This window comes from Gymnoscopelus braueri (assembly GCF_963280865.1).
Source record: "Gymnoscopelus braueri genome assembly, chromosome: 1".
Lineage (NCBI taxonomy): Eukaryota > Metazoa > Chordata > Actinopteri > Myctophiformes > Myctophidae > Gymnoscopelus > Gymnoscopelus braueri.
Window position 1 is genome coordinate 55,021,742 of NC_137603.1, and position 72,089 is coordinate 55,093,830.

The 72,089-nt window shown below is 41.1% G+C and overlaps 2 protein-coding genes across 2 annotated transcripts; one reads left to right on the forward strand and one right to left on the reverse strand.

The window, feature by feature from the left end:
* Nucleotides 1–8,686: 8,686 nt before the first annotated feature.
* LOC308091860 (synaptotagmin-5-like) lies at nt 8,687–41,734 on the forward strand. The gene is made up of 5 exons (XM_080437601.1): nt 8,687–8,761; nt 11,826–12,838; nt 24,918–25,089; nt 30,934–31,100; nt 32,677–41,734. The coding sequence occupies exons 1-5, from the start codon at nt 8,734–8,736 to the stop codon at nt 32,824–32,826; spliced, it is 1,530 nt and encodes a 509-aa protein (XP_080293727.1). The 5' UTR covers nt 8,687–8,733; the 3' UTR covers nt 32,827–41,734.
* Nucleotides 32,826–53,468, reverse strand: LOC308089121 (calcium-independent phospholipase A2-gamma-like). The gene is made up of 9 exons (XM_080433690.1): nt 53,331–53,468; nt 50,933–52,464; nt 48,378–48,527; nt 47,947–47,957; nt 47,579–47,673; nt 45,149–45,320; nt 43,712–43,769; nt 42,375–42,570; nt 32,826–32,968 (listed from the first exon to the last, which is right to left on the reverse strand). Exons 2-9 carry the CDS (start codon nt 52,370–52,372, stop codon nt 32,958–32,960), a joined length of 2,133 nt encoding a protein of 710 aa, XP_080289816.1. The 5' UTR covers nt 52,373–52,464; nt 53,331–53,468; the 3' UTR covers nt 32,826–32,957.
* Nucleotides 53,469–72,089: the final 18,621 nt, after the last annotated feature.

A 72,089-nucleotide genomic window follows, 5' to 3' on the forward strand; every position in this document is an offset into this window, starting at 1 on the left:
TGCTTAGCGCTTTTCCATCTTCTGACCTGACTTGAGGCCACTTGAATGCCTTTTCCATCAGCGCTGTGGCAATTTTAAGCTCGTTTCCATAGCGATCATGAAGCAGTTGTAATGCCTCTCTGTATCCACGGCTCCCTGTCATGTGCTGGCAACTCTTTACCAGGTCCCTGGGTTCTCCTCTGGTATATTGCTCCAGGAAGTACAATTTGTCTTCACTGCTCTCAGCTCTGGAGTCAATAGCATGTTCGAATGCTCTTATGAATGTCATGAACTCAAGTGGATCTCCATGAAATAAAGGAATGTCTCTTTGTGGTAAGCGAGATAGCTGTTGGTTCTTCACAAGGAGCTCTGTGATATCAGTCTGTCGTTGCATTACTCTGTACAAATCACCTGTGTCATTTTGCTGTGGCATCGGCTGCTGTGAAATAGGCTGCACAGCAGGTGATGATTTAAACTGTCGTTGTGTATTAGGCATCTTAGGCTTTACTACAGGCGTGTCAATAACGAATGGAGTACTCTCCAGCCTGCTCTTAGATGCTGAGGAAACATACCTGTTAACTTCACTTTTAACATGATGGTGTGCCCTTGCAGTGTTCGATGTCATTGACATGGCTTGTGCATTCATGCCTTCTAGTCCTTCAGGTGATTCATTTTCTCTGAACACTTTGATTTTAGCATTAGAGACAGCCAACGCTGTTTCCATCTCCAGTCGCTCTTTTTCAGCGCGTAACTGTGCTTCCCTCAGTTCCAAGGCTTGCTTTTCCTTCAGTCCAGCTGATCTTGCAACAAGAGCTGCTCTATTTGCCTCTTCTCTCAGGCGTGCTGAAGCTGCAGATGAAGCAACAGATTTAACAGTGGATGATTTTCCAGATCCAGTCTGACTAGAAGTCCTGCTGGTCCTTCGTGACACCTTTGAGACACTGTCACTGGGTGCCACATCTTTAACACTTGTTTGAATGAGGTCCATATGAAGTTTTGTGTCATCAATCCACTTATATGTATCGTAGATGAAATCTTTGCAACTCTGTAATTTAGGCTCAAACCAGTTCACTTGGTCTGCCTCTCTTTCCTCTTCTTGGAGATAAAGCAGCACATTAGAGTTGGCCTCCTTGAATTCTTCAACAAGTCTTTTATAATGTTCCATCTCGTTTTGTTCAATGCTCATCACATGAACATCACTGACCATGTGGTCACCAATGTAGTTCGATTTTGTAGTCAGCAGTCTTAGCTTGCCTCTCCTTGCATGTATGCACTGTTGCAACTTCTCCTCAAGTCCTTTTTCTGTGGGCAACTGCGCCCTCCTGAGGTCGTGCTCAGCCACTGCACCACTGTCTTGCAATTTCTCCTCAAGACCTTTTTCTGGGGGAAACTGCGCCCTCGTGTGGTCATGCTCGGACACTACACCACTGACGTCTTTCTCCATGTTCTTTGTTGTTCGGTTGTGACGACGTTAGAAATAACAACCGTGAATCTGCTTCACAGTTAAACAGTTACACTTCAAGTTTCAAGCAGCACTTCGGTTTACACTTCATTTATGGTATCACTTCCAAATAAGAAGACATCAGTTTCATTGAACAGTTGAAGCACAATCCTTTCCAAACGCCATTGTCTTTTGGGGTCAGGCTAATTCCTGGATTTGACTATTCCGTCGCGCATTCCATTCCTTCCACAGAACGAAGTTTTTGACTTGATATAATGGCGACTTTACTTATCCAATATTATAGCCAAATTTAGGATCTTGATGCAGAACTGTAGTATTGACTCGTACTCGTATCATTAAAGAATTCTCCACGTTATATTGACAACTTACAACATCCAAGGAATGGCGGAGATCGTCGTGTATTTTAGGGGGTTTATTGAAAAGTCCAATCTTTTATTTCCATCCAAACAGAATATTCCTCCTGAGCTTCTCTCAAATAGGATCCTCTTGAAAATAATAAATGGCTTTCCAACAGCAACAAAATAAATTAAAACACGATTCCACTGGTTAAGTTACGTTACGGTTACGAAGTTACGTTACGGTTTAAGTTACGGTTACGAAGTTACGAAGTTACGAAGTTACGGTTACGGTCAAAAACTTGTATCATCCTGCTCCTGCAGTTACATCATCTAGACTAAACACTCTCACTTTCACTTCTCCTAATCCTGACGTCACTGGTCAACTTTCACATGCGCAGTAGCTCAGAACAATACAAATGTTTCAGAAATGTCACTATATTCAAACAAACAATACCTGATATTAGTAAACAAATAATATCACAATATGCAAATACTAATAATAATACTGTGTCCCTTTGGTACTAACACAATAATAATAGACAAAAAATACAATAATTGTATAAATCACTCAAAATAGTTTTAGGTCAGTTTTGGCGCTTACAAACAGTATGAACACACAACACAAGAGTACAATTCTCTGGTTTTGGTTCCTCAACATCGTAGCAGCAATAACAACAATAACAAAGAAATAATAATAATTATAGCAACAATAGTAAGTAGAAAGTAAATAGAAATAGCAATGTTCATTATTTATAGTAGGCTACACTTTGAGATGCTACTATCCATAGTACAAGAATGTGTTACATATTGACATAGAGAGAGAGAGAGAGAGAGAGAGAGAGAGAGAGAGCGCAAGTGTGTGTGCGTGTGTGTGTCTGTGTGTGTGTGTGTGTGTGTGTGTGTGTGTGTGTGTGTGTGTGTGTGTGTGTGTGTGTGTGTGTGTGTGTGTGTTAGGCAGACAATCGTTCATAACCTGATTGCCTTTGGCTCGATTAGCTTTTCAAGAGCTTTTACTGTATTGGTCCTGGCCTTGTTGTTCAAAGAGCTCTTTGCCTGAGGGCTGCTACGGAAGCCTATTCAGCCCTTGGCCTTGTGGAGGCGGAAACACTTGCCATGTAGCAGCATCTGAAACAGTGTGTGGTTGGGGTGGCTAGTAGCCTGGTAAACCATCCCGGTCCCTTGAATTCACATTATCTTGCCAAACCAATCAGAGAGGTGTACCCTTTCCTGGACCCAAAACTTTAGGTACAACTCACGGCCAAAGCAGTGGTTCAATTCTCTCCCAACTTGCTACAAAAATCGCTCATGCAAAAGTATATAAGTACTTCTACTTTCTTTTCCACCTTCACATGTGTCTCCACTTCTAATAATCATACAGTGTTATATATTTCAGCTCGCAATTTACTTCCGGCCGGTCCGTTTTAAACAAGCGCTGCCGTGGTCTATGCAAACGAGCCCACAAGCGCCCACAAGCACGCCCAAATAAGCCTAAAAACGGTTATATAATAATCAGACCTGGCAACGCAGCTCATCGCAGCTCAACGCAGCAACATGGAGCCAGGCAGCGTCGGAGACAGACAGAGACACGCAAGAGAGAGACGGTCACTGCAGCCTGCTACTAATGTAAAGAATGTTTATGTCCACTACTGTGATAGAGTTGCAACACAGCTGCCAGCTGGGGGGGGGAGACACACGGAGGGCAGACGTGCTATGTGCCATACACCGTATCTTAGCAACAACGAAAGCGCTAACTCTCATTGGTCGTGTCATGATGCGGCCAGTTTCCAGACACCAGCATCGAATACTCGCTCGCACAGCTCGCTGCCGCCATTACAGACGCAGCAACGAGGGCTCCGTGATAGTTGTGCGAGCTGGTATTCTGACGGGTCCGTTTGGTTCCATTTGTACACTCTCTGAGTTACAGACCCATAAGGGTCAATTTGGTTCCTAACTATCTATCATTTAGCTGGGGACCAGCAGGAACTCCCCCAAGGACCCCTGGGGGTTCCCGGACCCCACTTTGAGAACCACTGGCGTAGAGATACACCTGGGGCTGGGCCTCATTCCTCAAATCAACCAGCCAGCATAAAAGCCTGGAAAGAACAACTTTCAGCCCTCCATTTCTCACACCCATTTCGGATGTGTCTACTAGACAATTCTAATCTAATCTAATATGCAGTAAAGTTCGTCAGGAACGGGACTCGAACCCGCGATGCACTGTCAGGCTACACTAGCCTAGCTAGGTGCCCGGACTGAAAGGCCAGCAGTTCGGGCCCAGCTGCTGTAAATTTTCAGTTTGATTCTAGCAATAAATGCACACTTTTTTCGTTACCCTGGTTTGTGATACTTTTAGATATATTACTCCTTTTTAGCCTCTAGATGACATTAAGGTCGTAACATACACTCTCAGAGTAACGGACCTGAAAGGGTCCATTTAGAACCCCTTCAAGGAACCCTGAGAGTCCACAGACCCAACTTTGAGAACCACTGCTGTAGAGATTTCACAGTATGCCCCAGTGCACGTTCAGTTGTGATCAGTTGGTTTACGTTTGATGTATGTGTTTTGGGCCACACCATGGGTGACAAGCTGCAGTATGCACCCCCTCTCCCTTTCCCCATTTGAGTTGAGTTGTTTGCCTTGCCACTGTGTTTGCCTTGGCACTGTGTTTAAGTATTAAAGAGTATCCAAACCATTGTCATAGCTCTTTCTTTGGATGAGCAAACCAACCGTCATTACAGTATTTTGGAAGTTAAGAGGCAGTTTCCAATAGATGTTCTTTGCTCCCGTGGTGTGTACGTGTGAGAGTGCATGCATGTATACTACAAGCGTAATTGCGTATGATAGGGTGTGTGTGTGTGTATGTGTGTGTGTGTGTGTGTGTGTGTGTGTGTGTGTGTGTGTGTGTGTGTGTGTGTGTGCGTGTGCGTGTGCGTGTGCGTGTGTGTGTGTGTGTGGTGGCATCAATCTGGGAACCCATTCGGTAAAAAAAAAGATAGAGATTACCTATATATACATGTATATATACCCTTATCTCAGAGCTGAGATAAGGGGAGATAACTACCAAGAATAGAGATACAGTAATCTCTTCACACATAATCGCACCTGCCTTTATATGGGGATAGAGAGTACAAGTTTTTGCCTTTTGAAAACAGTCAAAAGCATTATAACTGACTGCTGGGTAGGCCTATAAATTGGGTTCAGGTAACTTGTGAGAATTTGCCATAGTGTTTGTACTTTATGTCCTTATTTTACTGCCTTATCTTTCCTTTATTTACTATTCATAGACTATTAATTTAATAAAATATTGAAAATATTAATTATTATCCCTAAAGGATTGAAATAAATGTATGCTCAGTCCATGATGACATACAGCCTAGACATAGAGCCCAATCAGGTGTTTTATTGCTTTAAAAAAAGCAAAAAGCAAAAGCAGAACATAGCATGATATACCACATTTGTGGATTTGTGCATTAGGCTAAGGCATTTCATGAGAGGTTCACCATAATTTGTTTCTCTTAACCAGAACCATAAACCATTAAATCAATGTAATGTCAGTGTCAATGACAAACAGTGGCTGATTATTTGAAGAAGAGTCCAGGTACTTGAGGCAATAGTCCTGTCTTGTCATGCCTCCTAAAGTAAGTACATGTACTCAAGTACATTAAGTACAATTTTGAGGTACTTTCACGTTACTGGAGTATTTTCAATTTTCAATACTTTTACTTCCACTCCACCTCATCTCAGAGGCAAATATTATACTTTTACTTCACTACAATTATTTGAAAACTTTTAGTTACTAGTTACTTTGTAGATTTTGATTATTATCACAAAACATACATTAACCACTTCATCCCTATATACATTTCGGCCATTTGAAAATAGACAATCTAATAGCTCACATTGTGAGCTTGTAGATCGGCTATTTTCAAAAGATATTTTATACATTTGAAAACATGTGAAATGGGACATTCTGCACAATGACTAATTTCTACTTTTGTACTTTAAGTACATTTTGATACCAATACTTTTGTACTTTTACTCAAGAAAAATTTGAATTCCGGACTTTTAGCAAGACTGTTACTTGTAGCAGAGTATTTCTACATTGCAGTATTGATACTTTTACTTAAGAAAAAATTTTGAGTACTTTTTCCAAAACTGCCTACCCCCCTTTCCCATACGTGCAATTAGTGCAATTGAAATAAAAGCTTAGTCACTGAAAGTCCTGATTGGTCAGAAAGCTGTTGGAATTACACGGGAACCGGTGACCTATAATTTTTGAGAACAGTTTGAGTATTAATAGGCTAACAAAAGCATTTTCCCTACAACTGACACCAGAAGACCTGACGGTGTTAATAAACATTCCCACACACGAACCAATTACCACCAGATTACCACCAAAAAACTGTGGTGGAAAAAGTACTCCAATGTTTTACTTAAGTAAAAGTATCAATACTGCAATGTAGAAGTAGCACTGTACAAGTAAAAGTCCAGAATTCTAAATTGACTTAAGTAAAAGTAGGCTACTAAAGTATTGGTATCAAAATGTACTCAAAGTAGTACCAAAAGTATAAAGTACTCATTGGGCACAAGTTCAAAATGTATAAAAATCTTTTGTGTCGCGGTGCAACGCATTGTGAACTTGCAGATCGGCTAATTTCAAATGGCTGAAATGTATATAGGGCTGAAGTGGTTAATGTATGTTTTGTGATGATCTAAATCCGTAGTTACTAAACTAGTAACTAGGGCGCGCTCCCACCAAGAGTTGGCTGGCCGCTGTTAAACGCAGGTTGTGCGCGGCCACAGTTTTTTGCAGCCAGCGGATTCTAAAAAACGGGAGTGTCGCGCCTGTCACTCACTTTCAGGAGCCTCCCCGTATGCCCGCACCGCCTGTGTCTGCCATAGACATATAAAGGTAGACGCCTCATTCGGCTCTGAAGCGTCTGTATCTCGGGCGCGCTTCCTGCTTCTGCAGGGCTGCCGTGTGCGTCACACACGCGGAAGTTCGGTAGGCCAATCAGAGGCAGGTGGGGGCGGGTCATTTTGTAACCCAGCTTTTAACCCTTTAAGAGGCAGCAGCTGTGCGCAGCATCTAGTTAGTTGGAACTTGGCAAACTCCACACTCTATTTGTGAAATTCAAATAAGACATGGTCGCTTCGTGTGGAAAATGATTAGCCCGTATACAAGCGTCACGTGAACCATGGCTAGAAAATGATATGCTTCTGGTATTATTTTATCTTTATTGCCATTATGATATTCTGCTCTGTGACTTTGGAATGATATTCTTTTGGCTGTCTTGGAGTATTTGTGTTATATGTTATACTTTCAGTGCCATTAAAATATGGAACACAGACTTTTCATTTATAGTTGCTGTTTTTGGAAGAGAAAATTCTCAAATGAACAATTATTTCAGTCTTTCAAAGTTGATAGCTCTGTTCTGACCTGAATAGCTAACATGAAGGATGTTAGATAAAGGCAATTCTGCAATGTGGCCAGCATATTTCATGTAGTCTGTCAGTGAATGGAGACAAAAATATTTTGTGACTATTACTGTTACTTGAAAGTATTTTGGTATGAAAATATGCAATTTAGATGTAACCAAATATAGGCCTACGCCTACTGGATCCATAACTCCATGTCTCGCATTTGTGACAAACTTTACCGCTTGAAAATAGGTTGAAAATTCAGGGAGTTGTGATGATTTTAATTGTGGAGAGACCGTCTGCTTCAATGGACGTAAATGCATTAGAACAGTGGTTTTCAACCTTTTTCATATCAAGGTGACAAGGTCCATTATTTATTCAGCATTTGAGTCACGGACCACCGTTTGATAAGCTTTAGCCTCTCACACCCAAAACTTAGAATGTTATCATTCGATTAGATGTTGTCAAAATAACAATTATTTACGTTCTCTAATTGTGTACTTGTTTAGTAAGTAATGTAGATGTTTAACAATTTGACTCTTCTTGACAGTGTGAAATGTTATACTCAAGATTTAAAGATCTATATAAGGGTCCATTTGGTTATCAACTCTCCATCATTTAGCTAGGTACCACCTGGAACCCCCTCAAGGACCACTGGTGGTTCCCGGACCACTGGTTGAGAACCATTGCATGACAAGTCCCGGAAAAGACGCACTGTGATTGGCCAGTAGTCAACGCGCTGTGAGCGCTGTGATTGGCCAGTAGTCACTTTGAGTGGCAGGTGCAGCCGTGCAGGGCGGAAGAGCCGTGTGTATTGCGATACAAGTCGCCCCAATGAACTGCAGAGGCCAATGAGGTATCTAGGTTTCTAATATCTATGGTGTCTGCTGCCTTGCGCACCATGTTGCTTCCTGAGTCTTGAGACGGTCCGCCTTCGACTCACCCGATTGGACAGAGGGAGAAAATCAGCGCCTGCCTCCAGCAGTTTTATGCTTAGTCGCGGAGAGCAGATAAACGCAAGGTCTGCGCGACTAGCGGAAAAATCTGCTCTTGCGTGAATCAACGCATTTGCATTGACAATGCATTGGCAGATTCTGCAAACAGCGGCCAGCCAACTCTTGGTGGGAGCGCGCCCTAAAGCTGTCAAATAATTGTAGTGGGGTAAAAAGTACAATATTTGCCTCTTAGATGTAGTGGACGTAAAAGTAAAAGAAGTAAAAGTATTGGAAATTGAAAATGCTCCAGTAAAGTAAAAATACCTAAATATTTTACTCAAGTACAGCACTTGAGTAAATGTACTTAATAGTTAGCCTACTTTACACCAACGCCAAAAAAAACAAGTAACTGTACCTTATTTTCAAAGTGAGCGTAACAGCGACCTCTGGGGGTAACAGTTTTAGATGGGTCACACGTTTCGGAGCAGTATGTGTGAGTGCCGCAGCAGACAGTGACTGGGTGCCAAAGAGAAAGTGAGGAGAGGAATGGAGCTCCTGTCCCCTGAACACTCTACAAGCATCATATCCTAACAACATATGAACATGTCACCCAATGCTTTCCAAGGTAAGAAACCGTAGATTATTTCTTATTTAAAGTTGTTTCATGACACATTTTTTATATCATTGAAATAAGAAAGTGTTCTTTAGCAAACACTTTATGCAAATAATGGAGGAAATATAACCATAGAACCGCAGCCATAAAAATGTATCAACAGGTTACATACAATAACAACAAAAAAAACAGCATTTTTAAATGTCTTATTGGATTCAGGATGTATTGTGGTCTTATTGGATTCAGGAGTCTATCCTAATAAAATGAAGATCCAAATGTGTTTTAAATGATGGGAAAAGGCAGCTTCATCACTTGATAATGTCAACCCAGCAATGTATAAAGTTATACAGCTCATCAACAGATCATAATTAATATTTGTTTACTTAGTATGTACAGCACTTTGGTTCAAGCTGTTGCTTTAAATGTGCTCTACAAATAAAGTGGATTGGATTGGATAATTACATTTAATTGTGCACAGAAAGAAACGATAATAGCCTAGATAGTTATAATTCCTAACAAAGTGCTTTACAATATTGATAATTTAGATTGGCATAATGACCTTTTGGACTTTTCTGCCTATCCCCATTGGCTGACCTGTATGAGTCATCCTTCTAATTTAGGATGCTGTGCTTGAAGTCATAATATTGCCTGCAGACCTTTTTTTCCATTTAGCAATACATCTGTTTTTTCAGACCTCATGCACTCTCATCTCCCAAATGGAAGCTGCTTAAAACATTTTTTATTACTGTATTGGTTTAAGGATTATTGATTCATCCATTGCACCTGGGAGCTCATCAGCTTTGATGATGATGATGATGATGATGATGTAAGGGTCACATTATTGCACATCCTTTGCAAAGATCATCCTCAGGACAGGGCGCATTTTATTGTCTTATCCCATTAAAACCGGGACAGCATTTGTGTGTCATGTTTAGATTTGAGCTAAAAAGCATTATTTTACACTTTGGCTATTCAAAAATAGCAGATATACAAGCTCATAGCGCGGCACCGCGCTACGACCTTGTAGATCTGCCATTTTTGAAAAATCTTGACAATCTGAGCAAATCTTTGAATATATCTTAAGTTTTAAAGCGAAACATTTTAACTCCAATATTTGCTTCTGATGGTCCCTGGAACAAAATATTTTGAGATGGGGGTCCACGGCCAAATACAAAAATTTTTTGAGGTCCTTGACAATTATGGAAAAGTGTGAGAACCACTGATATAGCAACATACGTTTTTTAGAAAACTGTTAAAAAAAAGCAGATATACAAGCTCACAGCGCGTCACTTTGTGCTTGTACATCTGTTATTTTTGATTATTTGATTATATTCTTGTAGAATCGGCCTCAGGGCTTAATGTCAGCCGTATGATGATAATTCATGAAGTGCTACAGGAGACTTTATATGTATTCCTACTGACAAACTAGGCTTCCCCCTGTTAGAGCAGACATGTTGTGATGCATGCATGAGTCACCAGCACACAGCATCACTCAACAGTCTCTCTGGCTGTAAATAAATCTTAGATGGCCGAGTGGTTTTCGTGTTTTAAATCATACTGCGTAATAAATGAGTAATCAGTGAAATGTGCATGACTTGTCGGCAGTAAATCTCACACTGGCTCTGGTTTGGATCAAGCCATTGCACCAAACTGTGCCAATAGTGTTAAATAATATTATTATGATTAGAGAGTGAACACAGAGACATTTTCTGTTTAATTTCATAAAGCAATAAGAGTCCAAACAACACAAGGTAATTTGGTGCGAGTCAGCTCTACGCAGTAAAATCCTCTGCATTAGCTTAACTCAGAGAGTGTAAAAAAAGATCTTTTGGGGTCCATCTTTAATTTAGCTAATGCCCCCATACATCAGCCTTTCTTGGCACCGATTCAGTTTTCACTCGCCCAAATGTGCTTTCAAATCTGCCTTTGCATACTGAGTTAAAGTACTACCAGACTGTCTTTTTTTTAGAAACTCAGAGACCAAAGTATCATGATGCTCAGTAGTATCCATGTTTAACACTATAAGATTGACTACAAAGCCAAGTATTAATCCAAAACAACAAAATAAAGCAGTCTGAGTCACACACATACACAACTAGGGAGACTGAGTGATTATGGGTACTGAGCCGTACCCGAGTCTTCACGTGCATACTGGCGGTGGGTTTACTATTTATGTACCTGCAAACCTTCTGTATTGTCTTCTTGTGTGATGACTGCTGATGATGGGTAATGCTCCAGCCAGGCTGCACAAATGGCACAGCTGCACAGCTACAATCATCTACAGCCGTATAGTTCATAACCCACACTGACCATTCTGCTTGCATACACGGTTATATGCAGCTTAACTTATACATTAGGGAAATTGTCACTGTGGGCCTCCTGACCGCTCCTGACCCCACTCAAACTCACCTAAAATGTTGAAATGTTTAAGATAGAAAATTGCAGGAGCCCAAACTTGTTAAGCCCGGTTTGTTCAGGAGCATAACAAAGAAGGGAGGTACACACAGTAACAGATTAAGGAAATTAATAAATGTATTAAAGATAACTCAACATAAGCCAACCATCAGGTGTGAAGTCAGTAGTGAAGGATGCATCAGGGTGTTGGGTCCTATGATCTTGTATGTAGGGGCTAACCTAAACTATTTGTAACATGAATCAAGGCTCATCTAAACACAATCAAAACCCAAATAAAACCAAATTGTGTGCCTGAAAGGAACCAGGAGGGAGCCATCAACCAGCTTATAAAGACTAGGGGTTACACCAATGCCTCAATGAGGTGGGAGAGGCCAGACCATCAGGGAAAATCTGGAAAGATTAAGTAGGCGAACACTGAAATAATGAACACAGAAATAATGCCTAGGTCCGTCACATCTCTCTGTCACCTCCTCTCTTTGTCAGCTGTCTTTCTCACTCTTTTCCTCCCACGTGTTCCCTAAAGGTCTCTACATGGTTACGCATTCCCCTTCTTTCTCCTTCTCCCTCACAAAAACAACCCCTCTCTCCCACTCTCATTTTAAACATGAATAAAACTGACAACCCCATTAGCCCCTGACCTGTTGCTTTCTGTTGTGTCCAGTCCACATGCAGATGCTGCTTGCAGTGGGTTTGGCTGTGTTCTGCTTCTGCCTGGTTCTGGGCTGCATCCTGTGCTGGCGCAGAGGGAGAAAAAAGAGTTCTTCCCCCCAGGACAAGGAGGCTGTGCTCGTGCCCTACCCCAGCGGAAGCCCCGTCGAACAAGTCACTGTGACCCTGACCCCTTCTATGTGCTCTCTACCCATAAAGCATCAGTATGAGCCACTGGAGGGCGATGTGCTGGAGTTTCCCACTTCCAAAAGTAGCTCTTCCCCCTCCGAGGATGACCTCACCACTTTGCACTTTGACCCCAGCTCCCCGAGGCGCGAGCCCTCCCCGAGGTCTTGTTTCCCCATGAGGCGCCTCAGCACCCCAGCTGTGCCCTGCACTCCCAACAAGCCCCCCAACCATGGCCGTGCCTCCCTGCCCTCCATCCCCAAGCTGAGCCTAGTGTCTAAAACCCGCCGTGCGCTGGACCGCCGCAGCACTGTGTGCGGAGACAGCATCCTGTTCAACGAGAGCAGTCGTCTAACCCCCGTCGTTGCCATGTGTCCTCCTGGCCACCAGGTTGATCTATATCAACCACAGTACGGTTCTAGCTCCCTCTCCATCCCCTCCAAGCCAGTGCCCCTGCTGCACTTTTCTCTCCTCTTTTCTCCTTCTGCCAGCACTCTGTGTGTCATCATCCTGGGGCTGTCGGGGGGCACGCGGAGGCGCACCGGGGTATTCGTTAGAGCTAGCCTGCCCCCTCTCTGCCCCTCTCCGCAGGGAACGGCACCACGCCGGCGAAGTCTCAGCCCGGAGCTTCAGGGCCAGAGCATTGTGCTGCAGGTGGGCTCTGTGGATGAGCTCCGTGGCTGTACCCTCAGACTTGAGGTCTACAGCAGGGACTTCTCGGGCCTGAGAGAGGCAGCTCTGGGGGTGGTGGAGATGCCGTGCGGGGAGATGGACTGGGAGCCAGATACCGCTATCACCTACACCAAGGAGCTCAGTCCGCTCAAGAACAGACTGAAGAAGGTATATATCATGAACCATGTTTTGATGTGCTGTGATGGTGTTTTTAGTTTTAAATTGGTCTTGTGGACCCATTAAGTTGAAAGAAATCAACATAATAGTGTTGCCTTGCTAAAATGCAAAACAAACAAAAGATGGCAAAAACATGGGCATCCGGCTGGTGCAGGGTTAAAGTTCCTGCTCACCACTGTGGAGACCGGGGTTCCATGGCTTGGTCAACAATTGGCAATTGGCCATGTTCATGCGTGGGAAGCCGGCGGAGTGGGAGGTGTTCTCTGATGTTTCACTTGGCTCCTACAGGTTGGTCAGGGTGCCTGTTCAACAGGGAGGGGAACTGGGATGGATGGCATGGTCCTCCGCATGCCTTACACCCTCCCAGTGAGTCGCCAGCTACTGCACAAGCAGCGGCTGGCGAATCCATGTGTATCAGAGGAGATGTGTGGTTGTCAGACCAAGCAGTAAGGGGTTGGCAGTGACAGGGACTGGTAAACTAAATAGTAAATATTAATGCATGTACAGTACATGTGTCTTTGTTTATGTGTACATGTGTGGGTTAAGAGGATACCACATAAGTATTGTTGTTGGCACTACAAAGTACTTGCAAATTATGAAAAAAGTATTGCGGACCGCTGATTCTGTCACTTTGAATCGGTGAACCTTAATCAGAGCAGCATAACGCATGAACAGTCCATATCTTATCCATGAAGGAATGTAATGTCTAATCAGGGCCCCCATTAGCCTTTTTTTCCACTGTTGTTGGACATGGTGACATTGTAGTTAACGAGAGCAGAGCAAACATGTTGAGTGCAGCGAGCTGGCAGCTCGCCTACGCTCTGTGTTAGTAATGCTGGAGAGCAAGGGCATTAATGACGCGCTGGTGACACGCTATAGTCTGTGTGATGTAATGGACTTTAGTCAGTCAGCATTCTAAAGCAAATTGGCGACCCTGCTTTAGTTAAAACAATAGGTCAAACTAACAAAAATTCTAAGATTCAAGATAAAACAATGAATTATTGTCCATTAATGTAATAATCGAAAATGTGTCTTTAGCAATAGCAAAGTGCATAGCCCTCATAAAGAGACAACATAGTACAGAATTAAACTGACCAGTGACAGGTAAAATAATACAAAATTAAATGCAACTAACAGAATTGAATATAAAGTCCCATGAGCTTGTTCAGCTCTGCTGCTTCAATTGTTGTTGAGCTGGGCAATAGCAGTGGGGAAATATTTTTAGAACTTCTGTGCACAGGGCTCTCTGAACCTTCGGCCAGAGGGCCTCATGTCAAAAGAGATATGCATGTGAAGAGGGTGGGATGTGTCATCCAGGATTTTATCATTCTGTTCATAGCTCTGGGAGCTGGGTGTGTTTTGATTCCCTTGTTAATCACTCTGGAGGCTTTGCTCTCCACAGATAAGTGGCTCAACCAGGACACAATATTGAAAGTTCGCACACTTTCAATCAATGTCTGGTAGACACTGCCCAGGATCTTTGTTGATATTAAATCCCTTCATTTCCACAACAGAAAAAGTCACTGCCGGGTCCATGTGCTATCAGTGCTGATGTAGTGTTCAAAGCAGGATACTTGCTCGAAGTCAACCAAAGGAGTAATTTGCCTGGTTGAGTTTGTGCATGTAATGAACACAGCACCAATATGCAGACGCCCCTGTAGTATGTCCTACAGGGGCGTCTGGTTGTTGCAGGGGCAAAGTTCCTGCCCACCACCGTGGAGACTGGGGTGTAATTTCTCTGTGGTGCCTCTGGCTTGCCTAGGCCAGTGGTTCTCTCTCTGATATGTATGTGGCCGCGGACCCCCACATGAAAATATGTTGTGCCAGGGACCCCCAGAAGCAGAGATTTGTGTTATAAATGTTCGCCTTAAAAAAAGATTTAAAGATTTGCACAGATTTTTCAAAAATACCAGATCTACAAGCTCATAGCGTGGCACTCGGTATATCTGCTATTTTTGAATAGCCAAAGTATAAAATATGGATAAAGGGGTTAAAATGATTGTGACGCTTTATTAACTCATTTCGCTGGGGGACCCCCCCTAAGGACCCCTGGGGGTCCCCGGACCCCACTATGTGAACCAATAGCCTAGGAGTTCCAATGAAAACAATTGGCTGTGTTTGCGGGAGGGAAGCTATAGGAGGGCCGTTCTCTGCCGCTGAGCGCTGACACGGGTGTCTGTCTGTGCGTCTGTGTGTCTGTGTGTCTGTGTGTCTGTGTGTCTGTGTGGCATGAGCAGCTGCAGCAGCTACTTCAGGTTATTATTTGTGCTATTGTTTTGTCTGTATGCCTTGTTAAATGGTACATTTCTATATTTCGATTGTGACTTTCTCCAAGGTGCTTTACAGTATGTATTACATTAACCCATTCACACACATTCAAACACTGACAGCGGAGGTAACCATGCAAGGCACCAAACTGCTCACCGGGAGCAGTTAGGGGTTAAGTGTGTTAGTGAAGGACACTTTGACACTAAGCCAGGAGGAGCCGGGGATCGAACTGGGAGCCTTCCCAGCGATTCCCATCGGCCCGCTCTACCTCCTGAGCCACTACCACCCTGCGTTGTCTCATTGGTGTGCACTGAACCTGAAGAAACACCTTATCGTTGACGTGTGTCTGTATTCATAAGGCTGAATGGAAAATGAGACTACTTGAACTTGAACTTGACATTTAACTAGTGTTACATTTTGTCTCTGTCATAGTATTTGTCTGTGCTTGTTTGCTGGGCTCACATTCTAGCTGCTACATTGGATCCATTTGAACATCCATTTGTTTTTTTTCTCCATTTCCAACATGCAAGGTTTTGTGACGTGACGATGTTATTATGTTAATAATAAGAATGAGAAGGTTTTAAGATTGAAGTAATTTAGTAGAGTCCTACAGTCAGAGCAGATGGTGATTGTGATTGATTGATTGAATAATACTATTATTTATACTTTTAGTAGTCCCTACCTATCAAGTCAAGTTGTAGTCCCCTCACTTTATATTTACCATCATTTGCACTCGAGTCTGCCTGCAACTCAACAACTCCGTCCTTGTCTTCCCTCCTGGGTCCTATTGTTACCGAGCCTTGTCAGTCTCCCTGTCACTTTGTCCCCGTTAGTGTTGTCATTTCCCGCTTTAGTGTTCAGATCTCCCATGAACATGAACGTTGTGTTCATTACAGCTCGTTGTGTCCTGCAGTTGATCATAAAATGTGTTCTTGAAACTTCTATTCTTCTAATGCCTCTTTGGTGAATACGTGTGTTTCGAGTATAACCTTGCTTTTACAGTCATTTTGTTGACATTTGTTAATCATACTCATAACCTTATTTAGTCTCAAAGACAAGGAGGAAATTGCATTTGATCAGTGCAGCATTTATGTGCATCAGTGTCAGTATGTCCTCCCGCGGTGAGGTTGCTCATGGCGACAGTGCAACGTGCGGTGGCACTTTAGCTGATTGATCAGCTACTGCCATTTCGGTCTTTTCATCAGTGAACACACAGGCCTGGATGTATATTTAGCCTATATCAAGACACATGTTTAGAGGAAGATTGTTACCAGGAAAGACTCAGTGGATATTTTGGGCTTTGGCTCTTTGACAATTTATTTGCCATTAGTGTGTGGGTGTGGAAAAAATGTCCTGGGAATGTTTTATAGCTCAGTGCAGAGACAGAGAAAGCCAAGATGGAGTACGTTCTAGGGAATTCACGAATAGTGATTTTTAGCATTCGAATTATTCGACCTATAAGTATTCGAATATTCTATTAATCGATTTGATTATTAAAAATCGTCAATGGCATTGACGACTCGACTCAAGGAATGCAAGTTGACGTCACACCAGAGCTCACAGCTGCGTGTCTGCTGTAGAAAAGCCACTGAAAAAATATCTAAACCCCCCCCCCCCCAAAAAAAAGACTTTGATGTACAGTGGTCGAATAGTGGTTTGATAGTCGAATATTCGAATATTCGATTATTCTGTTAATGCCCTAGGACGTTGCAAGGAGACACATTAGCAAAAAAGGATTATGCTCTGTTTGGTAGTTGATGTAATTGGGCTCTGTATGTATAGTAGGACAGGTGTGCTGGACACACACACACACACACACACACACGCACACGCACACGCACACGCACACGCACACGCACACACACACGCACACGCACACACACACACACACACACACACACACACACTTCATGTGAGAGAAATAATTGATTCTGGAAAGGGGGGTTGGTCTTGTCAAAGTCCGGTTGTTTAATTTTAATTGATCAACTGATTATTAAACAGTCTAATGACATGCAAGATATCCTACCACTCTCTCAGTAGGTCTCTCGATTGGTCTGCCTTTAGGAACTGTCTCAGGAAGCGTGTGAGACAGTAGCTGTATCTCAAGCAGGCTGTGAGTCAGTGTTGTAACGTAGACTCCTCCTGTCATGGTAATACATTTAGTTTTAATGTAATAATAACATCAGTTGCAGCTCTCTACATCAATGCTTTCTCCCTGTATTAGAGTGGTTGTTGTGACATTATAGGGCTGGGGCTTGGGTCAGTGCTAGATAGCAGGTAGATTCATAAATAGTTCAAACGTGTTTCTTTAAAATACATCAGTGCATTTTGAGCAAATAATCCTTTTTATGAAGTTTATGGTTGAGGATTCCAAAAATACAATTGTTAACAAAATGTTGGTGTTGTGTAAGCAACGGTCTTACAATCTGCATATCGTCACTTTTGGGCACAAAACTCCATATTTCATCTCTTTATGTTTTTCTTTTCTTTTTTAAAATATAAATTAATCGTACTCGTATGACGGTGCCAGGCAAAAGTAGCAAAAATGCTACAAGCTCACAACGTATCATTATGAGCTTGTAGATCTGCTACTTTTTGATACATTTTAAAATATCTTTGAAGGTTTTTGCCTATAATGACATGCCCAAAATAGGGATACCAGCTTGAAAGTGGGTTTCTGTGGTCAACATACAAGGTTTTGTGACGTGACGGTATGTGACGTGAATAATAAGAATGAGGTTTTAAAGTAATTTAGTAAGTACAGTACATACAGTCAGAGCAGATGGTGTATCACTGCCCTTCAGTTGGAGCGAGTCAGCTTGTTTTTTATGTTTATTAGTATTCAACACTGCATGTAGCAGCTGTACTACTTTACTTTTATTTGTATAGTGCAGTGGTGGAAAAAGTAAAAAAAAATCCTTAATTAAAGGTATCGGTATTGCAATGTAGAAATACTTTTACAAGTAAAAGTCAGATTTTCAAAATTTACTTGAGTAAAAGTACAAAGTATTGGCATCAGAATATACTTAAAGTACCAAAAGTAAAAGTACTCATTACGCAGAAGGTCCCATTTCACAAGTTTTCATATGTATAAAATGTATTAGAAAAATCCTTTGAAAATAGTGAGCTTTCAGATCGGCTATTTTCAAATATAGCCGGAATATATATATATATATATAGGGCTGAAGTGGTTAATGTATGTTTTGAAATAACAATCAAAATCTACAAAGTAACTAAAGTTTTCAAATAATTGTAGTGGAGTAAAAAGTACAATATTTGCCTTTGAGATACATGTAGTGGAGTAGAAATTGGAAATACTTTAGTAAAGTAAAAATATTTAAAAAGTGTACTTAAGTGCAGTACTTGAGTAACTGTACTTAGTTACTTTACACCACTGTGTATTGCTGCTCTTCAGTTCGAGTGAGTCAGCTTGTTTTTATGTTCATTAGAATTCAACACACTGTTGCAGCTATACTACTGTACTTTACTTTTATTTGTATAGTGAAGGGTTCTGCTGAGCGTGCATGCTCTTTATATCTTGCATCACATTTCATACAGTTAGATCGACGTACCCACTGTGTATAAACAGTGCCAAGTACTAAAATCTTCTACCATTGGCCATGTGACAGTAAAATTATAATGATACTACATTTGAGTGCTTCAAAAAACTAAAACAAATACAGTTAGTGCTTTCCAGAATCAATAAAAGTATTAAATGCAGTAAAGTTATAACAAAGAAAGAGCAAGAAGAGTCATGAAAATTGCAACATAAATGTAACAGTGAACAAAGAAAGTTAATGACAGTGAAAAGTCGGCCTGGGTATGTATCAAACACAGCACTGAGATCCAGAAGGATTAAGATGAAGCAGGCATGCTTAACATCTTTAACTACTCCAGAACGCACTCTCTGTGCTATGGACTGCTATTTGAACATTGTTAACTTACAGCTGCTGTTGTTGATTAATAAATAAGATTTAACATACGTTTTTCTAGAAAATCAGCAAAGAATGGCTGTTTGGAATAGAGGTCTGCAGTTGCCGATGGCAAGGAGATTGAGCTTATGGTTCTTAAGACCTGAGGCCGATTCGACAAATGCCTTCTAAATCAGTAGTTAGTGTGGTTGCCCTAACAGGGCAACCAGACTATAGTAATCCTTACACTTTATTATTCCACTTCTAGATAAACAATACTTTGAGCCGCATCTCCTCCCACAGTTTATTTTTCCCAATTTAGTGCCATATGTCAAAATGACCGGCTTCACCGGGAATCGTGTGCTTGTATTTTGCTAAGAGATTGGTTGCATAGTTTTATTGATATTGATTTATTAGTGCATTAAATTTCCCCATCCACTTTAATGAAAAAGTGAAAAAACTCAAATTCAAGTATTTTTTTCTCAGAAACCGTAAGCTAGAGTTACCAGATTTGGAGGGGAGGTTCATAATTTAGTCCGAAATTATTGAAAAAATAATTACACTAATTGGCCACATGGTGGCGCTATAACAGCCCCCTTTACTTTTTGGCCTATAACTCTTGAACCGTAGGTCGTAAAATCAAAATTTATTTTTCCCTAGATTCCTTGGGTCATGACGCAACTCCCCATATAGGCCACGCCCATTTGCGTCAGGATAGATTTTCCGCCATTTTGAGTTTTCTTCAAAACACACTTTTAGCTCACTTTTAGCTCCTCCTCCCACATATTTTTCTCCAAAATCGGTACACATGATCTCTGGACCCATGCGATAATCTGGACCGAAACAGAATTTTGATAGTCCATACCGTTCGTCCGTAAATGGCTTCCAAAGTTAACGGAAGGGGCCCGTTTTACAAAAAAGGCCACAAATCACGAACGAAACGTCCAGTCAATCCCAAATTTGAATCACATGTCAAGGGTGGTTTACTCAACAAATCCCTAAAAGTATTTCCACTTTGATCCATAGGGGGCGCCACAAATGCTCAAAATGTAACCGTTTGATGCAAAAACCTTATGTTGGGGGGATCAATCCTCTCAAAATGAAACGCAAGTTATCTCAGGAGTTATGTGACAATGTAATTGGCGCAGCCTCCGATGGTATTCCTCCCAGCGTATTCCTCGAGTCCCGACTGCAGCGACCCGCGTCGGCGCAACCACACTCTGCAATTGCCCTGAATTGCGACGCGTCTAGTTCTCAAACGTTTTTGTGCCAAGGACCCCCAAAATGATAGGTATTTGGCCACGGACCCCCCCATCTGAAAATGTTTTGTGGTAGGGGCAGGGACCCCCAGAAGAGAAGATTTGTGTAAAAAAATATCAAAATTGTTAAAAATGTTTCAAAGACTTTCAAGATTTTTTCAAACATGTAAAAAAAATTACAAATTCACAGCGCAATTGTAATAATATAAAGTATCAAAGTGAATATATTAGTTGTAGTTAATAGCATAACTGTTGATGTTACAGTCTGGCTCAGACTATAACAAAAAAGGGGAGACGACACGGAGGAATACATAAATAAGTGTAAAGTTTATTTACTAGCTAGGGAAATAATTGTAAATCAGTAATAAATCAAGTTTCCAAATCATAAGGGCAGGGAAACATGCTGCCCACTGGAACTGAATCTAATAATTCAACATAAAGAACTCAAACACAAATGCTCTCCTGGGTGGCCACACGCCTGTGACCTGGGGAGGACTGAAGAGAGACAACTGTTGTAGAGTGGGGCTTTTATAGAGTGAGGAGACAATTGGCCAGGTGTCTCCCCTTCCACTGATCATCTCAGCCTCCACCCTCCAACCCAGCACTGCAATGGAATGTTAAAGGCACACACACACACATAACCCCATAGCAAAGGCCATGGGGCCGTCACAATGATGCCATTACGCTATGCTTAGTACTTTGTTTGGATTGGATTAACTTATTGAATTAGTGAATTTGTTTATTTAATTCAATTACATTATTTTATTTTATTTTATGTTCTATAAAATTGTTCGCCCTACTAACTTATCTAGATACACTGATTCATAATTCACAGTTTAAAGTATCACAATATAATTTAATACTGATCTCTTGATTTCGTTTTTGCAGTATATTGCAAGTATAATAATAAGTATAGATAGGTCATTAGCGCCTCCTACAGTATTTCTGTGTTCATAGCCACTGACTTTACTGGGGGACCTGATGACACTTATTGCTATGTTTGCTATGGAAACTATAAGCAACACTTCTTCATATCAAACAAATGCATCTCTGAGTCTGTCATGAATTGATTACTTCCTCTTCTGTGTTTGATACAGAAGTACAGCACTGCTATGTCTGTTCTATGCATGTATTTCTAGGTTTTACACTGTACAGTATAACTTCTACTGTATATCTAGAGCAACTTTCACACGTGCACTGCAATCCTGAACTTGTCTAGTAATTTCCAGGAGGGGCTGTATGTGAGAACACAAATGTCCAACTCAGTAGGACCTGACATGCAACAGACTTGACACTGTCCACTCCCCGTTACCAAGTCTGTTTAATGTCCGACTGAGCACCATGGGCTCAATGTGTGAACAGACTTGGTTTGTACAATAAGCATGACACTGGCTTTTCTCCTGGATGACTCACTGACTCAGTCAGTCATTCTGCTTGGGTTACATCCACAGAGACCTGGCTGCATTACTCAATAACAATGTTCTACAAAGCAGCCACGGCCCAACAGAACAACAGCCAGGAGCTTTTGGGTGGTGGTGGAGTTCTGAGTCAAACTGGGGACAGTTTAATACTGTACTCACATACTGTACTTTTATAATGCACTCACTTGATAATGGTTGACCTTGCTTAGACGTCTTACTTTTCTTTTAGACTTCTGAGTTTGCCTTTTTTCTTCCCTAAATATGTTCTATTTAATCTGGCTTAAATGTCCAGGTAACAGTGTAAAACATAGGCTATAGTATAGCTGCAATGAAAATACATTGTCCATGATATTCTATCTACCAACTAGGCCAATATCTAGCTCTTTAAGCTGCTTCCACGCATGCACTGCAACCCTGAAGGAGGGGCTGTATGTGAGAATGCAAATGTGAAATGTCGGAATCAATAGGACCTGACATGCAACGGAATTGACGCTGCCAGCTCCCTAGTCTGTGTAATGCAGGACCGAGCCCCATAGGCGGTGGGCCCTATCTTGCGCCAGGTGCAGGTGTCATTGCTAGTTTTTGTCATGTTAACGCCCACGTTGTATAGTTGCGTTGTAATATGTTTGTGCTCATGGCCTCATATTGCTCATATTTCTATCTTACTTACAGTGAGAAAACAGCACAAGTGCAGTATTAAATTAGTAGTAAAATTAGACAATTTAATATAAGATTACAAGATTACAATACCATTAGACAATGGTTCCCCTTTCCCTATCCTTCTCTCCGTTACCATACAATGTTGATTTGCACTGATGTCAGTCATGTAACTGTTGCCTCACAACGTCGCTTTACGCTGATGTCAACCGCTGCTTAACAGTCACGCAACTTGAACTTTATATACCGGTGGTAGGTATTCCCAAAAATCCACAATTTCCCTGAAAAATCTATCTTATACTGTAAAAAATATAAATAACATTCTTCCCACATTCTCTGAAAAATAAATCTTCAACTACAATGGGAAATGTTATTGAGCTAAATGAGTTTTGTTTGGCAAAGCGTTTAGGCGGGGTACTGTTTCTCCTCTTAAACCGCAGTGCCTAGTGTGAGTGATGGTTGCACAGGCAAATTGTAAGCGGCAGACGGAAACCAATGAGTGAAATGAAGCGTGCTTGTTAGAGATATTCTCCTACACACTAGTGGCCTGTCAAGAAACGTTCCATGTCCCCCTCCTCGCCCCAGTCTCCCACTCCCCTCTGTGAACTTCCTTCCATCCTCTATACTGCAGCGGTTCTCAACCTTTTTCATTTCAACGACCCAGTTGGATTGGCTGTTGTCGGGCAGAAACCGTGCATCTCCATATTCTAACTTTTTGTGTTTTTTCGTAAATTAACGCCCTACGAGATCATACTGCAGCGTCACTCAAAAGTAGAAGATCCACAAGCTCGAAGCGCGACGCAAAGTGACGTGTTTTGAGCTTGTAGATCTGATACCTCTGCTACTTTTGAATTTGAATCCTGAAAAGTAACAGTTTTGGACATTCCACCTGACAGGTTTCCACCTGACAGAGACGATATGCTTTAGGCCAACTATAAATGTGAAACGTCTTGCAGAAAATTAACATTTTTTTAAACAATTCAAAGATTTCCCAGAAATGTTCAAAGAAATATCAATGATAGTGAAAATAGCACATCTACAAGCTCACGACGCATTGTGATGCGTTATGAGCTTGTAGATCAGCTATTTTCACTGTGGGTTAACGCATAATGTACTTTTTCCCGTCCTAGAAATGTAGTGAAGTGAAAGTATCCAAAAATGCAAATACTCAAGTAAAGTACAAACACTAAAAGCATTTATTTCAGTACAGTGCTCAAGTAAATGTACTTGTGACCAACACTGATACTGAGCTGCACAAAATCTAAATATCAGGGAGGGCTGTTAGCATGGATCTACACTGAAAGAAAAGCAAAGACAGCAACATGTTAAAGTACATCTTTCATAATGTAGATTCTACAGTATGTTCAACATGTTGCTGTCTTTGCTTTTCTTCCTACCTCGAGTTTCGCTTCATTACCAGTCTCCCCGTGACATGAGGGAACATCTGTCTAACTGCAGGACACATCCTGCTCAACTCTTTCTCTCCCTCCTCCTCCATCCCCAACACTTCTCCACAGGGTCGGATTTGCTTGGAGGGGGAATGGGGGCGAAATCCATGTGCCTCTGCTTTTGATATCCCTGCTTCTGGTCAGACTGAATTAAATACATGCATTTCCTATGGGGAAATGCAGACTGTCCGATATGTTTGATATTTATGTTTGATGATATCACAATTTAACAATTTTATATAAAAAAACATGTTAAAGGAGTAGTTCTTCCAAAAAAATACTTATTTTCTATCAATTACACACCTCGTGAAGCATTGAATTCATGGAGATTTTTTTGTTTTTGTCGCATTCCTAAACCAATTATTTGATTACCGGCGGAAAGATGCTAATGTATCCGGTAGGAGACTCAAAGGAATCTCTTTGTGTCTCCTACCAGAAATACATCCAGTCATCAAATTATAGGCTCAGGAATGCGTCAAAAACTAAAACATCTCCATGAATTCAAGGCTTCGTTGGGTGTGTAATTGATAGAAAACAAGTAATTGTTTTGGGTGAACTATTCCTTTAAACCATCGGGGTGACCCCATAGCCGAGTGGTTAAGACACATACCACATGTACAGAATGCTCTGATCACAAGTCCACAGTTTAATAACCAGCCGGCCAGACTATTATGAATGTCATCCGCCTACTCTCTCCAGATTTTCTGTCTCTCTCCTGTGTCACTGTCAATAAAGGCTACAAAATGCCCCACCAAAATATATTTACAAGAAGAATCAAGGCCCGGACTGCTGGCCTAGCGGTCCTGGCACCTAGGCTCTAATGTAGCCTTACAGTGCATCGCGGGTTCGGGTCCCGTTCCCTACGATCTTCACTTTCGACTATAAATAAAGGCAGAGAAGCCTAAAAAAATAGAAAAATAGAAAAATGAAGTGTTGCCAATGGTGGTTAAGGCGCATACCACATATAGGCTCTAAACAGCGAGTTGCGGGTTCGAATCCCAAACAACAAAACATTTATAATAATTTCAACATTTAAAAAAAATGTGTCAAATAGAGAACCCTGCTTTCAACCATTCTCAATATTTCTCCACGTTTCCTCCTTTCAGAGCCTGAGCTCACAGGAGTCGCTGGGTCAAAGGAGGAGTTCCATGTGTGCTCCACGGACCCTGGGCCAGCTGTTCATCCTGCTCCAATACCAGACCCTGGCCCAGCGCATCAAGGTGATGGTGCGAAAGGCAGAGAACCTGGCCAAGCTCACACGGATGCCGGGGGTGCCAGGTAAGGCCATGGAGGTCACAAGCAAAGTTTGCAGGCAAAACATTATGTGATACTCTACTACATGCTCTAACTGAATAAGAATCAGTTTTATTTGTCACATCACAGGTTCACAGGTGTAAAGAAGTGGGTGAAATTGTTTTTTTCGTGCACACTCCATCATTTTGTAGAATTCCGTGAGAAGAGAGAGGAGAGTTGTGAGAGTGAGAGCAAAGGGAAAGAGATAGAAACAGGTTAAATAAAACAAATAAAGATACAGTATATATCGTACATATAATAATAATAAAAAAATAATAATGAATTGCATTTATATGGCGCTTTTCTAAGTACTCAAACTTACTCAAAGCGCTTTACAATGGTTCATTCATTCATACAGGGGGGGGGCATTGGGAGGATATACATACGGTACAAAGCTTTTTGGCTAATAAATGAATTCAAATAGCTCTTTGTGATTATTATTATGAGCAAATCTTGTTTTCAACTCTTTGAGCAACTTTTATTTTGTTTTTTACATTTTACATTTTTCTTGCAAACTTTATCATTCATTATTCCCTTCATGTGTGCTGTGCTGTACTGTCACTGCCAACCTCCACCGTTGGCCTTAGGAGAGTGTAGAGTGGACAACCACCTCTCCTCTGATATATGGCCTACATCTCACTAGGTGCTTCTTTTCACCTGAAAGTATCACAGAGTAACAAGGATAAAGATTCACGTTATGTACCTCAGTCTCTGAGGTGTTTTACATCTATGCCAGCTGGATGCCAGAGCAGTGGAAGATCTGACAAAATCACCCAAGTGGTGCCACTCGAGTAATCTGACACACTCGCTCTAGATGCAAGGTTCAGTGGTGTTTATTGTCACATACTGCACACATGCAATACAGTATTGTACTGTACTTCAAGCTTCCTCAACAGTGTGTGGATAACAATAAAACACAGATCAAACTAGAAAAAGTGCTCCTCGGAGCACAGGTCTCCCCAAGGTCAGGTAGGTTATTGTGGCCTCCTGGTGGCACTATAATAGGCCAATGTGAAAAGGGTGCCATTTCTTCTTAGGCCTTGCACGGCAATCAGACACTGCATTCATGATTTGAGGCATTTTGTTAAAAATAATTGTTAATTGTTTTGCTAAATAAGACCTGCTGGTGGCGCTATAACAGGCCAATGTTAAAAGGGTAGCATTTGTTCCTCAACAGTGTGAATGTGTGTGCAAAGTTTGACCGCAATCGGTGATTTGCAGCATTTTGTTCAAAACAAGCCACTACTGCAAACTTTAGATGTGAATCTTAGCCAATCAGGATGGAATAGGAAAAATGAAACAGATCTGTCTTGATCACATGACTATAGAGATCATGTGTACCGATTCGCGTGAAATTTGGATAAAATCTTAAGGAGTAATATAAAGAAATATGTTTTACATCAGTCGGCCTCTTGGTGGCGCTTTAAAAGGCAGATGTGAAAAATGCAGGGCAAAGGTTTTCCCTTGACCACTAGGGAGTGCATATACAAAGTTTTACACAGATCGGTGCAGTTATAAGTAAAAACACGAATCGGCCTGTTATAGCGCCACCATGAGGCTGATTAGAACATTTTCAAGTGGCATTTCTTCCTAGGCCTAGTGGGAATGTGCGTGCAAAGTTTCACGGAAATTTCATGCTGTGTGCATAATTTGAGGCATTTTGTTCAAAACGGAGCAGTCCTGCAAACTTTGGAAGCCATTTTTAGCCAATCAGGATGGAATATGAAAAATCTGAAAGACCAGTTTCGTTTAATGACTATAGAGATACTGTATACCGATTTGCGTGATGTTTGGACAAAATCTGTAGGAGTACTGTGAAAAAAATGTTCTGCAAAAAGCGGCCTCCTGGTGGCGCTATAACAGGCCCATGTGAAAAAATTGGGGCAGAGGTTCTGAATTGGCATCCAGGGAGTGTGTGTGCACAGTTTCGCTGCGATCAAGCCAACGGTGCGGGAGATTAGCTGTTCACAGACGGACGGACGGACACACGGACACACACACACACACACGGACGGACGGACAGGGGGTAAAACATACTCTCTCGCCATGCCTTTCGGCCTGGCGGAGACAATAAAGATAGACGGTACAATAGTAATAGTAACTACAATTTACAATTTAGGTATTTAGCAGACGCTCTTATCCAGAGTGACTTACAATGGTACACACATACCGGTACATCAAATGGCACGGTGTAGTGCCTCAGTAAACTAGGATCACAGGTAAACCAAGAACCTAGCAACAGTGTAAACAATATACTATCAAAATATTAATCTGTACATTGAAAGTATAGGATATTAGGTAAACATATATTCTTTTATTATTACTTTTATTATTTAGTATTTGTCTAAATGATATGCTATCTAAATTACATGTACATTTTTGCATAAGTCTGCATGGTCGTCAAAACTAGGTCAAGTGCTACAGGCTAAGGTCAGTCTGAAGAGGTGAGCCGGAAAATTGGGAGTGAATCTGCAGTTCTAACTGCAAAGGGGAGTTTGTTACACAGTTTAGGAGCCAGGAGGGAGAAGAGTCTGGGACGTGTGGAGCGTTGTCCAGGGTGTTTTAAGGAAGGTTCAGACAGCTTCCTTGTATTAGCTGATCTGAGTGAGAGGGATGGTTTGTAGGGTTGGATCAGGATGTGAAGGTGTGGGGGTGCCATGCCTTTGGTTGCTTTGTAGGCCAACATCAGTGTTTTGTACTCTGTGCGGGGAGCCAACGAAGGGAGCGGAGAAGGATGGAGACATGTGAAACTTTTGGCTGGTTGAAGACCAAGCGTGCTGCAGCATTCTGGATCATTTGGAGCGCCTTAAGTGCACATGCCGGGAGGCCAGTAAGGAGGGAGTTACAGAAGTCAACTAGAAAGGTGCACTCAGTAAAATAAAAACCTCCACCAGGAGGCATGCAGTAGCTCCCTCTCCATCTTTCTGTCTGGGGCATGTGATGACAATGTCTTGGGGTTTTTGCTGTATTTATGTTAAGAATAATTTATACTGTGTGGCTCATGGCTCATTATAGCTCCAATAGTTTAATGAGCCATGAACCACAGCTTGGCTCACACAGTATAAATTAGGCTTTATATTACGCTTGATGGAAGTTCTCTTACGCAATAGAACCGCCTCCACTGCCTGCAGTATGTGGAATTGGTGGAATATCCACTTCGCATGCTTCATCAGAGTACTTGGAGGCCTGTCTATGATGTTATTTCTATGACGTCAGCGCTGTCACTGTGTGTGCCTGCTTAAACATATCGGTCCCCATTGCCTGGTATTCCGTAGGCGAAAGTGCCACAAAGTTCTTGGGAGGGCGGTCAATGTCGTCAGTACTATCTATATCAGGAAACTATCCATAAATGGACATTTGTCCAGAGACACCAACAGAGACACACACACAGAGAACTTTAACTAATTTATATAGAGAAGAGATTGGCAGAAGCCACTTTTTATGTGTTCATTTGAGTGCTAAAAGTATAATATAATAGCAATACAATGAGGGTGAATGGAATACGTCTTGTTGCTCACTCACAGAGCACACCATCGCCAGATGAAGATGATTGACAATATTTGCAAATTGCTTTACAGATGGTACTGCTATCGCTTTAATAACAGGAATGTATTATGAATTATAGTAAGGAAAGCAATGTTAAAAACGTATTTTGGGCAGCTTTATGCTCAAAATCTCCACAGTGTGTTGATGCTCAAATCAATCCTCTTTGTTATGCTTCATCAGCTCCAGCACACATTTGTGATGTCATGCATTCGAATGATGTCCATGACAGTACACGTATGTCACATGCCGTTCACTCCCTTTCTCTCTACCCACTCTGTTCTGTCACTCCTAGCTGTCCTGTACAGTGAAGCAGAATTGTTCCTAAAACATTCAATAGAAATCCATTGTCATGAGGCCTACAGCCACCATGTCCATTTTTTTCTGTCATTAATCAGAGACTGGTTCCCTCATTGCATTGTACAGTATAATGTGATTAGGAACTGAACAGCCGGGCGTCATTTCCCTTACACCCTGTATCATATCTCACCATATGTGTAATACAGCTCTGCTCCCATCATGCCACTGGAGAGCCAGGAAACAGGACATCAAAGAAACGTTCGCTGTTCCATTTATTTAGCTGGTTTGAAAGTACTAAATGGTGTTGAGTGAGACCTGGAAACAGCTTCAGTATAATTTCACAAGCATATGGAAACACACATCCTTTTTGCAGATGCGTGGCATTTGTGCAACAACCGTGAATTGCCTTTTTTTGGGGGGGGGGGGGGGGGGTTCAAAAGGATTTAAAGGGAAAATAATATTTCTTAAGTGAGGATAATGAGGAAGGTCTAAAGAGGGGGGGTCATCAAGGAGGACATTGGGTGAGGTTTCAGAGAGCAATGTATGGTTCCAATGGGTAGTTCATTCCAGGTAATGTTTATAGATCGCATTTCATTAGACCATGCATCGAGATATTTGAAGTCCTTGGCTACCTCAAGAAACTTAAGTCCAGTACTTGAGTAAATGTACTTAGTTACTTTCCACCACTGCCCCCTGGTCAACCCTTCTCAGGAACTGTAGATAAGAGTCTTGCTTCAGAAAGGGATTACATAACTTCCTATTCAAGACTTGTTGTGCAGTTAATGTGTTGTGTATATTAGTTCCTCTTGGGTGACCTAACATGCCTGTGGCACTCAACCCTTCTTGTTCCTTTTCTTCACTATTACTTATCCTTTTCTTCCCCTCATGCCCAATCCACAGTCCAAATGTTGACAGAATGTCGGGCCCTGCCCAACAACTCAAATTAAAATCATGAGATTGGAAGCGGTGTGGATCTAAGGATGGCTAACAGGCTAAGTTGGTTGATCTGTCCTAAGAAACCACTTTGGTCTTGTTGGGTGAAATGAACAGCAAGCCACCTGGGGGGGGTGCTAGTGGGCAGAATGTTTGCCTAATGTTCATCCATTTTTTCCTAGGGTTCCTTCCGCCAAATGTTCATAATTCTTTGCCTACTGGTCACCTATTTTGACATGCCCAGAATAGGGATAGGGGCTTACTTTAGTTCATGTGGTTAAAAGCCTCTAGTCTGAGGGCGGTAAACTGGCACACTCCGACGACAACTACTCTTTTTGTGTCCAGGTTCCATGCAGGTGCTACAGTAATGAGATCTCCCACCAGCTCCAAGATCTGTGAAGTATTGTGAACCGAAACATCACCATTGTTGTGGTGTCCCTGATGTCAGTCTGTCAAATAATTTATTTCCAAATACTGCTGTCTGTCTACACAGTATAAAGCAATGAATGGTTTAGGGCCAAAATACATTTCTGATCTTGTATAACTACAGCTACATTATGAACCAGACTTCTCAGCTCATCTGGGACAGGTCTGCTTTCTGTCCCCAGAGTCAAAACATGAAGAAGCTGTGCACCACATATTTGGAACAAACTCCTTGGAAACTGTGCAGGTCTTTCTCAGTTCTTTTAAATCAAAGCTGAAGCAATTTCTGTTTGTCGCTGCCTTTTACATATTTTTTTTATTCATGTACTGCACGCAATTTTTCTGTTTTATTTCATGTCCTTTTATGTGTTTCTTTTGCATTAAGACATGTGTCTTAATGTGCTTTATGTTTTGTGTAAAGCACTTTGAATTGCCTTGTTGAAATGTCCTAGACTGGATAAGTCCATGCTTTTAGTCTGTTAGTGATACAGTACCTATTCTAATGCTGTGTGTCAAAGTTGAAAACCGACCAGTGTGCCACAATAATCGTGACATGCAATTTTCATATTGTCCCATCCCTAATACACATATAAGGGTTGATAATAATGGCTAATAATGTCTTTCCCACAGACCATTATGTTATCATCAACCTGCGTCAGGATGGCAAGGTGATAGGCACCAAGGAGACAAAAGGAGCAGGGAGCCACAACCCTGTATGGAATGCCCCCTTCCTCTTTGACCTGCCGTCTGGTGACATCACTCAGCTGCCATTGGTCCTGGAGTTCATTGTCATGCAGGTATGAGCTTCAAAGGTCATCTGTCTAATTGCCTAGACGTGGCTGCTAGTTGCACCCATGTTAATTTTCAATGTCAAACCATATCTTTAGGCTTATGATAGGCAGTACCAGCAGTGAGTGAGTGAGTACTGAGTAGCCAAATTCCAATACCCAAATCTCTAATCACTCGCTCACTCCACACTCGGTCCTCCAGCTTAACCCGGAAATTGTTTGTGTCTCAAATGGTAATTTGCTTTGGGAGGAACCAAGACCGGCGAACGAGTGGGCTCTCCAAGCCGCTGTGAATGAATGAGTGAGTGTGTGAGTGAGTGTCTTGAAAGCAACATAGCTGAGGCAACTACTTGGAGACTGTTATAGATTATACCAAAACATTGTTGCCCTGTGCCTCGCTTTCTAGAAGTCATTCTTAAACCAGTGTATTAGAAACCAAATGTGGGTGAAGAGATCTCTCCAGATTTTATTTTTCAATTTCAATTTGAAGCCTTTATTTAAACTCAGAGACCATCTTTCCGATGGGGTCGAGTGCACAACATACAATAAATAAATACAACCGATAATAATAAAAAAAGGTCATTACAAAGCAGTGATCACGGTATAAATCAAACAAAACAGACACATGAAGATACACAGAAGTCTCTGGTCTTGGCCTTAAACTGATTAAGAGACGGGAGAGAGTCCAATTTGAAAGTGCTTTGTAGCAAGTTCCAGGAACTTGTAGCGGCAAATGAAAAGCCAGTTTTGTCAAGTTCTGACCTAATACAACTGACCTTAAGAACAAGCCAATCATTTGATTGAGTTAAGGATTAACATACTGATTTAAAATCATGGAGATGTAATTTCCCAAGTGCCTTGAAGAAAAACAAAAAACAATGACCTATTTCACCTACAGTACTTTCAAGAGACTCTACTGTATCAAAATACAACAAACAGGGCAGCACAATCCTTCTTCCTGTCTAAAGCAGTTAAGATGTCCTTTGTAACAAAGTTGACATCAGTGATTGTACAATGATTTGATCTAAAAAACAGATTGAAGAATGTAATTACACGAGAGCAATGACCTACATTTTTGCCAAACATGGAAGCTTGGAAATTGGACGATAATTATATAAATCATCATTGGTGCTGATTTACACGTTATGTATTGGAGTCACATGGGCAGTCTTCCAGGCCCTGGGAAAACTAACTGAGGCAAGGCAAATATTAAATACTGTATGTGTTAATTGTTTATTGATGGATGATATTGTTTTGGTTATTTTCAACATCAACATCAACATCTAATTAATAACCATTACATTGAAGGAGTAGTTCACCCCAAAAAAATCTTATTTTCTATCAATTACACACCCCATGAAGCCCTGAACTCTTGGAGATTTATTAGTTTTTGTCACATTCCAAAGCCAATAATTCGATGACTGCGTGGCTGCTCAGTAGGAGACTCTATGGAGACTCCGCCGGTCATTCCAATTATTGGTTTAGGAATGCGACAAAAACTAAAAAACAAAGAAATCTCCATGAATTCAAGACTTCATTGATAGATTTTTCACTTCAATCCACTGAGATGTCTTTGTGCCAACAGGGGCGTCTCTACACAAAGAGCAGCGTGCTGGGCCGTGTGCTGATTGGCAGCGAGGCCCTGGAAGCAGGACAGGGACACTGGAAGGACATGTGTAGTAAGGGGCAGATGGAGACAGCCCACTGGCACACCATCCAATCAGCCGTCCTGTAGCACTCAGATGGAGACAGCCCGCTGGCACACCATCCAATCAGCCGTCCTGTAGCACTCAGATGGAGACAGCCCGCTGGCACACCATCCAATCAGCCGTCCTGTAGCACTCATCAGCAGACTGTAGGACTCGCTCAATGTCTCTCTTCCAAAGGAGTGTCGACAGTGTAGATATGCATGGAGAATGTGGGACAAAGCATGATAGAAAATATGTTAGCTAAGGATACATCATCAAATTCCCATCCAAACTAAATTATAATCTTTTACTAAAGATTCAAAGTGCTACCAGGGTGCTCCACAAACGACCCATTTTAAGATCTGTCTCTTAAAGCATAATGCCGTCATAAATAAATGTTTTTGTCATTGTCAACACAGCCAACGACAAGTCAAACACCAAAAAAACTCAAATTCTCCTACCTACTTACCCACTTAAGCCCTATTTTTACTTTGTCGTACACGCCCGTGAAACTAGCTGATTTTACAAGCTCACAATGCATCACACTGTGACGTGCTGTGAGCATTCTTTTGAATGATTTACATTTTTGTAGATTATCGAACAATTTGTATTTTAAGTGTGGTCCATCTTAGCAAAACAAATACATTGTAGCTCATATCCTGAAGTCACAGAACTCCAATGTTGTCCAAAAAAGTGATAAAACAAGTACCAGACCAGTACTGTTGTTTTGGTCAGTGTATTTAATCACTGTGATGGACATTGTACAGTAATTTGACTTGATTTGATTTGATTTGATTTAATTTGATTTGATGTACTTTATTGTCCCCTTAGGGAAATGCATCCTCTGCATTTACCCCATCAGCAGTGAACAGCCACTGTGCAGCACTTGGAGACCAGCTCCTGTTGTAATGCCAGTACCTTGGTACAGGGCATAGCACTGGCAGGAATATGTACCAAGCTTGCATGTCTTTTGGTCATGTAAACAAGGCAATGCACGTGATGCACGGGCACAGAGATGGAAAAAGCTTTCACCTTCGCTACATAAAGTTGTTACTGTATGAGATTACAATGTAGCAACAGTACTACAGTATGTGGGTGTTTTTGAACAACAATGGAGTTCTATGACTTCAAAGATATTACCTATATATTTGCTTTGGTGACACAGACCCACTTTTAATGGTGAAATGCAATTTAAAAAAATCTTGGTTATGTTGAAAATAACAATCTGTTTTGTTAGCTGTATGATGGCCATGTTTACTTTTATATGGTCTGTCTCTTTTCTCAATACACTGCAATGATAGAAATTATTAACTGGCATTGAACAGAGCATTTAGTTACATGTACAGTAGTTGTACTGCTCACAAGGGGCCCATAAGAGCATTTGGACCATTTGTTAACCACTTCCAACCCTGCATCTCTATTTTGGGCCTGTCATTATAGGTAAAAAATAAATAAAAAAAGAGTGGCACAAATAGCAGAAGTACAAGCTCACACATGTTGCAATGCATTCGCGCTGTGAGCTTCTAGATCTGCCATTTACGAGGAGGAAGACATTACACTAATGCCATTGTACATCACTGCATTGTCCATTTGATCCTTTCTACACTGACCCCAAAACATAAACCCCAAGACCGCTTCATTCCAGTTACATGAACTTGTTAAGGACCGTGGTTGTATTGTAAGTATTGTGCTGCAAAAAAACTGTATTGTGCTGTTTCTCAACCATTGATTCAAGACCTGAATTTGGGTTGCAGAATACCCTGAACATGGTTGCTGACCAACAACTACATCAATAGTATTATGTAGGGGTGTGCCGATACACTAATTTCAGAAAACGATACGATACGATATTTGGCTCACAACTTCGATACGATTTCGATACGATACGATACACACTTTTTTATTATGAAAATATATGGGGGAGAAAAAATGCAAACAAATAATTCTGTTTTTGCATTATTCAGACGCAAACTTGTAGCTTTTCAGCTACAATAGCCGTTTTGAATCCAAATAGGGCAATAGTGTGACACCTGACCCGAAAAAAAACAACATGTTGTCACCCTTTTCACCTCGGGGCTGTTTGCATGCCTGATTATTATTATTGTAAAAAAAAAAGAAAACGATTTTTTTTCTCCCAAAACGATACATATCATCAGGAAAACGTATCGCGATATATCGCGGGACGATATATCGGCACACCCCTAGTATTATGTAAGGAATTATATTGGGTCCATCCTGATCCATGTACGTTTTTGGGTACGAGTGTAATATCATTTGAGAAGCACTGCAGGACATAGACTCTGATGTCAGTGTTGACCAGTGTCCTTCTGTTTTTGATGGCTTGTGATTTACTTGTGTGCAAGTACAGTACTGTATGTAAGTAAGTAAGTAAGTAAGTGCATTTTATTTGTATAGCACATTTCACAGAGAGGACTCACAAAGTGCTTTACATACAACAGAAATAAAAATGGCAAAAAACTATCAAATGATAAGAAACAGAACAAAAACACAATGCATCTGAGAGAAAAAACAAAAAAAAAGCAGACATATTTCAGCTTTGGAGGAGAACCTCAGTGACATTACCCGAAAGCATGTTGAAACAGTAGAGTTTTTAGCTGATTCTTAAAATAATCACAGAAGCTGCAGCTCTCAGGCCACGAGGGAGGGCATTCCAGAGCCTAGGCGCTACAGACTGAAAAGCTCTGTCACCTTTGGTGATTAACCTGGTACGAGGAATGACCAATAGACCCTAGTCTGCTGACCTCAGGGACCTGCTGGGCACATATGGTTCCAGCAAGTCAGTTAGATATTCAAGTGCCTGGCCATGCAGAGCCCTAAAAGTGAGCACCAGGACCTTGAACTGAACTCTGAAAATTACCGGAAGCCAGTGCAGAGATGCCAAAACTGGAGTAATGTGACATCTTCTGCTTGATCTAGTTAACAGTCTTGCAGCAGTGTTTTGAATGAATTGGAGGCGGTCTATGGATGTCTTATTGAGGCAGGTGAGAATCGAATTACAGTAGTCAAGGCGAGAGGAAACGAAGGCATGTATAATCATTTCTAGATCAGAATGGGAAACAATCGACCTTAACTTCGCAATATTCCTGAGATGTAAAAAACAGTTGCGGGTCACCGATTTAATGTGCGTGTCCAGGTGCATGGCCTGATCAAAAATGACCCCAAGGTTCCTGAGATTGGGGCTCACATTACTTTTGAGGGACCCAATACATCAGAGGCCACAATGAGCACCTCGGTTTTGGCCTCATTCAACTGGAGGAAGTTGCTTGCTAACCAGGCCTTAATGGCAGACAGACACTCATTTAAAACAGAAAGGTTAGAATTAAAATCGTCAGGGCAGTCAGGGTTAAAAGAGCAATACAGCTGGATATCATCCGCGTAAAGGTGGTAGGAGATGCCTTTAAAATAATTTATAATGTGTCCTAGCGGGAGCAAATACATTGCGAATAAAATTGGACCAAGTACCGAGCCTTGGGGGACCCCACAGGAAATGTGTACATATAAACATCCCTGACCAGCTTTTCACATGTAGGCTGTGCTTTTTGTGTATATTACGTGTAGATACTGTATGTATATATATATACACACACATACATGATCAACTGTGGTTCCCTGGGTATTGTATCTATTGTTAAATGCAAACCACACTATTGTACAGATTTTTAAGAATCCTCCTGGGCACTGGGATTCACTCCAGCCTATAATGTTTAAAGTACATGACCAGCCAGTATTGTGCTGAACTTTGGCTGTACTACAGTAAGTTCTAACTATCAAAAACAATTGTATATAGTATATAAAGTATATAAAGCCCTATTGTATAGTGACATGGTTTGAAAAAATGAAGATGGTATGGGTACTCCGTTAAAATATTTTGGTTTTCACCCTCATCAGGGTATGTCAATCAACATGAACGCCATTACCCGATGACTTGATTAAATGGTTGCTACAGCCTTGCAGGAACACAGCAGCCAAATGTAAGATGAGGAGATAGCTTGCTGTACTGTTCTTAGCATCACTGAGCCCTTACATTATAGCAGAAGTTATTTTTTTTTACTGACCAATGAACATCAGCTAAGTTTAGTCTCCCAATATGGTACAGTATAGTAGCCTACGCAGAGAGAGAGAGAGCAAAAACAATGGCTAAAAAAAATCTATACAGTACAGTAGATGCATAGTGACAGGAGGCTCTCTGTTTTATTTATTGTCTGATGGTGGTTATATTGTCCAATTTGTAGATGTGTGCCTTTGCTTTTTTAAGTGAAACAGTTTCACAGTCATGTGAATTTGAAATAAAGTGATTTATGGCAGCTTATTTCTTCATTCTCCTACACGTTTGGTAGAGTTTTAAACCTTTTACAGCGTGGCCATAGCATAGGCCAAGTTGTCTAGAACATGGTTTGTGTGTATATGCACATGCAGTATGTCTCCCTAAGAGTAGACCAATTCAATCACAGCTCATGCTGTGCATGACCATACAAAACAGAAGCACCTCCAGCCACAAAAGCCTGGTGAAGTAACTGTGAAACCTGGAGCAAGAACATTGGGTCATAGTGGAAACTCTATGTATGCATGTAAAACAAGCACAAAAAAAAAAACACTTTCATTAAATCTCTTAAGTTACAACAATGTTCTTGTGAAACACTGTTGTTGTTATTGGTGAAGTGTTTATATACAATAGATCACTATTTTAATTTGGCCAAAGGAGACAGACCTAGCCCACAGTCTGCCAGCTTAAAGGGCTGTGCAAAACAAATTAGACACAACTGCATATTTCTTTAACAATACTATATTGATTATCTGGCCCCTAATATGTATCCAGGGCATTAAAAGTTCTCCAGCACTCCATTGTGGATATTTTTCTCTGTTTATTCTGTTATGTTCCCAGAGAGCACAACACACAAAATACATGCTATGGGAGAAATCCTGCTCAGCTAAAGTATAATTTCGATGGTGTCTGTCTGTATTAATGTATCATTATATAACACAGAGCAGTTTTCAAACTGCACACCTCGTTGTACCTAACTAACAATGAATTACTAGAGGCAAGCCAAGCCATTTGTGTTTATTTTGCTCATGTTGTACTGTATATCCCGGGTTATTTTGCTTGCTGATTCAGTACTATTAGGTCCCTGGCTGTGCTAGCCCTCTGGAGCTGCAGTTCTCCACAGTAGAGTCCTCTGGTCGACTTTTGAAATGGAGTCTGAGGACACTGAAGTGTGTGGTGGGGCCCTCCCTAGATTGTTACCCTAACCATGACCACACCAAACACAAGCCTAAACTTAACCCCTTGAACCCAAGCATCACTACTGGGTCTAACATTCAGCGAACGTAGCAGATCTACAAGATTGGCTATTTTCGACAAAGATATTTTAGTGTGGAGTAAAAACAGAAGGGGGTCCTTGTGAGTTCTTGTGAATCTGGTCAACTATAGGGTAATCTCTCATGAACAGCAGAGGGTGCTGTTTTTTCATTTTGTTTTGATGATGGGTTCCCAGATTAACTATAGGGTTATCAACCATAGTGTGAAACAAAACTGCTGCAGACTTCATGTCACTGTGTCACCTCTGTCATTATTTGGTTGCAGGGATAGGCACTGTTTCTGATAAATGTATTTGAAATATATTTGAAATACATCTACTATTTTGCAATTTTGAAAAAGAAAAAAAAAAAGTTTTTGTTTGGGCTAAAAGGGATGTGTTTTCGACCCTGTAGAATACCCTTATATCTTCAGACATTGGTCATAATTTATCACATAAAGCACAGTACGCATATATACCTTTAATTCTGTGGAGCTCATACCTGTCCTTGGCAGCTGCAACAGACCAAATTTTGTTTACCGTAATTTAATAATATTTATTTTGAAAAACATACATTTTTAACCATCCCTAGTTGACTGGTTCTCACAAGTGGTCAGTTTGCAGAACAACACATGGAAAGCCTGGCACCAGTGCCATCCAGCTTGACAGGCTATGATATGATGAGACTTTTTTTGTTTGTTTGTCTTTTTTAAAATAGGAAGGAAATGTCACAATACTTCAGAAGCACTTGGAGGTCTGAAAGGACCTAACAAACTATGATGAGTCAACAAATTTTGAGGAGTCATTGCCTGTAGTCAAAAGTTATGCATTCATTTTGTCACCACAAGATTGAGAAAGGGATTGTGTACCACTAGATGAGTTGAGGTACTGGCAACCACCTCAGACATAGCCTTCACAACACTTTCAGACATGGCTGCCTCTCAAATGCCCCAACTAAAGACATTTATAAGTATATACAGTATAAATATAATAGTATCATGTGTATACTCAAAACATTAAGCAGTGTACCTCAGACTTTTGTGCAAGTAATACATCACGTAGCAGCAGCAGATATCAATATGTAGGAAGTGTACAGTGTGGGAATCTAGCTTGGAGTATAGTTGCATTGTGTAATGTCATCTGACATTATATATATAAACATTAAACAAATTAACATCATGAAACATATGGCCCTCCTCAGATGCATGAGATACGGGAAGAGGAGGGCCCACAGAGACTGTCTGTGTATAGGGCCCTTAGGTTTGTGCTACACCCCGCCTCTGCGACTCATGGGAAATCTCAATGCTGTAGTGTGTGTAAACTTTTGAAATTAAACCATTTAACCTTGACCACCTTGTACCTACTGTCAGACTGTTATCATTTATGAACATAGACAATTCACCTAAAAACCACACCAAACAAAGCTGTTCTCATTCGACATCCTCACTTCATCCTACGTCACTTCAAAGGCCCGTTCGGCATGCTCAACTAAAAAGGGATGAACTGTCTGACCTCTGTCTGGTGCAGAAGATTCCCAGTAACACAAAAATTCGAACTCAGTTGAACTAAGTTGAACGTCTCTTCAGTATTTAATTTGTAATTTGCAGCAGCAGCAGTCACCGGACAACAGAAATGTATGTGTTTCGGCCGTTGGCGAAGGCCTACGGCCAAAACACGTCCGTTTATGTTGTCCGGTCCATCTTTCAACATGAAGTAAACAAACAGGTGTTGACAGACAATATTATACTAAGCTAATTAAGACAATAGTATATTTAATTTTTTGCAACTTTGCCTCCAAAATTATAGCCCTTACTTGTTTATCCACACAGTCACAGTGGAATGGAGAAAAAATAAACAAATCCATGCATTTGATATCCCCCCTGTTCATTCATTTTTATGCATGGCCAGTGGGGATATGTTTTATCCTAGCTTCTGGTCAGAATAAATTAAATACAAGAATTTCCTTTTGGAAATGTAGACTGTCTAATGTTCAATATTTATGGTTGATAATAATATCAGACCTTTACAATTTAATACAAAAACATTATGTGAACTACATTGACCCTGGCATCCCTATTAAAATATGTATATTACATAAAAAAATAGCTCAAATAGCAGATCTACAGTACAAGCTCACAATACGTTACAATGCGACGTGTGAACTTACAGATCAGCTATTTGTCATGTGTTGAAGTGTACAAATCGAACCCTATATGACATATCTGAGTTCCTCATTCTGGGTCACACATGGGAGTTGACAAGGCACCTTCACTTCTAAGGAACTTCATTTCTCAATTCAACCACCCATCTACTCGACAGAGCTAACGTAAGTATAAGATAAAACACTTTCAACATGATGGAAATTCATTCATTTAAGGTCACGTATTTAAAGCAAAAGAAAGATTGTTATAAACGTTTTATGAAAGTGTTGTTCAGAATAGCTTTGTGTGTTCTGAAATGTAACCGCAATCTGCAGATCATCTGTTTTACACCAGTGCATACTGTACTGTACATTACTTGAATGATATGCCTTTTATATTATTAAGGTTGCATAGTTTAAATGTCTTTAAGCATTGGATGAACGCGTTCTCTTTTATCACAATGGCTTCCTTCAGATTCTGCTGTGTATGGATAACCCATACAACAGTTATAACAAAAAAAACAACGGTATTGTAAAGCACATAGTTCAGGGGTCGGCAACCTTTTTGACATGAAGTGCCATGTTTTTATTTAAGTTTAATTATGTCACCACATCAAAATATATTTCCAACATATTTTGATTGTCCATATGCATAACAACCTTTATTCTTTTCTTCTCCTTCATCTGAAATATTTTCATTGAAATCAGGATTTAATGATCATTAGATTCAGAGCAATATTCAGAGCAAATCTCCCAGACTCCCTCCCCAGATAGAGTTCAGAGTTTGAATGAAATGTAGAATTATGTGCACGTGCAGGTCAGGATGTAATTTGCATACAGATGTGAGGGGACTTAATTGAAATGATTTTTTTTTTATAGCTGATTTTAAAAATACAAATCCTCTCTCTCACACTTATGTCAGTGTGCTAGTGATCACCCCCCCGCCCCCCCCTGTGCCAATGTTGGCACCCGTGCCTAAGGTTGCCTACCCTGTTTTCTGTGTAAAGGTGGCTCCAGACCAAACAGACTACTTCAGACTACTTCAGACTACTTCAGACTGCAACAGACTGGTATTCAGTTGGCAAAAGTTGGCATTTAAGTCTGTCAGTCTGTAATGCATTCATATCCATGTAAACACTTTTTAAAATATTATGTTGGGTTAGGGCTAGGGTTTCATCTTTCAAAATATCTCGTTTTCTATTATAAAAATGTTAAAATTCACAAATTAAATTTCCTATAATGAAGGCAATGGATAATGATGTTATTTAGCTAGAATAGAATAATTAAGAATAATAATTAGAACACGCTTCCAAAAAATAAAAATAAAAAAATACATGTTTTCGTTTTTTAACTTTAAAAAATGTTAAAATTATTAAAAATAGTGACACTAGTGGTGTTAGGGTCCGAAATGACCCGTATACCATAGAAGGTAAAAAGTCATTTATTTTTCATAAACTCTAACTTTATTTTACTCCTGATAGCAAATGCTAATTGAGGACAAGTCTCTCTCACTCTCAAACATGTAAACATTGAATATTGGCAATTTGGGGGGGAATTGAGCCACACCTCTTTGCCGGGTCATTTCGGACCCTAACACCACAAGTGTCACTTTTTTTTTGAGACCATCAGAATTAATTAAAATGATGATAAATAATTGTGTTGCGTTAAAATGGCTATTTCTGAGGATATCATGAAGCCTCGTTCCAATAAAGACATGTAAAGGGTACTTTTTACCTATTCAAACTTGAAAACGGGTAAAAAAAAGACCCTAACACAATGGAAGGGTTAATGCTGAATAGTAGCTTCCTGCATGCAAGTAGTTGCTTTTATAACACTTTGTCATGTAAAATACACATTTGGTTTCTCTTTACATATTAGTAAATAGAGACTGTCCTTACTAGCAAAGAAAGTAGCCTAACAGTAATGTCATTGGAAGGAGAGGGGGTGGGGCAGGGGCGATCTGACCACTGTCCCGGACTTTGGCAACACCTGCCTTAGGCTATCCATGCTCTCCTACGAGATGATGATGGGCAAACCACTGATGAGACACAGACGGCCTCAGTAATTATTGCACAACCCCGGCTCTGTTTGTGTGTAAACAATCAAAGCCTCTGTTTTTCCACAAATGAGATTCTCTGACCTGGTGGAGGTCGTTCCCCAAGGTGAACTCCTGGAAGTATCCGGGGGGCGGCCGAGGAGGCGTGGAGAGCCTGCCACAGCTGGTGCTGGCAGCCTCCCAGATAGTGGGAGCGCACCCCTGGCAGGAGGTTGTAGTTCCTGAACACGTAGGCCTTCAGTGGAGTGCCCCGGTTCACTATGGTGCTCACGGCTGCCACCTGCAGAGCGGCACACATCATCGTCTGACGTTATAGCACACGTACTGTAGCAGCATGATTTCACACAAGTACTGTACATCATGGTGTAAAATGCAGGTTATGCAAGTCTGCAATTGGACAGATGAGGGTTAAAGATCGAAGGGAATAGAATATAAGCCTGGGCTTAGGCTTCATCCTCTTCTGATGTACTGTAACATACTGAGAGCTGTGGCATATACAATTTACATTACATAATTAAACTTCTTTTTTTTATGATGAAATATAACAAAAGTGGAATGTACAGAGTCCCCCCATAGAGATGACATTATAAAATGAATAGTTCCGGTCCTTGATTATGATTGGCTGAGCAGTGTTCGAAGCCATCGTAAAATGCTCACATACTGTACCAGTATGTGTGACCACTGTGATCAGTATTACAGCAGCAAACAAATTGCTTCAAAATGTGCGATTTTCACTACTTCTTGTAGTCAAATTGTAAAAAAAATAATTAAATGGGATATATCTAAGATTCCATGTTGCCATATTTGGTAACTGTTTCCTAAAAGCAATAAGCAGTAATAAGAGGTGGTCTGCAGTGATTTTAGAACGGGCAGGGCCCGTAACAATGCCCCTGAGCTGTTCTAACATAAATTTAAACCACGGCCTCTTGGGGATTATTGCTTTATTCTACTCTTCCAGCGACACCAATAAAATATACCACAGGAAAGAAAGAACACAGTGATTGGCTTGGCAATCAATTTAGATATCACCTCCAGCTCCAGAAGATCAAGTCTAATCCTACCAGTTCAACTCATTTTGCTCTGCAGCCAGGCTGGCTGAACCCTGTTTTCTTTTTACTTTGTCAAACGACCGTGCCACGCGCCAAAAATAGCAAATCTACACTCTCAAGCTCAAAAGGCGTCGCATCTGCAACGCCTTGTGAGCACAGAGCATAAATTAAGCATTACAGTGCATTTTCCCTTCCGTGCACATCCAAGACCTGCAGTGGAATAGCAAGGGGTGGTATAATCAGACAGAGACAGAGCCGGCGGGCTTTCTCTGTAACCTCATTATAGACGTTCTGGGATACAGGCTGACTGGGCCGTGCTACACCAAGAGACAACAGGTAGCGGCGAGAGACAGAACATCTTCTGACACTCACCTTTGGGCAGTTGGGGTCTCTTGAAGTTTCCACCATGAGATCAGCGCCCATTCTCTCTCTGTGGAGGAGATGAAAGGGCGATGTTATACGGCATGGTGTACTTTGGTGTACGTTTTCTTTGGTTTATGCTTTCTTTGCTTTATGCTTTCCTTTTGTCTGTGTATTGTACTGTCTGTGTAGGGCTGGGCAATATATCAATATTATTTTGATACTGTGAGATTGTCTGAAATTATGGATATCATGATATCGTGACATGGCATAATTACATGTCGTGGTTTTAACCCATTAGAACCGGGAAAGCATCTGTGTCATTTTAGATTTTAGGTTGGCTATTCAAAAATAGCAGATATACAAGCTTCGTGCCACGCTGCAAGCTTGTGCATCTGCTAGGGGAGAGTAGGGGAGTGGCATGCAGCAATTCTCCAGCCTGACAGGGAATAGAACCAGGTACTTGAGCCTATGTGGTACGTTCCCAAACCACTCGGCTATCGGGTCGCCCTACAATTTTCCTTTACACACTTAGCTATAATATAGGCAATACTGATGATTCATTATCAAAAATCTGAATGTGTCATGTTACCCGTCTATTTTGTGTATATGTCTGTTTGTTTTTGTTTTAAAAAAAAGGAAGCAATCCATATATATGAACAGAAATGTATAATCCTACCCTGTGCTTCACAATAAAAAAGATTTGAAACAAACAAAAATCTGATTGTGTAAAAATGTTGTGAAAGCACCAATAGTCATCCCACAATATCAATATCGAGTTATTTGGTCTGAAATATTGTGATATTTGAATTTGCCCAAATTGCCCAGTCCTAATAATAAGGGCTGAACATTAATCTCAATCAGAAATGCTATCTTTTTATCCAGCAATGGAGGGAGAGGCTAAAACGCATATATCTGATGGAAAGCATTACAGCTAGACTACATATGAGGACAGAGAATTTCATATCAGATGGACACCAGTAGTACTGCAGTTGCCCAGACTGATTGGGGATGCGGTCCCCGGGAGTCGAATTGGTTGCCTGTCCTCCCTGCGCTATTGGCTGGAGTGTCCTGAAGGTCATGTATGGATGATTGGTTTGCCACAAAAATTACAAAGGCATCACAGACACAGGTTGCCTGTGTCTGTGATGCCTTTGTAAGTTTTGTGTGTGTCTGATGCTGTTGAATGTGTGATGCAATTTTTGTTTTGTTTGTTTTTGTCTAGTGTATGTCCGTATGTCCATATAATGTGATTACAGAATGTATGAAAATGGAAATAAAATTCAAGTGCAAAAAAAAGAAATGCTATCCTTTTGTGTTTTCGTAAATCTGCCTTCCAGTACATGATGATGCATGATAGCATGCTCTTCCCATGTCCACAGTGTAACAGTGGAACTGATTTGACGATGTTATGACATTATAATAACACAGTGCGACAGTGGAACTGACTTGAGGATTTTCTCCCAGGCCTCGCTGTCATAGAAGGCGTGGCTCCAGCCCATCTTCACTGTGCCGACGATGACGTTCTGCTTGAAGACGTCTGAGCCCAGCCTCCTGTACAGATCGTCACATTCACTGAGGGGGTATTGGAATACACCCAGCATGAAGCCTAGAATTGCTCCTGTGGACATAAAACACACGTTTATAAATGTGTACTGAGGCAGACACACACACACATAGATACACATGCAATTACCCACGTAAACACAGACACAAATGATTGAGAGACAATAAGAAGCCTTTTAAACACGCCTTTGTCAACAGGAAGTCCAGAAAATTCAGCACGTCTCCAGTGAACACCATTAAAAGGTATGGGAGTTGCTGACAAAGAACCACAGCAGCAATGTAAAGCTCATCCTCCTATCCGTCCCTCGGCTAGTCAAGCCCTAAGGTCTACTGACAGGGACTTGATGGGGGGATAATTGCCTGATGGATTATCTCTTATCATTACACCGGGCTCATCCATTCCCAGCCAGTGGATGTGATTATCGTGGCCACTATGGCCAGAGCACTGCTGTTCTGTTTGCTGTGTTACCGTGTACATTATGCATGCACACACAGCCACGGCATCATTTTAAAGAGAAAAAGAAAGAATATATACATCACACTATTTGCAAAGCTTTTGTGACACAAATTATCTCAGCAACTTCATCACAACGTCTCCGGTTCGATTCCTGTTGTAAACTTATGCTGCGTGACTTCCCCCCTCTGCACTGTCATCATGTCTAAATAAAGAAATAAGGGCATGGCATTGACCTCATTGGCATGGTAGAACATGGAGAACTTGGGAGAACAAAGGTGAGGGGTAGGGGAATGATTTGGGTGGCCTGCGCTAGCCAGATGTGGCAGATGTAATTTCATCTGGCAAGGAGATTACCATGGTATTGCAACACACTCACACAAACGCTGACTCCAACTGGAGGGATTACAGTGTGAGAGAGCGTTGCTGGGAGGCACAGAAGGGAGGAAATGGCTAGCAGCTTGGGACAAATAGGAACTTCGTGTGTTGAATAAGGACACTGCTTTGCAGGGGGAAAGCATTGCTTTGAGGCATGGCAAGGTCATATACAGACCGAATGTGATCCACAGTACCCTCTAGTGGTGATTTTGCATATTGATGAGAAAAGGATCAATTGTATACGTGCTGCTTGGTACAAAATGAATTTCCGCAAGGACAATAATGCATCCATCTATGCTTGAAAGATAAAACTACAGTATGTAAGGATAATATAGTTGAAGAAAGTGACATACACCTCAAATTTCAAGACATAAACCCTGAATTCCTAACTAACATTCCCCAGTCTAAATATCTTCACTGTAAAACCCTGGCTTTCCACATTAACGTGTCCAGCACACCAGGGGCGTTTCTTTTTGTGTGTGCGCAATTAATTCACTCGGAAATATATTTTTTCAAACTGCTGTTTGTGTCATGCATGAATTAAAGCTAAATCAAATCTCACGACTGAAAACGTTTGTATGGTCAAGCCCTAGCTGCGAAACATGCTTCCATAGAAGACATGCTGGCTTCTATAGAATCCAAATGACTGAAAACAGTCGTGGTGACTGAGAACTTTAATCCATCGTGTCATGACACGAGTACATCCACACGGGTCGCAAAATATTACACGGCCTGTAAAAACATATAGGACGCAAATAGCTGAAAGAAAATGGGCTGAATAAAGGATTTGTTGAAGATTAAAAATACAACACTGCCTAAATAATAATGGTCTTGGCTTTGTTAAATGGTCCAGCCAGATTCAAATTAGTGTGTCAGTGAGGCAATTGAGACCAGACAAGAACACAGTGTTAAATGGGTCAATGGGAGATTGGTACAGTTTTTAAATATAGTTTATACATTTAAAAAAAAATCCTGTCTGTTTATTTAACTCTGGAGTGTACACTCTCAGCATTATAATTCGACAATTTAAGGACCTGTAAGACCTTTTAAATAGATAAAAAATACAATTTCTGCATCAAAAGTAATCAACAAACTATACAATAAAACTGGTCAAACATTGGCCAAATTGACAAATAATATAAGAAATAGGCAAAGATTGTGAAAATAGCCGATCTACAAGCTCACATTACATCTGCTATTTTCACAATATTTATCTGTGGAACCGAGTCAAACAAATTGTAATGCCTCAACTCCTACAATTCCAAGAGCTTGTCAGGGTGGGGGGGTCCCCAGTCCAAATAGGATTATTTTGGGGGGTCGCGGCCTGGAAACTTTGGGAACCCTTAGGTGTACACAACATACAGTATGCTTATGTTTTGTACACTCCTAACCAATGAGCCACATCAACCCCGTCGGGTTCCCAAGGCTACTTACAGTATTTCTTACTTTACATAAAGAAGTAGGGCAGGAGGACAACATACCTGTGCTGACTCCACAGATGTAATCAAACAGCTGGTAAACGCGTTTTCCTGTCAGGGACTCCAGTCTGTGCAGAGCCTGAAGGGCAACCAGTCCTCTGAAAGACAAAATACACCAACAGTTCACAATGGTCAATGGTAAATGGACTGCGTTTATATAGTGCTTTTATTCAAAGCGCTTTAATTCACATTCACCCATTCACACACCGATGGCGGAGGAAACCATGCAAGGCAGAAGGCAACCAACCTGCTCATCGGGAGCAGTTAGGGGTTCAAGTGTCTTGCTCAAAGACACTTCGACAAGCAGTCAGGAGGAGGAGGAGGAGGGAATCGAAACCTGGAACCTTCGGATTCCAAGACGGCCGCTCTACCTCCTGAGCCACTGCCGCCCCGAATCACATCTCAAGATATTAATACACTCACAACTCCATGAGAGATACAAACAAAAGCACACACACAGGCTATATACGGTAGCTTGACATTATGGATAAAAATTACATTTCTGTTTGACTTTTAGGCTTTGTAAACTAAAGGTGCACAGGGAAGATATGACAAATAACGTTTTAACTTACATAATTTAATAACTTTATACTTGAAAAAAAATCATAGTGGAAATAGTTATCAAGATCTGCTATTTCCACTATTTTCGAAAATGTTTGAAAATATATGAAAATGTTTCAACATGGAAGTGATTATGACGATTATGCAAAAAAAGCATTGCGATTAGGTGATCGATTATGTAATAATTGTGGCAGCCTAGGGCTTTATGTTAGGACCAAATATCCTAACATAAAAAGTTTACCTTGACTGACAAGCCACGGGTCTCTGGAAACTCCATCAGGTGGTAACTGAAGTCCTCCACTCTTTTGGTGTAAACCCTTACATCTGAGGCCCTCTGGAGAGATTGGACCAGGGCCCGGGTTCGATTGTCCACACTCACCCTGGCAATTATCTAAGAAGAATCAAATACCACATAACAGAAACCAGTTAGGGCCTCTTTTTTATTTTAAACTGCGGGCATGGATGAACAATTAAACAAACAATTACACGTAAAAAACAAACAAAAAAAAACTATACACTAGTTTAGTAGGTTTGTTTGTCAATTCAATCCGCTGCAGCCAGAGACTGGAATGACCTACGAGAATCTTTTTGAAACTGGACACTTTAGGGCCGTTCACACACCGAGCACTATAACGATAACAACTATAAAATCATATATTATAGTTTAGTGGTTCTCAAACTTTCTCAAAACCGTGACCCCCCAAAATAATCATATTTGAACTGGGGACCCCCCACCCTGACAAGCACTTGGAATTGTAGGAGTTCAGGCATTACATTTAGTTTGACTCGGTTCCACAGATAAATATTGTGAATAGCTGATCTACAAGCTCACAATGCCTTGCAACGCAATTTTCTAAATGTGTGCCTCTTTCTTAGGCAATATTTGGCCAATATTTGACCATTTTCTTTAATAGTATAGTTTGCTGATTACATTTCACACAGTAGCCTAATGTTTTTTTAAGTATTAAAAGGTCTTAAAAGCTGTTAAATTATCACTTGTGCAGATACCCTGTATACACTTATACTATATGTTTTTTTTTTTTTACTGTTGAGTGAGAAGAATTGTTGCACCCCCCAAAAAACTGTTGGAGACCCCCCAGGGGGTCCCGACCCACAGGTTGAGAACCACTGATATAGTTCACCATTGTCTTCGTTATAGTTGTGGTGTGAACTCTGCCATCCACTTGACTTAGAACGATTTAGAACTACATCTTTATAGTTATAGTGCTTGGTGCGAACAGCTAAGTGAGCTTTTAAAGTCTCTGTTACGGACATTCTGAAAGACAAATGCTGTCCTTCAGACTGTTAAGCCTGATTTAAACTTTGTTGCACGCTGGTGTTGCATGCCGTAAATAGCAGAAAGATATACAAGCTCACAACGCGTCACATTCGTGATGGGCTGTGAGCTTGTAGATCTGCTATTTACTGAGCACGACACCGGCACACAACTACGGTAAGTATAACTGAGGCTTTAGCCCTTATTGTTGTCTCTTCGGCTCTGCAGTGCAGTAATGTGTTTTGTGCGCACTTTAACTGAATGTTGATTTCTTTCAGCCCCTTTAGTACCCCTCCCTCAAGAGACCTTGCCTTTTGCCAGCCCCCGCAGTTGTAAATAAAAATGTGTTCTTAATCTAGCCTTGCCTGGTTAAATTAAAGTTATGTGTTTCTGAAATATGTTTCTCAAATAAATAATTATCTATAAAAGCAACAACGTTGTTGTTTATGTCAAGAGTTTGTACCGGTAATCTAACTAATGATTCTGGGCAGGTGTGTCCATATCTCCCTACCACATGGAATACTACTGTACGTGGCCAAAGTACATGCAATATTACAGTATATAACTGGGTTATTTTTGGTTAAACATTCCATGAACAAGTGCATCAGTACACCATCACACGTCATACAGTAAAGAGTGAGTCACATGGTCATGGTCAGACATCACATGTCAAGCCCATGTCAGTCTGAGAATATTTCCATGGTATACACTCAGTCACAACCATGACCATGACCTATGGTATCGTGTTACATTATTCACCTTCCTTGCATTTTTTTGCTTGTACAAGTGTGCATCTTTATCAGCATCAGTACAGTGACAAACCAAGCTAAGTGAATGGAACACAGACAGACACCCAACAACATGCATTTCCCTTAGTTTATATTTCGGTAGACCCTTTAGCAAGGTCAAAAGCAGAACTAATTTCACAAATGGTTACATGTCTGAACTTTTGTGGCTTGTGGCTTAAATAAATCCCAATTATTTTGCTTAATTTTGTAATAATATTCGGTGGAAAATGTTTTTATCATCTTCATGACATAACTCATTGTGCCTATCAGAGCCATATATTAGGTTAAATGTCTTCTGTGTGATCTTATTGTACCTCTGTGAGCCTGATGGATGTGGAGATGGCTTGTACAAGGTTCTGTATGTGTATAATGATGAGGAGAAAAGGGCAAGCTGCAATAGCTGACGAAATATAAGACGTCGTCTGAATTGATTGCAGAAATTAATTGCATTGAGTTTCACAATTGCACAATTATGTGAAACCTAAAAACAGTATGGTAGATTACTTGGAGCCCCTGGGAGTCAATACTTGGTCCCCTCCTTTTTTCCATCTACTGTACCCAAAATCATCTCTTTGCCAAAAACAGCAGATCTACGTTCTCACAACGTGCTGCAACCCGGTGCATTGAGAGCTTGTAGATCTGCTATTTTCAACATGCCCAGAATAGGGACGCTATGGTTGATGTGGTTAATTGTGCAGCCCTAATGTGAAGAACATACTGCAGACAACATACCTTTTCTCTTTGCAGGAGGAGTCTCTTGGCTTTCTCCTCTGCAGCTTTTTGCTCCTTATTGATCGTGGCCTCGGCAGACTGTTTTTCTTGTACAACCTCTGACATCTTCTCCTCCACACTCACAGCAGCACGTCTGGACTCTGCTGCCCTGAACTTGGGGACCAAGGGAGCAATGTAGCTCCCTACAAAGGCCTGGACAGAGGGAGCCGAGTAGGACAGGTAGTGACCGATGCCCTTCTTATGTGATGATGGGGCACTCGTAGCAGCAGGCTTTGAGGCCAAGGTATTGGACATTTGCACGAGGTCACTAGTTTGTTGGCCCGGGGAGGAAATGGATGATTTGGCACCACTGTCCACTTTCTTCTCATCCGTATTAGTACTGCTGCTGAAGTATGCGTCGATTTGATGGGACAAGTAGTTGTTGTCCACTTTCTTCTCATCAGTCTTAGTAGTACTGCTGCTGAAGTATGTGTTGATGTGATGGGACAGGTAGTTGAAAGTCTCATCCAGGTTGGCTGAGAAGGTGCTGGGGTGGAAGAGCTGTTGTGTGGTGGCAGGTTTGGAAATTGTTGCTCCCTTGTTGTTGGTCTCACTTCCATTTGGCGATGACGGTTTAATCTCGTCCAACACTTTTGCGGCAACTTTTGTTTTGACAGTGGAAGCATGAACACGCCTCAGCTTTTTCTCCCCTCGCTCGTGGACGTTCGGAGCTGCAGGTGTGGCAGTCGCCTGGGCAGCAGTGGCAGTCGCCTGGGCAGCAGTGGCAGTCGCCTGGGCAGCAGTGGCAGTCGCCTGGGCAGCATTACAGTTTGGTACAAAGGTAGTGGTTTTGACGTCAGGTGTAGCAGCAGGAAGAGGAATAGGAGAGGTAGACACAGTTGAGGTGGGTGTCGGTGTGCATGATGTTGTAACAGTGGGAATGGGAGGAGGTTGGTTGAGAGTAGGTGTGGTTGTGGTCTCTTCAGCCTTTGGCTTAACTTCAAGGCTGGTCTCAATCTCTTTGCTCAGTTGGGAAGCATTGGGTTTGAGTCTGGCGATTTTGGAGAAAAGTTCTGTTCGTGTGCCGGCAGCGCTAACAGCCTTAGAGACGGTGTCGAGTGTGTTCCTGAAGCGCGCCATGTATTGACTCAGACCAGCGGACCAACGAGAGGTCGAGGTGTTCAGACACAAGGCACTGGTGTGCAGTCCAAGCCGCTGTCTCGCCTGACTCGCTCTGCCGAGCCAGCCCTTCCGTCCTCGACTCCGCAGGCCCTGGACGTGCTTCCACCTGAGATAGCCAAACCCGTGGATGGCAGGCTGTCGTACGTAAAGCCTGTAATGGGGGGCACGTAAAGGAGACAACGGAAGCGATGAAGCCGGCCTCTGAGCTTGCGCGTGCCACAAGTCAATGGCTCTGCTCACTTTCAGCACCCACGTCTCTGGAGCCCCTCTGTAAGCCATTGCTTTTAGGTCTTTGAGGTCACGTGTGTCACAAGGAATTATTATTCCATCCAAGGAAACATTACATCTACACACTCTTGCTTTTCATAAAGCTGGTGAACAACAGAAAAAAAAACATGATGCAAGCATGAGTGAAAGAAGGTAATGAAAACAAAATGCTACAAAATGTTATGATGATAAAATGAAAACATGTGATGAGATAGCTAGCATCATGTTTAAACTTCACTTGCTGTTCTCCTTTGTAAACCCTTTTTTTTTTTAAACTGTGGTTGACATTAAATATACACGCAACTATAAGCTGTTATGTAACCCAGTGGTGTAAAGTAAGTAACTAACTACATGTACTCAAGTACTGTACTTAAGTATCATTATTCTGTTGTTGTTGTTGTTATCATCATCTATGCTGCTGCATTGTCTGAAGGAAGCCAAACCAAAACAAGTTTTACTCTTATGTACCTATACACAAGATGTAACATTAAAGTACAACCTTGAACCTTGAACTTTAAGTACAATGTTGAGGTATTTTTTACTTTACTGGAGTATTTCCAATTTTCTGTACTTTTACTTCTACTCCACTACATCTCAGAGGCAAATGTTACACTACAATTATTAGTATTATTTTCAAAAGATTTGTAAACATTTTATACATTTGAAAACTTGTGAAAATGGTACATTCTGCATAATGGGTACTTTCTACTTTGGTACTTAATTATATTTTGATGCCAATTACTTTTGTTACTCAAGTAAATTTAGAATTCCGGACTTTTCCTTGTAACAGAGTATTTTCTACATTGCAGTATTGATACTTCTACTTCAGTAAAATATGCGAGTACATTTTCCATCACTGTTATGTAACTGCACTTCACATTCATCAGCATTAAGCTAGCTAACTCAGAGATCAGTCAGTCAGCTAGCCATGCTAACCCGAATGGAATAAATAGAAGTATGATGAACATACCAGTGTTCTTCATGGGAGCTTTTCAAAGAAGATATGCCTTTCTGCCATTCATTAAAATATCATTCAGATAGTGATGATGAATGTATAAATAGAGCGTTCATTCACATTCCACACAGACTAACGTGTGTTGTTGTCTTGTTGACAGTTTCTTTCCAGAATGGTGGTGGTGACGTTGTGTGTGAGAGGAAAACAATGACCACGTGATCATCGGTCTGTCTGTCACGACCGTCATGGATGAACTTCAACCTGGTGTTTGAACTTACTATCTTTTTGGTCCGTACATCAACATAAACTTTTACATTTCAAATATAAAATGCTTACCTCATGGCCATGGATGTTAAAATAATGTGCGGGTCCTTAAAAGTACCCGTATTTTTCGTATTGTTCAATAAAAAGCATTTTAATACGATTAATGGCCATTTTCTTCGTTTTTTTTTCAACTGCTTTCATCCATGTAACCCTATCGGTTGGGAGGTGTATTGCACACTGATACATAATAACTGTATGATAAAAAATCCACCAATCAAATTAAAATGCTTTTTATTGAGAATTACAGAATATAAAGGTACTTTTGAGAACCCGTACATAAATGCAACATTTGTGGCCATAAATTAAGTACTTTATATTTGAAATTTGAATGATTATGTAGATGTAAAGGTCAAAAGGAAAAAAAGTGCAAACACTATGTTGAAGTTCATCCATGACGGTCATGAAAGATGACCGTCTGGAATCCATGGCTAGGTCTGGCCTGTAATTGGTTGTCTATCGCCCGTCCCTAAGAATGGAACGTGTTCATTGGTTAAGGGCAGAGCCATCGGGCAGAGGCTTATAATGGATTCTCACCGCCCAGAATTTCAATGGCCTTTTGCCTGTTTTGAATGAAATAACAGCAGTGATGGAAGAAGTACTAAATTTTTTTTTACTTTAATAGTAATAGTATCAATACCATATTGTAGAAATAGTCTGTTACAGTACAAGTACAAGTTTTAAGTATTACAAGTACAAGTATTAAAAATGTACTTGAGTAAAAAGTACAAAAGTGTTGGCATCAAAATGTACTTAAAGTACCAAAAGTAAAAGTACTGCTCATTATGCAGAAGGTTCCATTTCACAAGTTGTTTTTTTTGATAATAGCAGATCTACAAGCTCACAATGCGAGTGAGCTTGTAGATTGGCTATTTTCAAATAGCCGAAGTAGGGCTGAAGTGTTTAATGTATGTTTTGTAATAATAATAAAAATCAACAAAGTATCTATCTAAAGTTTTCAAATAATTTTAGGGGAGTAAAAAGTACAATAGCCTATTTGCCTCTGAGATGTAGTGGAGTAGAAGTAAAAGTATAGAAAATTGTATTTAAGTACAGTAGTAGTAGTAGTTAGTTAGTTATTTTGTAGCCTATATACAAGAAAACTGCTGATAGAACCAATACGGCATTAGTGTGTCGTCTTCCCCTGCTGGTTCAGGTTAATTTATGTCTGGAGGTGAGATATGGGCGCTTTAACGGTGCGTCCAGCCTGGGCTCTGCGTGGTGGTGGCCCTGGTGGGTGCTCGGAGCCGCGGCCGGACTCTGCAGTAACGTCCACTCCAGAGTCCAACACCGCCGCCCAACGCCCGGCGGCGGTCACTGATCTCGGCGTGCTCCGCGGCCGCTGCCGCCCACTAGCCCTGGTCCAGCGCATTAGAACCAGAACTCAACTCAGTCACTAACGCTCTTGACCAGGGCTAGCCGCTGCCGCTCCCTAGACGCGGGCGGCGCCCCAGAAGTTTCACACTCACTCACGGTAGGATACACTCTTTTAAATGCATTTAGTTGGCCCTTAAAAGGACCGTTGGTGGTGGGAGTTTTAAACTCCAAGCTCACTCCAGTGACAGACTGCTCATCGTCTCCATCACCCTCCTCTCCTCCTTCTGCACCTCCACAGAGGAGAGGTATTTCTGGATCTGATGCAGTTGCTGATGTAGTTGTTGCATACTATCAGCCCACTGAAGGAAAGCCTCATTCCTCTTCCTCATCTTCTTCTTCTTCTTCTTCATCCTCCTCCTCTCATCCTGGAGCCAGAGTTGGTGATGGAAGGAAGAACCGAGGCCGGGTTGAGAGGCCACCGGGGGGCGGTGAGGAACAGGCGGTTTAACCATCTCTGATGCAAAGAACGCTCTTCTGCTGCTGCTGCCGTTGATCAGGATCAGGAACGATATAAGCCGTAACGAGAACTGTTGCTATTTTATAGCGCAACGCACAGGTGCATATGCAAATTAGGTGCACGACTCCCAGAATATGATTGGCTGACAGGCCACGTCACTTTCACCGGCCATTTTAAATTGTAGTCAGCCAATCGGGATACGACGCTAGTCGCGTCGTATCATTGATTGGCTGACTGCCGCCGCTGTCTGTCAACGCCACTCATAAACTTATCGGACGAGTGAGAATTTGAAATAATAATAATAATAATAATAATAATAATAATAATAATAATAATAATAATAATAATGATATATGTTAATAATAATGATGATGATGATGATGATGATGATGATGATGATGATAATGGAAGTGAACGTTTTATGAACTGACAACTGAAGAGTGTTTATGATTTCCCAGAATGTAGCATTGAGCAAAATTAAGCATTATGGATTCATTTTATTGAACACTTTTTGTTTAGTAAAATTAGCGGACGCACTTTCTTGCATCCCTGCAGGGCAGGCCAGGGGTAAAAGTTAACATCCACGTGTGATTATCCTGCACCAACACTAATGTCTGCCTCCTTGTCTACTGTGATACAGAGAAAGTGGTGACCTCACTGACCTGTCGAAATATTTGTCTCCCACCACTATAGTCTCATAATTTGTCATAATTAGGTCACTAATTTCACCGTAACACCACCATGCTGGAGGATCTCAGGCAAAGAGTTGTGTGCACGTAAGGGCCAGCTGGATGTCTTTGGGCAGCATGATGGCAGCGGTGTAACTGTACATTTACTCGAGTCAAGTACCGTACTTAAGTACATACTTTACTGGAGTATTTCCTATTTTCAGTACTTTTACCTCTACTCCACTACATCTCAGAGGAAAAATATTGTACTTTCACCACTTCTTCAGCATACTTTGGAAGTTTGGCTATTGAAGATAGCTGATCTACAAGCTCACAAGGCGTCGCTTTGAAATGGGACATTCTGCTTCATGAGTACTTTTACTTTTGGTACTTTAAGTATATTTTGATGTCAATACTTTTGTACAGTTTTTTATTTTGAATTCTGGACTTTTACTTGTAACAGAGTATTTCTACATTGCAGTATTGATACTTTTACTTAAGTAAAACATTAGAGTACTTTTTCCACCACTAATGGAGCCATAACAGAGGAGCTCTGGAAGCGCAGGTCTGTCTCGATCGGTTCGGTAATCTTCTTCACTGCAAGTTAATGTTTAAGATTTGACTAAATTATGAGCCATAATTCATTTATTACTTAAAACTTGTTTCATTTATACTTAGTCGAATGACGAACTTCATCATGAAAGCTCACAGAAACGTCGTGACATGACGCATTGTGAGCTTGGAGATCGGCTATTTTCGTTATTTTTGAACATTTATAAACATGTCTGTTGTTTTGCTTCATAAAGTTCATGATCATTAGCTGCCAGTGAATCTATCAAACTAAGTGTTATGTTGTCTGCTTTGCTATGATGCTCTGAGTAGTCTGACTAGAGTCTAGTTGTTGTTGTTGTTGTTGTTGTGTGGTGGTGGTGTTTTCTGGGTAGTGTAGTGCAGGGGGTCTTCAGCGTTGTTCAGGCCAAGGACCCCTTAGCTGAGAGACAGATGAAGCAGGGACCCCCACTACATATTGTATAATAACATTGTGTTGCAGATTAAACTTTTTCATAGATTTCATAGATGGCTTCATTGACTATCAGTGTTGTGTGAATTCATGCTTTTTGTTTATTTCAGACATTTAACCACTTAAACCCTCAACTTGACCTTTGACTTAGTATTTGGTTTGCTCCTTTCCCCTCTGCACACCAAACCATTTTGCAGAAAATAACCGGTCGTGAGCTTGTAGATCTGCTATTTTTGGCTAATGTTCCCCTCAGAATGGGGATGCTAGGGTTCTAGTGGTTAATCCTATCACACAAAGATTTGGTGGCCCTCCTGTAGCAAGTAACTCTGAGGACCCCTAGGGGTCCCAGACCCCCTGTTGAAGATCCCTAGTGTAGTGTATTGTTGTCTTGTGTTCTATTTGTCAGTATTGAATTATACTTAGTGTTATTATTAAGTTTAATCCTAAAGCAATGTTTATAGAGCATGACAACTGAAAAAGCCAAAAGTAAAGACTTGTCATCTAAACCCCTGAAGGACTTGGAAAACAGACTTATGATAGCTGTTTGGTGCTTTTAACCTCTGGTATGGATTGTTGTTGTCGCCTTCTTGTGTTCTACCTACCTACCTACCTACCTAGTACCTACTGTACCTACCTACCTACCTACCTACCTACCTACCTACCTAGTACCACTACCTACAATGCATGATGTTGACATGAAACATAACAGTAGAATGTATATATTTTTCTATTTTCCAATTCCTCTCGTATACCTCTCCTATGTAGTACCTCCATGTACGCTGAAATAGTGTACACTGAAATAGGGCATTCATTTATGACAAAATCATAAATATATTAAATATGGAGATACAAGCTGTGTGTGTGTGTGTGTGTGTGTGTGTGTGTGTGTGTGTGTGTGTGTGTGTGTGTGTGTGTGTGTGTGTGTGTGTGTGTGTGTGTGTGTGTGTGTGTGTGTGGGGGGCACATTGGGCACAGCTACCACGTCTGTAGTTCCCATCGGGAATGTCTTTCAAAAAAGTATTTCGTTTCTGTTCAGGTGTGAATGATCTCACCAACTGTTCCCTGAAATTGGGAGGGTGTTTTGAAGGGGCTTCTTTATAAACCGTATTGAGTCTCTCTCTCTCTCTCTCTCTCTCTCTCTCTCTCTCTCTCTCTCTCTCTCTCTCTCTCTCTCTCTCAAGCACTTGAATGGTCAAGTGCTAGTCAAATTCTATGAACGATTTACAGATGATATTTTTTATCATCTTTTCAGGCACTCGGCAAGACCTCCACATGTACCATGAATACCTCAACAGCTGCAATGAACACCTCCACTTCAACGTGACTGCAGACATTAAGGAAATCAGCTTCTTGGACATCAAGGTAGTCAAGGACAACAACATTCTTCTAACCACCAATCTGTTCCGTAAACCCATTGATTGTAACACTCTCCTCCAGTGATTCCTCACTTACTCCCCACTGGGTAAGGAAATCAACAACACACTGCTCAAACACTGGCACAGCATCAGTTCTGACACCGCTCTCAAGCCAACCCCCTACAAGTAGTATACAAACGAGCACCCAACATCAGGTCCATACTGGTCAGGTCAGAACACAACCCTCCCGGACCCTGAACCTTTTTAGACAATATCCCTAGATTCCCCACTGGTACCGGTAATTTCAAATGTGGATCATGTGCTCATTCTGCTCAATGCAGTTTTATTACTAAATGTCAATTATTCAACCATCCACACACTGGGAAATTAAAATCAAACAAACCATCACCTGTACAACAATGTGACAATGTGATTTACGTATATATGCTCAAGTGTCCACACTTGTGACGTGTGTTTGGACACACACACACACGTGTCCACCTACACACACACACACACACACACACACACACACACACACACACACACACACACACACACACACACACACACATTCTACAAAATAGTTTCAGTGCTTTCTTATGACTTCTGATGAATAGCAATCACAACAACAAGAATGATTCTATTAGACTCCATTCACATCATTATTGTTCTGTTACACAGTAAAATCCTTGGTTCATACTTGTTCATTTATCTCTGAGTTTAAAAATCAGAATCAGAATCATGTTATGGTCTTATTACCTCCCTATTTTCTTGTCAAATTGAAAAACAGACTATCGTACTACAATATACATTTTGGAATGCAACTCTTCATCTCTAGTTCAGTCTGTCTACGTTTTGTGATTTATTTGTTGTTTTCTCTAGTTCATCGACACGGTGGTCAACATTAACATCACATCTGTGTGTCTCTCTGCCTGCATGTCAATACACTTTAGTCCCCTTGTAACAAGGAATATAAACAAGCTCTTAGAAAGAACACTAAAGGTTCTTACACACCGAGAGTGTGACAAATAAATCAGAATCAAGCTATTAGTCAAATAGGTTGATTTTATTCACGGTGGAAAATTTTACCTTGTTTCGAAAAATAATTGCACCGCTTTATCGCTTGTTATGTTCACGTTCTGTGTGGATATAGCCATGACACAAACAGCTGTTTAGATTCATTCAAATGAATGTATATGGACATTAAGAAGGAGTCTAAAAGCCTCTAGAGGTCGTACTGATCCTTACACTGACATTTTTAGTTTGAAGGGTGACACTAGAGTTAAAGCCATGGGGTCACCAAAGTCAGAATCTGTCTGTTAGCTTATGATATATCTGTGTGAAATGCTTATATTTGGCCTGAGGGTTGTGCTAGAGGATAGTTCATGGGTCACTCAGTCAGGGTTCATTCAACAGAGTTACAGGAAAATAAAATGAATAAATAGATTCACAGTTTATATTATAGTATACATTTGGCTTAAGATTGCTATAAAAGTTATTGTTTTGGCATTTTCAACAAACTAAATAGTTCAGACTTCAATATTGTATGTGCATTGTTTGTGAATCATAGGGCATTTATTGTTTTTTTTTTTAACTAGAAATATTAAATATATTGTATGTACTGAAAACACTCTTCAACAAACAAAATAGGTCCCTATTTCTAGCATTGATCTGTAAAGAGAGAGGTTACGGATTGACTGTTTTCTAAATTTTTGTGAGTCATAGCACAGTGATAGAAAAAATGGAACAAAAAAACAAAAGAAGTAGCACAGTGTTTTGTGTGTGTTGTACCAATCAAAGTTTCTTCCTATTACAGTGGTTTGTGTGTGTTGTACCAATCAAAGTTTCTTCCTTGCAGAGTGTATTGCAGTTTTTCATGGCCACCAAGCTGAGTAAAATAAGAAGGCCCACGATGGACAAGCCGAGTCCAGAGCCCTACGTGCCAGCAGAACTCCAGAGCCGTACCAGCGGTTACCTTCCCCACACAGTAAGTGTTTTGTTGAACTGTTTTCTATGTGACTCGTAGAAACACATGAGGAGTGCAGTGTGACCCTGCGGATCGAAGCAGATACGCAGGCGTAGTGTCGCTCCCTGTGTCACAAGCCCTTAAGCACATGATATTTGACATATATCACATCATCCCTCACACCTCCTCCCTCTCCTGTCCCTTTCTTGCACTTTAATATGCTTGAACTGTTCCTACCAAACTGCTGTATATAGAAGATACTGTGAAGTTGTTTACATAAAGTAATGTGGCAGCTAAAAAAAAATGCTGTTGGTGTATATGTCACAGGTAAATTGGAAGTGGAGCGCTTGTTTTTAGGCGCGGGGCTGCGAGGCGAGGCTTTGATGCGAGGACGACAAGAACAACATAGCAACCAGGAAATGCAAGCACCAGCCTCAGTGGCGCACTTTGATAATCATTGGACTCCCCATCCACTACCACTAGGAGTCTGGGTTTGACTCCCGCTTGGGACATTACTTTTTCAAACAACCGCGGACTACTTTTTTTCGCCGATAAAGTATAGTTTTGGACCATGACGGAGGCGCGCCGACTCAGCAGACCTTGAGGCCAAGGAGTCGCGCCCGAGCGCCTCCAGGCGCGAGTGCCCGCGACGACCGGCCGATGGTCTGCGTCTGCTAGTCGACTAAAGCGTCGTCCGAGTTATAAATGATGTTTGTGCGCGTGTGTATGCGTGCGTGGTGTGGGGCTCATGTCTGGCTTGCATTGCCCTCTAGCGTTGATTCTACAGAATTGCCTGGGGGGGGGGGGGGGGCGGTGAAAACAAGCGCTTCTTTTCCAATTTACCTGGAATGCCAATTTACCTGTAACATATATAATATACCAAGATCATATTCCTGTGTCGTGTATGTTCTCTTTTTTGGCACTCTTTCTTTTTATTCTCGTTATTATTGTCTCCGCCGAAGGTGGAGAATATGTTTTCGCTTTGTGTGAGCAAACATTGTTAGCCAAGCTAACATTGGGCAAGCTCCACGTGACACGTGTCAATTTGTTGACACCAATGCCTCTGATTGGCTAGAGGGACGCGTGACGAAATAAAATTCTATAAATAGGTGTGTCACTTCAAAAAGCCCATACTTTTTGAAGTGAGGTAAAACAGGATCAATCAGACTTGATTGGAACAGTACCTTCAGTAAGTCCAAGTCACCCGTCTGTGCGTGTGTGTTTCCCTCTGAGAACACCTAACATTGGTCAAGCAAAGGCGCAGAAGGCCAAAGCTAAGAAAGCATACTCATCTACAATTGTAACGTAGAAGAGGACTAGAGTTGAAATGATCCCACAACAAAGCCGAACTCTTAATACGTGTCAATATGTTGACATCAATGTCTCTGATTGGCTAGAGGCACGCATGACGAAATACAATCCTATAATAAAAAGGTGTGTCACTTCAAAAAGCCGTTTACGTTTTTGAAGCGAGGTAAGACAGGATCAATCAGTCTTGATTGGAACAGTATCTTCTAGTCCAAATCACCCGTCCGTGCGTGTGTGTGTCCCTTTGAGAACACCTGACATTGGTCAAGCAAAGGCGCAGAAGGCCAAAGCTAAGAAAGCATACTCATCTACAACAGTAACACAGAAGAGGACTAGAGTTGAATTGATCCCACAACAAGACCGAAATCTTAATACGTATTAATATGTTGACACCAATGCCTTTGATTGGCTAGAGGAATGCATGACGAAATACAATTCTATAAATAGGTGTGTCACTTCAAAAAAACGTTTACGTTTTTGAAGCGAGGTAAGACAGGATCAATCAGTCTTGATTGGAACAGTATCTTCTAGTCCAAATCACCCGTCCGTGCGTGTGTGTGTCCCTCTGAGAACACCTAACATTGGTCAAACAAAGGCGCAGAAGGCCAAAGCTGATCAAACACACCAATCAACTGCTGAAACTGTTCAAGACAATGAAGATGAAGAAGACAGACAAGTATTTGAACAAACCAGTCAATTATGACGACTCCCATATGATAGATTGCTTCAATGTAAACAGAGCATTGCTTCAATTAAACAGAGCTAAGAATCATAAAGAAAGAGTGAAATTAATCAGAGACAAAAAATCGCTAAATGACAAAAGACGAAGACTAGCCATGAATGCTTACAATATGACACAGCAAAGATTGCTACAATCTCTGGAAGAAAAAGTAGAAGAGTCTGAAGAGAACATCGAAAGGAAAAAAAGGAACTGGTCAGAGTATTTAAATAATGAAAGACAACATCAACAAGCACATAACACGAGTAAGAAGAAACGATACAGATCACAAGAATTAGAAGTTAATGAAGCTGCTCTCGCATTCTTAAAGAAGATGTCCGAAAGTGGACCCAATTATGTCTGTGGTTCCTGTGAACGAATGCTCTACAGAGAATCAGTGGCAGAGTTTAAACCTGGAAATTATACAGGAACGATAGATATTGCAAGTCTCCTAGGCAAAAACCCAACTGCAATCAAGCAAAACACTTGGATGTAATTGTAATTGATATATATCAGATGCGTCATAGTATATACATTTTTGTAAGAAATACATAAATAAATAATTTTTTGGATCTCTTTTTTTCATCCTATCTTTTTTTAAACATTTTTTTAAACATTTTTTTAAACATATTTTTAAACATTAGAAGACAAAATATGATTTTTAAATCATATTTTAATACATATTTCTTTAACATACACCTTTTTATTTAACTACAGTATATATCTTTTACTCTACTGTATCTCATTAGTTATTGCTATGATAATATAATTGCTATAGTCTGCTGGCGGAGACTTGTGCTCCGAGGAGCACATTTTCTAGTTATTATTCTTATTACCTATGCTGCTGCATTGTCTGAAGGGAGCCGAACAAAAATAAGATTTACTCTTATGTACCTGTACACAAGATGTAACAATAAAGCACAACCTTGAACCTTGACCTTGGGTGTTGCTTTCCAAAAAGCTTTTTGGCAAGCGACACTGTGGTATTACAGAGTATAAACCAGGCTTTATGTTCCTCTATAGGGCTAGATGACCAGGGCTCTGCTTCCAGCCAGACTCATTACCAGCTACGTGATTGGCCTGCCCTGCACTTGTCCATGCAAGAATCAGAAATAGGGTTAGATCATCTCAGAGCAGCAGTGACCATGAGGGGACCAAACCATGGTATCTTCATGGACCCAGAGCAGAACAGAGAGATGTGAAGAAGAGCTCAAATTCACTTAACTGATGAACATTGGTATCCTGCCAACTTAAGTTTCAACCAGAAACATAAAATCTAAAGCATGGGAAAATATAAAATGATCAACTAGAAAATACCTGCTAGTAATAGACCTTAAACACATTCACAAACACATTAGATATACCAGTCCACGTAAGAGCAGTGAACAAGGAAAGACTGCTTTTATTTAATATGTGCAAATGGAACAAACTTCAGGACTCTCTGAAACTGGTGCAATTGGTCTCAATAGAGACATTTAGGGTGCTTCTTGAGGACACACTACATAGTGACAACACCTGTTTCATGTAACACTATATGTATTTGCATCCGTGACGTTGTAATAGGATTCAAATGTTTGTTATTCTTTTTGTCATTATTTATGTGTTTTATATGCTGTTATCAGGGTGTCCTTGAAAAAGAGAGCTTGCTCTCAATGGGCTTCCCTGCATAAATAAAGGAGAAAAAAAACAAAGAAAGAATTACACAGGCATGCATTTAAATTGAATTTCTCAAACAAATGTCATCAGTTATTATACCAGATGGGCCTCATTTGCCTGGGATGTCTAATGTTTGGACTATGTGTAATCATAACATGAATGCTAGAGGTGAGTGGTGTTGCGTGCTCTGTACACCAGGTGGAGCTATCTAGCAGAGTCTTTGTTATCACCTGTCGTGTCCATGACGTAATTTCCACCCCGTGTCACGTGCTGTATGATCATATTGATAGAAGGTCAAACAGAGACGACATAAGCTCTCTGCTATATTTCCACCGGGCGGGGAGACATAGGTGACAGTGATGATTTTAAGGAATCAACTAGTATTAGAATTACAGGCTTGCTGTTTTCCTTGCTGTTAAAGCAGGACAGCTTTGAAGGAAACTTAGCTAACACGCTGGATGTGCTCAGACCTCAGAGAGCTAGCATTAGCATTAGGATTGGTGATTGTTGAGGAGCTCTGGAGTCTAGATCTAGCGGATTAATTTAACAGCCTCTGAAATTGTTGTAATAATATCAGCAGTAGATGGAAATGCTTTGTAAGGTCTGAGGCTCAGGCTGCAGGACGAGACAGAAAGAAGGACGCTTGTCTCCGGGTGGAGCTGAACCACGACGACGCGGTGAGACCCTTAGCGTATTGGAGCTGGACTGGCGGCACGCTTTCTACCTACTGACCCCTGGAACCTATCCTGTTTCTGAAGTCCATCCGATGAGCCAGGGACGGAATCGGTGAGAGGACAGTCTCTCCTTGGGACATTTAAAACGTTGTAGGTGTAAAAGTGGTATCCATGCCTGGATCAAAAAGGAAGAGCAAGGCTTTTTTTGCGACGGTCTTTGACAACATATGCCCAGGATATAGCCTTGAAGGAGCTCCTTTTTGATCTGCTCGATGGAGACTGTCGAACCAATGGTTTAGATGTTGAGTTTGAAAACAACTTTAAAAGAGGTTTAAACTCACAAGGCGCCGTGTACACTGAGAACGCGAGCTGGCAGCGCCAAGCCGCCAGCCTGCCATACATCATGTATGTAAAGAAGACATGTTTATGTAAAGACGTGACGTATGGAGCGCTCATCTTAGCATCACTGCGCTTCGATACCCGGCGTTTCGCCCAGCACCAAAAAACTGTTAAAACCAACTAGTGGTTTGTAGAACCAGTTAGTTGGTGGGTGTGTCTGTCAATAAGACTGACAACCCTGTAATATACGATCCGACGTTGAATCGTTACCACAAAACCACGTGAAGCCTGCCCCTATTACCATTGTTTCAGCCCAGCTAGTAGCCAATAACATAGATCAGGACATTAAGGTACAGCAATGGTTGATCGGTTTGAACGTTGTAATAATAACGCTCCATGCAAGCGCTATGGATATAATATCAACGGCGCTCCTCCGTCATATTGAGTGTTTTGGCACAGTGATTTGGGTGCTTATGTGTGACCGATGATGACCGTCTTGATCCAAGGCTAGTCTCGACTCAGTGAATGAGTGAGTGCAGACTAGCCTTCCTATAACGTCACAACAGGAGAGGAATTTTCCCTTTTAAAGAGAGAGTGGTTGGCCCTTAAAAGGGCCCTTGTGTTGTCACTGCAATCGAGTCCCTATATCGCCGCGGCAAGAGGAGGAGCCGCCTCCTCCTCTTCCTTGTCCTTCTCCTCCTCCTGGATGGTTTCGAGGATGTCGAGGTGGAGCCAGAGAGGGATTTGGTCGAGGGCATAAGCTCGCTTGACCGATTCAGTGACTTGAAAGATGGCCTCAAGACGCTTCTCCCGCCGCCGCCTCCTCTGACTCAAGGAGCCAGAGTTGGACTTGGTGAGAGCAAGCTTCTTGATGATCTTGGAAGGACGCATGTCGACGAGCGACTGGCGAGCAGGCGGTTTCCCCATCTCTGATGCTAACGGTCGAGTACAGTACCAGTGCAGCAGGAACGGTCTGACGCTACACAACCGCCGCTGGGCTTTTACAGTGCAACGCGTGCGTGCATATGCAAATTTGGTGCGTGACTCCCAATATATGATTGGCTGACAGCAGGCGACGCTGTAAACACGCCGCTTTGAATCCAGCCAATCACAATATGACGCTGGTCGCATCTTACGGGGATTGGTTTAGCGCCGTCGCTGTCAGTGACTCACTCATGAACATTTTAAGCTAGTGAGAAGAAATTAAAAAAAGAGACATTTCAAATAGAATGTAAGTAAATCATGAGAACGGGAGTTAACATGTTTGTTTTAATCGTGGATGAAGGCAAGAGGCTTACTTTTAGAGTTAAGATTTGTAGCATGCTAATGCTAACATTCAACCTGTTTCTTGTTTGTAAACATTAGTGCTTCATTGTGATGAAGAACGGGTGTACTACTGTCTGTGTTCAGCATGCTGACTCCATAATGCTTTGACTACCTGGCAGTCGTTTTGAGCAACTCATATTTTACCCAGAAATTAAGTATTTCCTATACAGTATTCATACAACTTACATGAGAGCTACCGGCATGCTGATTGGATTGTTATTATTCTTGCAAGCTGTTATTATTATTTAAACAATTCTGTGGTTTTCTATTGACTCCTATAGTGTCTGGCAGCCTCCTAGCATGATTAACATCACTGTTCTCTGTCAAATTCTAATCTCTCATCCAGCTCACATTCTCTTCTTTGGAAAGTCTTGATTTTAAAACTTCACCGTCTATATATTTGTTTGTTATTGGGCTAATTGTCCATTCGCAGCCAAAACGCAGAACAGTCTTCAGATCAAGAGTGTTACATCCTCCAACTGTCTTGTTCTTCTTTTGAAGTCTATTGCAGTATGCTTAGATTTTTGTTAACTCCTAACTATTGTTATCAACGTTCCACTGCTACGGGAATGCTCAAGATTGATCAACCAGGCTGAGGATACTGTAAAATATTATATAAGTGGCTTAAATTAGATGAGGTGAAGATTTTTTTTCTGTGTCTTGTTTCTTTAGACTGATGGTGCAATAGATCTATTAAATGCGTAGATCTGTTATTTCCATAGCATCCCTCCTCTGGGGCGTGCCGGTGTACATTGAGCAATAATAGCCAATCTACAAGCTCTCGATTCGTTGTTAGCTCGTAGATTGGCTATTTTTAGCAACTTGTTTTGGTGTAGACTGTAGGAGGAATCACTAGCGGACCTTGTATAGACCCCTGGGGGGACTAAATCAGGTGAGGTGAAAGTTGTGTGTGTGTGTCTGTGTGTGTTGCTTTAAACTGGTTGTGGAACAGAGGACAGCAACATCATGGCCTTGTTGTCTCTTTTGGACAGAGTGTTGATTTGTCTGGCTGTGGGTTGTGGCTTGCTGTTTGTGCCCTGGGGGTCTTGACTTGGATAGTAGGCCTGCATGAACTTCTGACAGTGACAGAGGTCTTCTGCCCAAGACATCATAAAGTGTGCACTCCCCCCACCCCCGCCTGGCCCCTGACCTGCCCCTGATCGTTTTCACTTGGGCTGGGCAATGTATCTTCAAATCAATATCCTGTTTATTTCAAAGTAACTTTTGCCTCAATTATGATTAAGAGTGATTATAATAAATGAATAAATAGCATATCTACAAGCTCATAAAGCATTGCATCGCAACATGTTGTGAGCTTGTAGATCGGTTATAGGTTATAGCTATATTTGTACTCCACTCAGTATTCAAAATGTTACTTGAGTAAAAGTACTAATGTATTGGCATCAAAATATAGGCCGCTACTTAAAGTGCCACAAGTAAACAAAATTATTATGCAGAATAATACAAGTTATAATACAAGCTTTAAGCTATTTTCGAATAGATTAAGTATATAGAGCTTAATTAGTTAATGTATGTTTTGTAATAATAATCAAACTAATTGTAGTGGAGTAAAAAGTAAAATATTTGCATCTGGCATGTAGTGGAGTAGAAATATAAAATATTGATACTCAAGTAAAGTAAAAGTAAGTCAAAATTGTGCTGAAGTAGTGTACTTGAGTAAATGTACTTAGATACTTTCCACCACTGGGTCACACTCATGTTGTCAGACACATGCTGTGTAGCATGTCCACCCTCTGTCTCCATAGTCTACATCAGTCATTCTCAACCTTTTGAATGTCAAAGACCCCCATTCTGACATGCATTAGAACATGGACCCACCGAACTGTTTAACTCTGGGACCCCAATGTATCATGGACCCACCGAACTGTTTAACTCTGGGACCCCAATGTATCATGGACCCACCGAACTGTTTAACTCTGGGACCCCAATGTATGCTATAAATGATAGTTTGTCTGTGGATTTATACTTCGCTGCTTTGTTTAGCGCGTGTGTACTATATTACATGTGTTTGTCATCTGTGCATGTGCGTGTGTGTGTGCACGAGTGTTCATGTTTGTTTGTGCGTGCATGCGCGTGTGTGTCAGAATCGTGGAAGGAAGCAGAGGACTCTGTCCAGCACGCCAGATCGTCTGCAGCAGTTGTCGAGGGAACAGAAATTCAGCGTGGCTCGAAGAGAGCTGGTGGACACACAGCTCTGAGAGGACCCTGGAGGATTACAAGGTGATGACACACACACACACACACACACACACACACACACACACACACACACACAGAGCAACATCCCTAGGTTACGGGGAGGGAGGGAGTCACACTTTTCTTTGCCAAATAGGTTAATGTTTATCTGTAGTCGAATACATGATTATGACACTACAAAACCATGACACATGTCTGTTATATGTAGTGTAAGTGATGCTTTATGTTAAAATAAGTGTTTAATTCTTTCGTTCTATATCGGGCACAACAGGTTGCATTGTGCCGCGTTGTTAGCTTGTAGATCTGCTATTTCACAATTATTTACATTTTTGGTACCTTGTAATTTATACTTCTAAATACTTAACACATTTGTTTTGGAAAGCAAGTATCCAGTACTTTACCTCGAGCACAAATTTGGACAGAGCAACGTTCACTTGTAGTGGAGTAATTATTTGACCAGGAGTATCTATACTTTGACTCAAGTAAAGTACTGATGTTGAGTACTTTGTCCAACACTGCTTCCATCCCCTGCAGGCCATTCTGAGGCACAGGTCCGTCTGACGGAGACCAGAAAGGACCAGTACGAGTTTGAACGCGATGCAGCCAAACCTCTGAGGGAGAACAAAGAGGAGCTGATGGCAGCTGAAAAAGTCCTCCGCTACCTCTTGGACAAGATGAAGACCAATAAGGTTAGTTGTTTGCTAGATTTATGGAGACATGCCAAAAAGCTCTTGATTAATTATCTTACCAGTGGTGCTGACAATATAAACACAATTAGTTGAAATCTAATAGTAGTCTACATTATGTGAAGTTGCTGAAATGTTTGGTATTCATGTATGAATAGAAAAGAATGACTTTCATTGTATTTTATTGATTTATTTTACCATGTGGCTGTCATGTTTGTCCTGATGAAGGTCTAACGACCAAAACGTCGATTTAATGAAGAGCATCCTTTTTGCAAGTTCCAGACAGTGTGTGGGACCTCTTTCTTTGATTTGATATCAAAGATCCCTTTCTGACCATGTGGCTGTCACATTGCAACAGAAAATAGTTCAACATTTACACTTCAGTGCAAATAATAAAATATAGCAATGTGAATAACATAATAATAGATCCAAGATCTATTGAGCTACAACTAGCAGTGATTTTAAGGTGTGTGTGTGTGTGTGTGCCGTGCCTGCGCACACACAACCACAATGGGTTTGTGTTTTATTCTTCTCACAGGTGTGTACTGTACAGATCTTAATCTATGTTCATGTATATGCACAACCAGGTGGAGAAACTTCGGCTGAAGAACCAGGCACTGAGAACGCAGACCAGAAGACTGCAGGTGCAACTCTGAGGAGAGAGACAGAAGAGGACCTGAACGAGGTACGGACAAGAAGTGACATCACAGCGAGGTCCAGAGGCTCCACATGAAGGGGACAGAGAGCGACATACTTTCGATCAGTAGTGCTCAAACTTTTTCGTGTCAAGGACACCCAAATGTATTTAGTCACGGATCCCCATCTGAAAATGTTTTGAAATGATTCAACATTGTTCTAACACTTTGAAGATTTTTTAAGAATAGCAGATGTACAAGCTCACAGCGCAGCACAAAGTGACGCACTGTCCAGAGAGTCCCGAGCTAAATGATTGATAGAGTTTAAGCTAAAGTGATGTGATGCATTTTTCAGTTGAAAATGTTCTGCTTCCAAATGAAAAGTGTATACTTATTTATTTATTTATATTTAAGATGTATAAGCTATTGTTCTTCAAAGTATAAATGCAGCTGAACACTTTGTGATGTACATCCATCCAGGCTGAATTCCAGCACCAGAACATCAGAAACTGTGAACATGTGGGGAAGATTGATGAGAGTAACAAGGAACTGTTATGAGTCAAACTGCTGTCTGGAAGCATTCAACAACTCACCTCCAACAAGGTAACTCCACCTTATACTTTGATATTGGGGTGCACACATCAGCAGGTTCACGGTCTGTCAATGTTTTGTCATTAAACTTTTTTTTATTTATTTTTTCATTCTCCAATTCCTCTCACACCTCCTGTAGTACCTCCATGTACACTGAAATAGTGTACACTCATTTATGAAAAAGAAAACAAATGGCAGAAGGCAGAAGAATAAAGAGCCTTTTTGAAAACATTCTGTCTTATTTCCATGCTCCTCCTTGATTACACAAACCTGTGCATTACATTGTTAAAGAGGACCTTCCCTCTAGAAAAAGGTGGCGCAGTCTAGTAGGCATTGTATCTTTTATTACTATTATTCCCTTTAAAAAGCCTCCCCCTACTACACGCACAAGGAGTGTGACATATAAACAATCCATGAATTTGTTTTGACCAAATAGAATGATCCCAGACTTGCTTTCATCAGAGTTTTGATTGATTGAATACTTTATTAACAAGTTTGTTAGCAGTACAGTTGGTACGATAAAAGGTTATGCTAAAAAGGATAACACAAAAAGACCTTGGGCTTGTTTCCATTGTGGCCCATTGTACTCAATTTATCAGAAATACATACAATGCAATATACAACTCGTATAGGTAAAAAAAAAAGAAACTCAAAGCATCAACAGGTATATTTACAGAGAAAGGAGGGGTGGGGGACAGAGGATGCTACTACCAAAGTGTTCAAAGGTGTTAAACTAAGACCAATTATATTTTAATGTCAGCCATTAGGGGGAACTATAGGTCCGGTGAGCTCTCTCTGGTGTAGTGCCCATGAGCATCACTCACTCTAGAGAAGTAGTTTGACAGGTATCTGGGCACTGAACCTCTGAGTTTCTTAAAGACCAGCTACCATTCATCAGTAACCTATTTGGGTCATTTGCCACATAATAGTCCATCATTTGTAACAATGTATATACAGATACATAGATTATTCATTCAAACCCAGGTCAGTGTGAGGTGTGTCCAGAGCTCTGCCAGAACAGTCCAGGGTGCTGTCCAGCCTGGGAACAGCTCAGATAGGTGTGTCTCTTCACCAGCCTCCTCATGTGATCGTAGGGAGACAACTGGTGGGCTGGAATGTCCTCCAGAAACACCAGGATCAGTACGTCTTTCTGTTCATCAAACAGACGGTAGCTGCACACAGGAGACCAGAGGACATATACACTCAGTCAAGTTTCATTTACATTAGGCTGATTCTAACATCACAGTAAACCACAGCCTTTCAGACCCTCTTATAGCTGTTTTAACATCACAGTGAAACCACTGCCTTTCAGACCCTCTTATAGCTGTTCTAACATCACCGTAAACCACAGCCTTGCATGGCTTATTGCTTTTCTAAAATGGTTACCAAATATGGCAACATGAAGATCATAGACATATCCCAATTAAATTATTTAATTGCTTAACAGTTTTTAATA

Excerpts from the sequence above, each read along its gene's own strand:
- LOC308091860 (XM_080437601.1), top strand. The coding sequence starts at position 8,734 with ATGAACATGTCACCCAATGCTTTCCAAG. Across the intron at positions 8,762-11,825 it reads GTCACCCAATGCTTTCCAAG|TCCACATGCAGATGCTGCTT; the intron begins GTAAGAAACCGT and ends TGTTGTGTCCAG. Across the intron at positions 25,090-30,933 it reads ACGGATGCCGGGGGTGCCAG|ACCATTATGTTATCATCAAC; the intron begins GTAAGGCCATGG and ends TCTTTCCCACAG.
- LOC308089121 (XM_080433690.1), bottom strand. The coding sequence starts at position 52,372 with ATGGCTTACAGAGGGGCTCCAGAGACGTGGGTGCTGAAAGTGAGCAGA. Across the intron at positions 43,770-45,148 it reads GCCTGGGAGAAAATCCTCAA|AGAGAGAATGGGCGCTGATC; the intron begins GTCAGTTCCACT and ends TCTCCTCCACAG. Across the intron at positions 42,571-43,711 it reads GAGACCCCAACTGCCCAAAG|GTGGCAGCCGTGAGCACCAT; the intron begins GTGAGTGTCAGA and ends GCCGCTCTGCAG.